The sequence below is a fragment of the Bufo bufo genome, chromosome 3 (assembly GCF_905171765.1).
Source record: "Bufo bufo chromosome 3, aBufBuf1.1, whole genome shotgun sequence".
Lineage (NCBI taxonomy): Eukaryota > Metazoa > Chordata > Amphibia > Anura > Bufonidae > Bufo > Bufo bufo.
The window spans coordinates 30417156-30484853 of NC_053391.1; the positions used below are offsets into that span (position 1 = coordinate 30417156).

The following is a 67698-nucleotide window of genomic DNA, read 5'->3' on the forward strand; positions in this document are numbered from 1 at the left end:
CTGTTCTACTAAGTAATGGGAGCGCTGGGGGAGCGGGACAGTAGGCGGAGTTAATATACATATAAACATGAAATAAGACAATCCCTCCTTTATGGGTAAAAACAAACTTAGGGACACTTAATATGGATGTCCAGTGGTAAATAGGGTAAAAAATGTGTGCACAAGTGATATATATGAAACAGAGAGCGGCAGGGGGAGGTAATACTTAGGGACGGGTCGCTAGGCCACGCCCACATTGATGACGTAACATTATAGGGGAGGTTGGGTTTTGCTGAGTGATAGAAGTGCTGGGAAGCGCTATAAAATAATATACTACGCAGAGTGGTAGGATACGCCCCCACTACCTTGGCACGTAAGCTGACGGGGCGGGCCCTCGGAGATGTCCTGTATAACAGTGAATAGACGTTATGGGAGCAGAATAACGACTGAATGGTGAAAGAATATAGAGTGCACACAGTAAAAGGAAATTAACATAGCAGGTAAATATAGATAAAAATATTATCATAAAAAGGATATATCATGTATAAAATTCTATAAAACATAGGTAGTAGCATATGTTATTTGATTACAGTACTGTTTCACTCAGTTCATTGAGACCATGGGGTGTTAGCGTATCAAGTTGATATATCCAGAAGACTTCACGTTTTTGTAGGATATCAAACCGATTAAATGGGTTTTCTGGTATGTGTTCTATAGGAGTGATTTTTATTGGGTGTTTTTGTTTTTCTGTAGTTGTCGCACAGTGTCTTGACAAGCTGTGTTTTTGATATAAGCGTCGTATATTGTATGTATGTTGATTAAATCGACAGTGTAACTCCTGTGTTGTGCGCCCCACATACTGCAGGCCGCAACTGCACTCGATTAGGTATATGACGTAAGAGGACTGGCACGTCATGTATTGTTTTATGGGGAAGGACGTTTTATTGCGGTTTGATATGAATGTGGTTTGATTATGGGTAATTGTTTTACAGCATAGGCATCGCCTAGACCGGCATTTGTAGCTGCCCGCATTCTGTGCCGTAATTATACTGGATTTCTTTTGTGGTGCATTGTGTTGTCTGGGTTTGCTGGGGGCCAAAATGCTTTTTATCGTAGGGGCTCGTCTATATGTAATGGCTGGTTTATGCGCTAGGTGTTTTGAGAGGTATGGATCTTGGAGTAATATATGCCAGTGTTTGGCTAGAACGTTCTTAATATGCCCATTTGACGTGCTGTACTGGGTGATAAAATTAAGACGATCTTGTGTTTCTTCTTTTTTGGAGGTCTTTGTAAGACATTCCTCCTGGGACACAATGGAACTTTTTTTCAAGGCGTTTTTTATCAGTTTAGGTGGATATTTTTTTGCCGAAAAACGTTTACGGATGGTGTCTGTCTGTTGTATGAAATCTTCTTTATATGTACAGTTACGTCTTATTCGTTTAAATTGGCTATAAGGTATGTTTTGTAGCCATTTTTTGTGATGAAAACTGGAATAATGAATATAACTGTTGCTATCTACCGGTTTGAAGTATGTTTTGGTCGATATGGTGCTATTGTGACTCTGAATGATAATATCTAAAAATTCGATTTCCGTTTTATTAAAGTTGAGAGTGAAGGTGATACCCCAATCTGTTTCGTTAAGGGATTGGCAAAAGGTTTTGGCGGAGAGCTCGTCCCCATCCCATATAATGAATATATCATCGATATACCTCCTGAAAAAAATGATTTTGTTTTTATAGGTTGAGTGATTGGTTATGTGTAGTTCTTCGAACTCCCCCATAAATAAATTAGCGAAGGACGGTGCTACACGCGTCCCCATAGCGGTCCCCTTACACTGGTGGTAGATGTTACCATTGTATAAAAAATAATTGTTTTCTAAAATAAACTGTAAGCTTTGTAATAGGAAAGAAATTTGGGAAGATTTTAGGCTAATGTCCCTTTCCAGCACTGATTGGACGCACCGGAGGCCTAGTTCGTGTTTAATGTTGGTATATAGGGATGTGACATCTAAAGTGAGAAACGAATATGATTTTTCCCAATTTATAGTTTTTAATTCACGGATGAGCTGGCTGGAGTCATGTAGATACGTGGGCAGGTTTTTGACATATGGCTGTAAGTGAAGATCCATATATTGAGATAAATTGCTTGTCGCACATTTGGTATTGGAGACGATGGGCCTACCTGGGGGGTTATCTTTATTCTTATGAATTTTTGGAAGGTGATAAAAATAGGGGTTGCACGGGATTTTTGGTAGAAGGAAATTTTTTTCTTTTTTATTTATGTAACCCTTACTGTGGGCCTCTTTCACTAGGTTGGTTAGACTGATATTTACATTTGTGAAGGGGTTATGGTGTATTTTTGAATAATATTCGGTATCGTTTAGAATCCTTTGAGCCTCGTTTTCGTATTCCGTGTAATTCTGAATGACAATTGCCCCCCCTTTGTCGGCAGGGCGGATAACTATATCACGGTTGTTTTTGAGCGTGTTCAAAGCTACTTTTTCAGATTTTGTCAAATTACCATTATGATTGTGAATACGCGTAGACCAATAAATACTTTTTTATTCACCTTCTGCGTTATATATCCAGCCGAGCAGCGCCCAAGGAGCAAATACTATTTGCAGTTCCAGTTTTTTCTTCCTTTTTGTTTATCTCATTATTGCTGTTAACTCACAGCTGTGAGCTATCAGGGAGAGCGTCTTTAGGCTCTAAGCAGGCCTGATTTCCTCCAACGGCGCCAGATGCCAGAGCATTTTGACACCGTGCAACAGAACTGTGGAGGTCAGCAACCTCCAGCGATAATCCCTGCATGCGATCAACCAAAGCATTCATAGCCTCCATTTCGCAAACAGCAGGAAAATGACAGTTTTTTGGCCGGGTTATAATGTCACAATAGGCAGGCAAGCAGGGAAATAACCAAACACAGGAAAACAAACAGAACAAATAACTAGGCCCAAAAGCTAGGGAGAAAAGGGTCACCTCCTAGCGATCCCTAAAAGTTTTCCCTAAACTGCTGTGCCCATGTGCATACCCTAATGGTGGATATGCACATGCCCTCGTGCCTAAACCTATACACCCTGGGCAAACCCTAAGCTGTAGGGAAAAGGGAAGAGGCAACCTGCTTCTTCAAACCCGGAGGAAGCAAGCGTTTCCTTAGAGGCCTAGATAAAAGACACAATAGGAAATAGCAGAGAGGACTTATCTAGAGCAGAGCTGGATGCGGACGATCCACCACACATCCAGAGCTCATAGGAAAGAACTATAACCTGCACAGGCCACTGGGGGAAGGAGGGATAAATAGCCTCACTAACAATAAAAAAAAAACAGTACACCTGAGGGAAGGTGGATCCAGCTCAAACCCAAACCAAAACAGAGAAGTCACACATGTGCAGCCAGTCTGACAGACCTCCGTACATTCACAGGGCAAGGCGTGACAGGGCTGCTATATCTACTAATAATACAGAGGGAGTCAATATATATACTAATAATACAGAGGGGGCCAATATATATACTAATAATGCAGAGGGGGGGCATTATATATACTAATAATACAGAGGGGGCTATTATATATACTAATAATATAGAGGAGGGCATTATATATACTAATGATACAGGGGGGGGCATTATATATACTAATAATGCAGAGGGTGCCATTATATATACTAATAATACAGGGGGCATTATATATACTAATAATACAGAGGGGGCCATTATATAGTTTAATAATACAAAGGTGGCCATTATATATACTCATAATACAGATGGGGTCATTATACAGGGAGTGCAGAATTATTAGGCAAGTTGTATTTTTGAGGATTAATTTTATTATTGAACAACAACCATGTTCTCAATGAACCCAAAAAACTCATTAATATCAAAGCTGAATATTTTTGGAAGTAGTTTTTAGTTTGTTTTTAGTTTTAGCTATTTTAGGGGGATATCTGTGTGTGCAGGTGACTATTACTGTGCATAATTATTAGGCAACTTAACAAAAAACAAATATATACCCATTTCAATTATTTATTTTTACCAGTGAAACCAATATAACATCTCAACATTCACAAATATACATTTCTGACATTCAAAAACAAAACAAAAACAAATCAGTGACCAATATAGCCACCTTTCTTTGCAAGGACACTCAAAAGCCTGCCATCCATGGATTCTGTCAGTGTTTTGATCTGTTCACCATCAACATTGCGTGCAGCAGCAACCACAGCCTCCCAGACACTGTTCAGAGAGGTGTACTGTTTTCCCTCCTTGTAAATCTCACATTTGATGATGGACCACAGGTTCTCAATGGGGTTCAGATCAGGTGAACAAGGAGGCCATGTCATTAGATTTTCTTCTTTTATACCCTTTCTTGCCAGCCACGCTGTGGAGTACTTGGACGCGTGTGATGGAGCATTGTCCTGCATGAAAATCATGTTTTTCTTGAAGGATGCAGACTTCTTCCTGTACCACTGCTTGAAGAAGGTGTCTTCCAGAAACTGGCAGTAGGACTGGGAGTTGAGCTTGACTCCATCCTCAACCCGAAAAGGCCCCACAAGCTCATCTTTGAAACCAGCCCAAACCAGTACTCCACCTCCACCTTGCTGGCGTCTGAGTCGGACTGGAGCTCTCTGCCCTTTACCAATCCAGCCACGGGCCCATCCATCTGGCCCATTAAGACTCACTCTCATTTCATCAGTCCATAAAACCTTAGAAAAATCAGTCTTGAGATATTTCTTGGCCCAGTCGTGACTTTTCAGCTTGTGTGTCTTGTTCAGTGGTGGTCGTCTTTCAGCCATTCTTACCTTGGCCATGTCTCTGAGTATTGCACACCTTGTGCTTTTGGGCACTCCAGTGATGTTGCAGCTCTGAAATATGGCCAAACTGGTGGCAAGTGGCATCTTGGCAGCTGCACGCTTGACTTTTCTCAGTTCATGGGCTGTTATTTTGCGTCTTGGTTTTTCCACACGCTTCTTGCGACCCTGTTGACTTTTTTGAATGAAACGCTTGATTGTTCGATGATCACGCTTCAGAAGCTTTGCAATTTTAAGAGTGCTGCATCCCTCTGCAAGATATCTCACTATTTTGGACTTTTCTGAGCCTGTCAAGTCCTTCTTTTGACCCATTTTGCCAAAGGAAAGGAAGTTGCCTAATAATTATGCACGCCTGATATAGGGTGTTGAAGTCATTAGACCACACCCCTTCTCATTACAGAGATGCACATCACCTAATATGCTTAATTGGTAGTAGGCTTTCGAGCCTATACAGCTTGGAGTAAGACAACATGCATAAAGAGGATGATGTGGTCAAAATACTCATTTGCCTAATAATTCTGCACGCAGTGTATATACTAATAATGAAGGCATTATTAAAATTATCCATACAGAGAGCATTATAAATATGGCACTACGGGGAAGGGGGGGGGGGGTTCTTTTATGAAGTGGCACTACAGGGAGCATTATAACTACATGGGGCACTGCAGCGGGTCTTTATAAATACTTAGACCACTATAGTAGGCATTAAAACTATTGCAGACACTATAGTAGACTTTATTACTACTGTGGGCCTTGTTACTTCTGGGGACACTATTGGAGGCCTTATTTCTATTAGGGGACCTATGGGGGCATTATTTTTTTTTTTTTGTTTTGAGTATCTTTATTGTTTTTCTTAATAAAACCAATGTAAAAAAGGTTATCTGGTCACAGCGGATGGGTACATATAACAGGTACATTTAAAGCAATGCATCGCTTCGATGCTAAACAGCGTATATACATATAAAGGCATCTAAGTCCCGAAGTACCCTCAATTAATATCACTTCTCTGTCACATGTAACAAAACCAAAACCCATCCCTGCCCCTGAGTTCCAAAAACCCCCCGTGCATCCCCCCACCCAGCGTACCTGGCCTGGTACGGCCGCCACGAGGGGCGTTAGGGCGCTCATGCCCCTCTATTGGGTATTTTTCAAACCTTCATAATATCAGATCCTATGTAATATGGAATGTTATGTTGGTATTCATTATTTAAGAATGCACGACAATTTATTTGTTTGGTATTAGGACATAGCCACCGCGGGTGGGTGATCATCAGTTCCAGTCAGGGTATTCCATTCTCGCCATTTCCCCTATCTATACGCCATTTCTGTGGCGTAGCTCACCCTGCGCCGTTTCATGCCCTCAAAATCTGTTATTCGTGTCATTAAGCTTTGCCATTCATTTATTGATGACGACCTGTCTTTCACCCATTGTCTCATGATTATTACCTTGGCCAATAACAATCCCTTCAGCCAATAAGCCAGTTCGTTTTTGGTAGATCTTTTTTTGTACTCAGCCGGGAGGAGTCCAAGCACAACTATGTGGTTAAGGGGGGGCTATTCCCACTTTGTACCGCCATCGCCTGGAATATACTGCCCCAGAAGAGCTTAATAACTGGGCAGTCCCACAGCATATGTACTAACCCTGCGGCTACCAGGGAGCATTTCAAGCAACTGAATTCTTGTCCCTTGTTACTATACATTTTAGATAAGAGACTCGGGGTAACATATAAACGGTGTATTATTTTAAATTGTGTCATCCAGTGTTCTTTTGAAGGCGAAGCCTTCTTGATATTTTGATATATTTCCCGCCATTGTGAAGAGTTACATTCCCCTATATCCACCTTCCATTTATCTACACTTTTAAATTTGGTGACCATACTTAGTTCCTCAATAAATCTCCTATATATTAGTGAAATCTTAACTTTATTCCCGACTATATTGTAACAAAATAATAGAAACCTCTGAGTGGCTGCTATAAAAGGTATATTTTTAAGCGTGCATGCTAATGCGTGTTGTACTTGAAAGTATCTGTATTGTTCTAATGCAGTTATTGGTGTCTGTTGAAACAGTTCCCCTATTAATTTAATTTTCCCTTTCGTGTATATATGTGAAAATAACGTGATACCTCTTCGAGTCCAATAATCATTTTCGTTGAGTATCAGAAATTCTGTTAACGCAGGGTTATCCCATAGCGGGGAGAAATCCAGAATTTGGGGGGCCTGGATAAGTACCTTGATTTTGTTCCAGGTCTTCTGTAGCGCGGCCCCTATGGGGCAGCAAATATCTGCACGCTCCAGAAGCCCGGATTCCAGTATACTGAATATATTATAGGTATGCTGTTGACATTGCCCTGAAATATGGGATAATAATACTCCATCCCCGGTATTGACGCACCACTGTAGTTGTGAGCACAAGTAGTAGATTTGAAAATGGGGCAGGCCTAGGCCGCCATCACTTGCAGCCATTCGCAAGTATTGTAGCTTAATACGGACCCTTTTTCTGCCCCATATCAAGTCATTTATCAATCGATCAATCAAATTAAAAACACTATCCTCAATCCAGGCAGGGCAGGAGCTAACCGTATACAGTATCCAAGGCAACAGAACCATTTTAATCAAAGCGATCCTATTAATCTGTGAAAGCGGAAGTTTCTGCCATACCCTTATTTTTTCCCTTATTTTCCCGACTAGAGGGGTGATATTTAGTATATTATAGTCCCTGATGGTATTACTAATTTTTATCCCTAAATAGTCTAAGTGGTCTGTTGGAGCAATAATTCTAACCCTAAGATCATTCAAGGGAGGCACCCGATTCAGGGGGAAGAGAACAGATTTTGTCCAGTTTATCTCATATCCAGCAATTCTACCAAATTCCTCTGCTATCCGCATAACGTCTGGGACACTTCTCCATCCGTCATTCAGATAAAGCAGCACGTCGTCTGCATATAGGCAGATCTTATCATCCGTCCCTCTCCCCCCAAACCCCACTATACAAGATTCAGCCCGTATCCTGCAGGCGAAGGGTTCCATGAAAATTGAAAAGAGGAGTGGAGAGAGGGGGCATCCCTGCCGTGTCCCCCGTTTTAGGGAGACGGCCGGGGTGAGCACCCCATTAACCTTAATTCTGGCTGTTGCTTCTTTATATAGCAATTTGACCCATCCAATGAATTCCTGACCCAGATTCATCTTGTGCATGACGCGCCAGAGGAAGGACCACTCCACCCGATCGAACGCCTTGGCGGCGTCCAGTGACAGGATGGAGCGGTCCTTTCCCCCTCCAATCTGAATGTTAAGAATGGTCCGGCGTATATTGGTCTGGATCTGTCGCCCAGGGATGAACCCTGTCTGATCTGTATGGACTAGGCCAGTTATTACTTTTTTTAATCTGTTGGAGAGAACCTTTGCAATTACTTTATAGTCTGCATTAAGCAGCGATATAGGGCGGTAATCTTCAACTCTGTTGCCATTTTTCCCTTTCTTAAGGATCAGCGTAACCGTTGCCTCTGTCAAAGACGGGGGCAGCTTTCCACATTTACTAGATTCATTCAGGACCTGCAGCAGCCCAGGCAGGAGCACCCCCGCATGGCTCTTATATATGCCAAACGGTAGTCCGTCCGCTCCGGGCACCGAGGAGCCCCGAGTCTCATGTAGAGCCGCCTGTAACTCATCTAAGGAAATGGGGGCACTCAAGGGGGCCGAGACCACGTCCGACAGCACCGGGATCTTGACCTGTTCTAGGAAATCGTCTATCTTGGCCTCTGTATCCTTCACTCCGGAGCGATACAGATTACCAAAATAATTTAAAAATTCTCCCTCCATCTCCACTCCTCTTTCCAATCTGCGCCCATCACCCGACAGTATTTGTCTAATTTTTTGGGGGGGCTTTTGGTTCGCTATAATAGAGACCAATAACTTGCCCGGGGTGCCACCCTCACAGAAGTCTTTATACCCCATGAAAAATAATTGGTTCTGAGCTTTTTTCCTCATAAAGGTTATATAGTGGTCTTTAGCCGTTTTTAACTTAGAGCGTGTGTTCGCATCGTGCTGTATTCGAATACATCCCTCCAGGTATGCAATATTTGCTTCCAGCTTTTTTTGTTCTTCAAAGAATTCATTTTTTTTCCTTTTTATTGTGGAAAAGTAAAGCCCACGGATAAACGCCTTCATGGCATCCCAAACATAGTGAACGTGTGTTGTACCAATATTCTCTTGCCAAAATTGTATGAGTTCTTTGTCGATCCCTACAGAATCATTTAATATGGTTAACCAGTGCTCGTTCAATCTGAATGATCTAATAATACCAGCTTGTTGTCCGGTCTTCATCACCAGTAAAATCGGTGAGTGATCGGAGATGCCATGGATCTCGTATGTCATTTTTAGGATGGAGTCGAGCATCTCACCATTGGCCAAGGCAATATCAATCCTGGACATAGCACTATATGCTTTACTGAAGCAAGAGAACACCTGTTTGTTGCCATAGAGCCATCGCCAGACGTTATTAGTTATTAGTCCTATCTCCTCACAAAACCCTCGAAGTAATGCGTACTTTCCCTGCGCACTTTTCCCCGCAGCTGAAATTCTGTCCAGCGCTGGGTCCAGTACGCAGTTAAAGTCGCCGCCTATTAATACCGGAGACCGTTCCTTATTATGCATAAAAAGCGTCAGCTGCTTAAGGACTGTCATTGCAAATGGTGGCGGGATGTACAGGAAAGCAAGGACACATCTTCTACCGTTCCATTGAGCATAAAGGAAGATAAATCTCCCATCTCTATCAATCGACTGGTCCAGTAGGATAAAGTCAATGCTTTGATGTACATACACACTGACCCCTCGGGAATATGACGAGAAGCCGGAGTGGAACTGATGCCCTGCCCATCTCTTAGTTAGGTATTCTGGGATATCAGGTGTAGCGTGCGTTTCCAGTAGGGCCACTATTGCGGGGAGGTGCCGAGTAATCAGATCAAAGACCACAACTCGTTTTGTTCTATCACCCAGTCCACGTACATTCCATATCATGACTCTGTTATTAGTCATGCTGTGAGCTATAAGGGAAACGCCAGTCGCCCCCCAAGGGCAGCCGCAACCAGGCCAGGACACACCACCCATCCCCCCCCATACCAAAACCACCCCCCACCCCCAAACTGGTTCACTGGTGCATAGCATCCTGTCAACCTCTTACATTACGCCCATCCGTCCATGGGCCCGCCTCCAACGCCCCCCCCTCTCACCACGTCCAACCATCACTCCTCAACCCCACCCAACATCGTATTATCTATACTTTAACAGAGTCCAGCCATTCAAGGGCATCTCTCGATTTATCAAAGAACATTACCGTATCCCTATACACCACTCTTAATTTTGCAGGGTACAACATAGAGTATTTAATATTAGCCTCTCGTAGTCTTTTCTTAATGTCATAGTATTCCCTGCGCTTGTTTTGGGTGTCCCTAGAGAAGTCAGGATATATCTGTATCTGATTTCCATTGTAATCAATATCCTGTAATTCCCTCTTACGCCGAAGCGCCCAATCTCTATCGCTGGAGGATACAATTCTGATCAAAAGGGGTCGAGCGGGGCCTCCGGGTGGTGGCTTTTTAAACGGGATTCTGTGAGCTCTCTCCACGCAAAGCGCGGCGATGCCCTCTCTGGCCCCCAGGGCCTCTAACAGCCATTTTTGTGTAAAATCCACTGGGTTCTCCCCCTCTACACCTTCAGGGAAACCCACTACTCTCAAGTTGTTCCTGCGCGCTCTATCCTCCATTTCTGTCAGCTTCATACTGAACCGTTTATTCTCCCTATCCATATCCTCAATCTTATTAGTCATCTGTTGCTGTTCTTTTTGGACCTCCAGCAAACCTGTTTCTACATATTTAATGCTGGCCCTTATCTTCTTCATGTCGTCTCTAATAAGGGTTATCTCTGACTGTAGTGTCTTCACAGTGGTGGAGATGTCTATAACTGACTGGTTCGTGGTCTGTACTACCGTCAATATATCCACCAACTTGCTGTCTATGGTGTCTAATCTGGAGGCATCGGGTCCCCTATACTGCTCCATTTGTATTAGCAAGTCCCCCTGCACTTCTGCCGGCTCCACTGTTTTTTTCCACCCTCTGGGCTTAGGTGTGGGGGATTTTAAATATTTTTCAATTCTAGCCTGTGGGCTACTTCCACCCCCGGCTTTTGGAGATCCGGTGCCCACTGATTTCCTATTATATTTGGGTGGCATGTTATCCGCTGTTCTATCCAAGGACTATACTGCTCAGCCTTGGCACGGCCCCAAGTGTGAGACCCCCACTTATTGACACGCTAACAGTGCCACAGATATACCAAATGTCAAACATTCAATAGATCAAGCATAGCCGTATATAAATCTCTTATTAGTATTTTTTCAGATTGGACGGAGGGCGACAAATAAATATAGGCGGAAAGCTTAAAATCGCTACTCCGCTCCGACCAGTCCGAAAAGCACCAAAGGAGAAAGCATACAAGTGCAAATTCAGCCTAGGCCAATATACTTGTAAATAATTAGATAAGCTGTAGGGAAATGTCCAAGGTAGGGATTTCTCCCAGATATTCAGCAAGACCAGCTAATACGGATGGTACAGATAAGGATAAGGGTCAGGTAGAGATCCCCTATACTGCTGTCCTCATGCTGATAGTCTCACGTATTTGGCCCAACGATATATCAAGATATCAGAGTTAGTGGGTTATGTGCAGTAATAAAGTATTAGTATCAAACGTAGTATCAAACGTAGACAAGCACAGTCTCACTAATAGTCGGCCATTTTCGGCCTGCAGTTGGGGAGGAAAGGTATACAGGTTAAGCAAAGCGGCAATCTTCTCCTTTGCCAGGTATAGGGGTACAGTAGGCAGTAATCACCGACCAAAATTCAATTCTGTAGTGATGGGTAGCTTTACTAGGCAGATAAGCAGTGTATATATAAAGAGGCCACTCTCCTCACACCCTTGGCGCAAGGGGAAGAGCGTTCATATTTCCGCCAGCAGTTCCTTCGGGGTTATTAGTGGCTTTGTGACATCACCGTATGTTTCCAACCCAAGTTTTGTTTTTTGTTTTTTCTCTTTTTTCCGCTTTTCTTACACCCCCCCTGTTTTTTTTTTGTTTTTTTTTCTCCAACCTATAATTCAGTCGGCTGTTATATCACAGATAGCTGGTGCCCGGCTAGCCCCCTTTTTTGTTGTTGTCATTTTGTTTTATTTTCTTGCCAACCACATAGTGATGTTGCTATTTAGCACAAAGTTAGTGAATTGTGTTAATTGTTAATGGGGTTAGAGATGCATAGAGCTAGCACGTTGTCTCACCAATCTTCAGCCAGCCGGCTCAGGAGAGAAGAGCAGGAGGTGTGCAGGGGGTATGCAGCGGGGGAGCCAGGGGGTCCAACTTGGCAATGTATACAGGCTTACTGGGGATGCGAGGTTGGTATCTTTAGATGGTCCAAGTCTTTCCAAGCGTCTCCCGGCCTTCTACAGTGGGGCTTCTACTCCACAGCGAGCTGCCATTCATGGCCCCCTCAGCCACACTAATACAACAAACCGCCCGTTCCCCAAGCGGTTGGAGAGGAGTGGATCCCACACGTCGTAGCCTCAGAGCTAGTGTCCGTTCCGGTCGGTGTGCAGCACAGGCGATGGATCCCGGCCCTAGTACGGCTCTAGCACGCCGGAGGGTGGAGGAGGGTGGAGGACGCCAAAGGTGGAGAGGCAGGTGGGCGAGATGGACACAGGGGCGGTACCCAGACGGACGCGCGGCGCGCCCACGTAGTCGAGTGCTACGTCATGCCGCTACGCATGAGAATACTGGGGGTACAGTGGGGGCCTTATTATTGAGCATGATATGGAGGACATTACTACTAATGGGGTTGCTATTGGGGGTACTGCAGGGAACACTATTATCATTGAGGACAGTTTGGGAGCATATTATTATGGGGGACTATCTGATAGAACTCACACAGTATTGGGGGTAGCAGCAGGATGACAGTGTTGAGGCACCAGGAGGGAGAGGATGATAGTAAAGTGAGGAATCAAAATTTTTGTTCTAGTGATAAACTCTGCAGAGATGTGACGCGGCTGAAAGAAGGTATCATGGCGGTCTTATCAACGGATGAAGAAGATGAGGAAAGAGTCTACATCAGAGGAGATGTCACTGGATGTAAGAGGTATGTGCTGCTGTATTTTCCTGTAAATTTTGTAGCAATGTATGTAATTTCCATCTAAATATTTGTTTCACGGTGGATGGGGGGGGGGGAGTATTGAGAATTTGGCCCACACTGCTGCAGCCCACTGTGCGTGTTCTAAATTCTAGGACCTCCCACCTATCTACAACAGTATCTGTACTAAGAGAGTTATCACTGTGTCATCTGTGGTGTTACATAGGACTGCAGGTGATATCTACTGCATTATCTGTACTCAGAGAGTTCGTACTGTGTCATCTGTGGTGTTACATAGGACTGCAGGTGATATCTACTGCATTATCTGTACTCAGAGAGTTCGTACTGTGTCATCTGTGGTGTTACATAGGACTGCAGGTGACATCTACTGAATTATCTGTACTCAGAGAGTTATCACTGTGTCATCTGTGCTGTTACATAGGACTGCAGGTGACATCTACTACATTATCTGTACTCAGAGAGTTATCACTGTGTTATCTGTGGTGTTACATAGGACTGCAGGTGACATCTACTACATTATCTGTACTCAGAGAGTTATCACTGTGTCATCTGTGGTGTTACATAGGACTGCAGGTGACATCTACTACATTATCTGTAAATAAGGGGCGTGTCGACGGGTTGGGGGGGAGGGGGCGTAATACTTGGCTTGCCCCGGCATTGGCAACCCGCGCTACACCACTGCAGTAGGATGAAGGCCGTATACAATGTATAGGATGCGATGGAGTAAACTTCATCCCACAGAGACCATGGAGAGGGAACTGATCAGGCGTCAGTCAGAGGCCATGCAGGAGGCAAATGCATCCCTTCAGTGTGAGGACCTAAACAGCAGCCGAAATCTCAGCCTCCAGAGCTGTAATACTGCCCCCACATCTGTATGACTGAAAGGGGTGTCACTGAATCAAGCTAAACATAGGGCCCTATTGTTAAATATGGGGGTGGGGGGGTAACCCGATTGGTCACGTGAAACTGGTCTTAAAGGGTAAACACGTTTTTAAGGTCTTATCTTCTCTTATTTTCTGCCAGAGAAAAATAATGTTGGCGTATTATCTTATGGTAGATAACAGGCATGTGGGTCCGGATATCACCGAACAGCGGGCATGGTATTCGTCACACTCAGATAGCAGAGAGTTAGGGTGGGGAAGGCACCAAGGGCATGTCTCCAAAATGACGCGCACATTATCTCAGGGAGGAAAGAAAAATATTATGTCAGGTTTCAAGATTGTAAAAATGAATAAAAGACCCGGAAACCGAGGTAAAAAACCGCACTGGACAATAACAAAAAATTACAATGGTCCCCGGAGGTTGTTTTATGACTTAAAAAAAAAAAAGCCATTTGCTAAAACAACGTGTAATATAATTAGTGAGAAAAATATGGAACAAAAAAAAGAAACAGTAATAGGTAAGAAAAGTAAGAAAGAAAAAATGAACAAAAATTAAAACTTTCTGTCTTTTCCGTACATTGTACTAATAATGCCTAGAAAAAAAAACAACATAAAATTGCAAAGACATGAAAAATCCTGTCACAAAAAGTTCTCTTAGGTGAATGGGAAACGAATATGTCCTACAGCTGAGGTTCAGCTTCAACTACATTAGAGGGGTTCTCCAGGCTTTGAATATTGATGACCCATCCTCGGGAGCAGTAGCAGCACAGCATGGAACAGGCAAAGCAGTAGATGTCTATGTGGCTATTTACGGGTGGTGGTGGTGGTAGTAGGGGCGGCTAATAGGAGTAATGGTAGTGGCCTTAGGGGCGTTAGCAGCAGGGAGCATCATCTGTGGTAGCAGCAGCAGGCACATGGTATGGAACATGATGGTGGGCAGGCAGACAGCGGCAGTGGCATGAAGGGACAACCTCAGCAAGGCCAGATCTTTTCATCGACCTCAGCCGGAGGTGTGTGAAGATTCTCATGGATCCATGCCTGATGTTTTGTACAGTGACAGAGGTCGAGGACAACCTGGTCTGTTTGGGGATCACCATGCCCCCTGCTGCACTGAGATGACTGGAGGCTGGGCAAGAGACAACAGAGAGAACATACTGGGCCAGTTAGGGTCACCGTTTCAATATGCCTGCCCAGAAGGCCAAGGGTCGAAGAAAAAAACCACTGCAAATCTGCGGTGTTTGAAGCAGAAGTTATGTGTATGCTGTTGGGGTGCTGTCAATAAGCCTATGAACTGTAGAAACGTAAAAAAAAATAAAGCTGTCTGGCTGTTCATACAGGAAAGGCCTCATGCGCACGACCGCGGTGTGTTTTGCGGTCCGCAAAGCGCGGACAAGAATAGGACATGTTGTATTTTTTTTGCGGGGCCACAGAACGGAGTAACGGATGCAGACAGCACACGGAGTGCTGTCCGCATCTTTTGTGGCCCCATTGAAGTGAATGGGTCCACATCCGAGCCGCCATGAGGACCAAAACAACGGCCGTGTGCATGAGGCCAAAATACGAGTTCCTTGCAGGATTTTGCAATGCAGAACTGAGGCAGTGACCAGTCCCTCACTCACTGTTTAGGCTAAGCTTTTCCTGATAAAACTTTAAAATCTACCCAATGTTATCTCCAGTTCTCTCCCTATAGAGCCCTTATAGTGTCCTTAGTAACTGGCTTATGTCTGCAATAGTTTTTTGACAGACACATCCTATCACATCCACAACTGAGAACAGACTGGCATTAGGCTCCTTCTTAGCTGAAGGGTCTGGGTGAATACTTCCCCCTGATTGGCTGATCAGCTGCCTGTCAGCCTCTGAGCCAATCAGGGCAACCCCTATTTCCTCCCAGTGTCATGTGATCCTTTATCCTCTTCCTTCCCCTGTTTTCCCGCCAACTTAAAAAGTAAAAAGGCCCTGTGCAACATCTTCACACCATTCATCTGAAAGAAATCAACAAAACTTCGTATTTATTTGGCGGACTGATTGTTGTTAAATTTGTAATGAATCTGATTAGTATAGAATGAATTCACTCATCTCTACTAATTGTCTGACGGATTCACTGAGACGGAGAAAGAACAAATATATAGATTATTATTATTATTATTTTTTCATATTTCAAAAATAAGGATGGAAAAATAAGGGAAAAAAATGCCACCCAAAAGGTGTCCATTGCCTTTAAACAGGAATACAAAACTGGCATCTTGCCCATCTTATTTCAATGAATATAAAAGTTGCAATCCGGTTAAGATGAAATATGAATATACAATGGATGGCAAGGAAGCGGCTTGTGCTTGTTCATACGTAGAGTTTCATTGAAGTTTTTTATTTATTTATTTATTACTGTAGGACAGCTGCAGTTTACCGTATTTTTCGCCCTATAAGATGCACCGGCCCATAAGACGCACCTAGGTATTTGAGGAGGAAAATAATAAAAAATATATTTTGAACCAAAAGGTGTGCTTTTGGTGGGTTTAGAACTAATTGTGGTCTGTGGATGGCGCACTGTTATGGGGGATCTGTGGGTGATGCACTGTTATGGGGGATCTGTGGATGGCGCACTGTTATGGGGGATCTGTGGGTGACGCACTGTTATGGGGGATCTGTGGGTGACGCACTGTTATGGGGGATCTGTGGGTGACGCACTGTTATGGGGGATCTGTGGGTGACACACTGTTATGGGGGATCTGTGGGTGACGCACTGTTATGGGGGATCTGTGGGTGACGCACTGTTATGGGTGATCTGTGGGTGACACTTATGGGGGATCTGTGGGTGACACTTATGGGGGATCTGTGGGTGGCTCTTATTGGGGTCTCTGGATGGCACTGTTATGGGGATCTGTGTATGACAGTTATGGGGGGGATCTGTGGATGACACATATATAGCATCTTATGCTATGTGTCATCCACAGATCCCCTCCATAACAGTGTCCCTGTAGTGAATTACCCTCAATACAGGGGGTGGGGGCCGGCATCTGCTTTTATAATGACAGCGGGACCCGTGCAGTGACTGTATTCTACTACACGGGCCCCGCTCACTGTATATAATCGTATCTGTAATAGTTAATTGTTATGTATATAATCGGGTAATCAGCGCCTGTATACTTACAACTACAAGCGCTCGGTAAGTAGCAGAGAGGAGGGAGGAGGCAGGCCGGGAGGACGGGCACTGGCAGCGTGAGTCACTACGTCAGCGCCTGCGCCGCCTGCTTCATTCATAAAGTGGGCGGCGCAGGCGCGTGACGTAGTGACTCACGCTGCCAGCGCCCGTCCCCCCGGCCTGCCTCCTCCCTCCTTTCTGCTACCTACCGAGCGCTTGTAAGTATACAGGCGCTGATTATGCGATTACGGTATATACATAACAATTAACTATTAGAGATAGGATTATACAGTGAGCGGGGAAAAAAGTGAGCGGGGAAAAAAGTGCGTCTTATAGGGCGAAAAATACGGTATTACCAGATTCAGAGTGACCCAGAGGATGAGCCAAAATAACGGGCCCAGCTTAAGACAACCCCACTTGGTGATGGCTTTAAGGAGTTGTCCCACAAAAGATATTCTATTGTTTTTAAACCAGCACCCTAATCTGAATACTTTTGTAATTGCATGTAATTCATTTTTTTTATAGCTACTAAACTTATTCAATGAACTCTATCTGTATAGCGCCACCTGCTGTTAGCTCTTTTTCTAATTTCTCTGCCCATGCTAAGTTCCATAATTCAACTGCCACCAGATAGGACACGCCCTCTCTGAGAAAGGACACACCCCCTAAGCTGATAGCTTGAAATAAGTCTAGCAGAGCAACTGGTGCTATGAATGAGGAGATCTCAGGATCCATGTGAGGTTCTGGGCTGGTTCTAGCTGCGCTAGAAAGAGATTGTCATGTAGTAGTTGTTTTTAATTCTCACATTAGTCATGGGATAACCTCTTTAAGAGCTGATCACCCGGGTGGATTTTTACGGAATGATTCACAAATAACCTTTTAGATCTTATGGGTGACATGTCCTGTGTGTGCAATGGTGGCAAAAAATATTATGATGTAATTAACAGTAGCATAAAGGGGAGAAGTTCTGATTTTGTAGGGACAATTCCCCAGAACAGGACTACTAATAGCGAGGGTTCAGTGGAAGCCCTGCCCAAAAGTAGGCGTTCCCAGTTTGGAGTGTTTCCTGGGGGGCCTTAAAGGGGTTGTCCCACGAAAAAGTTTTCAAACCATCACCTGCATCTGAATACTTTTGCAATTGCATGTCATAAAAAATGTTGCATATCCACTGAGTTATTCAATAAAATGTATCTGTATAACGCCACCAGTTTTTTTTTCTTATTTCTTTGACCTGCTCACTGAGGTGGCTGCACATGCTCAGTTTACTCTTTCAGCTGCCTGCTGAGCTGTGATAGGGGGATATAAGACACGCCCCTTAGCTGCAGCAGAATGGACACGCCCCCTGAGCTGTAGCAGAAAAGACACTCCCCTTGAGCTTCCAGCTATAAATCTAGCAGAGCAATGAATGGGGAGATCTCTGGATCCATGTGAGGTACAGGGCTGGTTCTAGCTTTGTTTGAAAGACATTGTCATGTACTATATGATGTCTGATTTTCATTTTTTTACATTAGTCATGGGAGAACCCCTTTAAATGTCCTAATTTTGGCTATGGATATGCTGTCAAGTATAAAGCAGATTTGTACTTTCTAAATGAAGGGGCCTCGGAGTCATCTCCCCTGGTGTCCATTCCAATAGTATTTGTTACAGTGTATCAGTCGTGGCAAAACACAACAGCAGCACCAACATCTCCAGACAATGGCTTTTATTAAAATGTTTTCCTAGCTGAGTCCGGGGAATCATGTCCGATGTTCCTCGTAACCCACTGGTGACATTGGAGCTGTCAGCCTTTTATAATAATTGGCACTGGGAATGTTTGGAGCGTGAGAGAGTGAGGAGGAAGCTGTTACTACAACAAACATCAGCTCGGCCCAGATGAGTAGGAAATCTATTAAAAAAAAGCACTTACACTTGTCAGTGTTCAAAAGTATAAAAAAATAAAATTGTAAAAAATACATAAAATAAAAGATCTAATATATATATATTCCAGAAAAACGGGCAGCACTCCAAAAGAAGTAAAATAAAAATGAAACTTTTATTCACCCATGTGGAACAAGCGATGCTTTTCTAGAGCTTTTCTCAAGCAAATAATCAGGACAAAGTGCTCAGTACATATAGCATACTCAATCAAATGAAAATTACAACAAGGCCATGATCAATAAAGCCAATTACTAGTGCAAAGTGACAATGATATAAAACAGTGTTATGAAAATAAAAGTACAAAGATTGTTACAATATATAATCCAATACAAAAATGGTATACATGTATAAAAACTATCAATATTGCACTTATAAATCAAATATAGCATAATTGCTGATCAAGGTGCATACAAAGCAACTGTGTCTTTGTATGCACCTTGATTAGCAATTATGCTATATTTGATTTATAAGTGCATAAATAAAGTGACATCTGCAACAACTTACATACAATAAAATGACGTGTGCAAATCATATGATGTATCTCAGAGTGGGAGGAGAGAGAGAGGGCTGGGAAAATAGCGGAGTCCACTGACCAGATGAATGGCGGCATCAGCCAACAGAAGCTCGCAGGCCCTTAGTCTCCACATACACACAGTTTTACACCAGTTTTCCATAACCACCCAGGCATTTTTCTTCACTGCTGTAGGTCAGCTTTAAAGGGGCAGGGCGTTGTGGATGACACTGTTGAGGGAGCGGAGTGCTGTGGAGGTCACAGTTAAGGGGGCAGGTAGGTCACCCTCAAAAGATGGATTTAAAAACCCCACCCACAGGTCCGGCTAAGCCACGCCCAATAGACAGTTAGGCCAAACACCCTCCCACTCCGCAGAAGAGGGGGATTGAAAAAATAAAGGTAAAAATCCACTTCTGTCAGCTGCAGGGGTGGGAGGGAGGGCGACTTTCTCCCTGCAGCTCACACTCAGACAGCGCAGTGCTGCTATCTGAGAGTGAGCTGTTCAAAAGGACATCCCTGTGTGATGGAGGACAGGGAGTCTGAAAGCCGGACTGTCCGGCCTAAAACCGGACCTCTGGCCACCCTAGGGGCAGGCTGCTGTGGAGGTCACAGTTTAAGGGGACGGTCCGCTATGGAGGTCAGTGTTAAGGGGCAGATTGCTGTAGAGGCCACTGTTAAGGGGACTGGTTGTTGTGGAAATCTCTCATCCATAGAGCCTTCCTCAAGAAAATAACACATGTCTAGTGACATATATATATATAGGCAAATCAATCCCTGACACAGCCGGGCAGAGGCAGCTTTCCCTGTCTCAAAACTCCATTATGTAACCATCGGATGTCCATACGTAAGAAACGACGTGACTTACCTGTACCTAAGCATTTCACTGACTTTAACCATGTAGATAAGGATTTGAAATGTTGGATTATTGACCATGTTCCCCTCCCTAGGAGAGGGGGCAATAGAACAACACTGGATTTATACACTCAACAGCCTCAAACCTACGGGTCTTAATGTTGAGCATAATCCAGGAGTGCTTGTACGAGGCTAGGCTTGCCGTCACCCCCTGTCACCCATATGGTGATATGCAGAATAACACATTTTATATTGAATGCGTAGAACAAACAAGTATTTTTTTGTTCAGATTTTTTCTTTTTTCTTTCACTCCTAGATGCTGTGATGGACCGGAGTGGGGATGTGGTGATCGTCATGTATGGATTCATTCTAGTTGGATTACGACCTTCGTGTATATAGCTAACTATGATGCAGGCGTGCCAGTATAGTAACAATGGATGCTGTTAGTGGTCCGTCAGATTTGGTGATGGGGCTGATCAAGGGACCAAACGGTATGCGCGCTTGATACTGAGGTGTTGCACGCCCATGCAGAGAGGGTTGATGTCTCCGACAAGGTGTCACCTCCCTCCTGCCCCTTTTCACACCATAAGATGTGCATATATCCCTGTGACAGGTACCTTTACCAAGATGGCGTTGTGTGGATCGGTATGTATACACGCATGCGCTGGTTTATAGGCACTTGAATACCACTACCAACATGGCGCTTGCAGGCTCAGGGAGGAGCCAGCGTGACCATTTCCTGTTTGCACTTTTGCGATGTTTGGCGCAGGCGCAGTACGGATTACAGCACGCCGAGATTTCGGCATCATGTATGCATGGGGTCGCCTCCACACCTGAATGGTATGTACAGTGGTCAGTCCGCTTCCACGCTCCGATGTGTCACGCCATGATTGGTACTAATTGAGCACTTATTATGATACACATTAAATAAACACTGTAATGCATTATAATTTTTAATATGGATATATTTTTACGTATTAAGGTATTTTTTATGATGGAATCATGTGATCACTGTTGGAATATATGTCTCTAATCATGTTTTTTTTATGTAATTTTACTATATTGCTTGTTATCATCATCACTTATGCACCTGTGATATTTTTGATTTATTTGCCTATATATACAGTACAGACCAAAAGTTTGGACACACCTTCTCATTCAAAGAGTTTTCTTTATTTTCATGACTATGAAGGCATCAAAACTATGAATTAACACATGTGGAATTATATACATAACAAACAAGTGTGAAACAACTGAAAATATGTCATATTCTAGGTTCTTCAAAGTAGCCACCTTTTGCTTTGATTACTGCTTTGCACACTCTTGGCATTCTCTTGATGAGCTTCAAGAGGTAGTCCCCTGAAATGGTCTTCCAACAGTCTTGAAGGAGTTCCCAGAGATGCTTAGCATTTGTTGGCCCTTTTTCCTTCACTCTGCGGTCCAGCTCACCCCAAACCATCTCGATTGGGTTCAGGTCCGGTGACTGTGGAGGCCAGGTCATCTGGCGCAGCACCCCATCACTCTCCTTCATGGTCAAATAGCCCTTACTTTCAAAGTTTTCCCAATTTTTCGGCTGACTGACTGACCTTCATTTCTTAAAGTAATGATGGCCACTCGTTTTTCTTTACTTAGCTGCTTTTTTCTTGCCATAATACAAATTCTAACAGTCTATTCAGTAGGACTATCAGCTGTGTATCCACCTGACTTCTCCTCAACGCCACTGATGGTCCCAACCCCATTTATAAGGCAAGAAATCCCACTTATTAAACCTGACAGGGCACACCTGTGAAGTGAAAACCATTTCAGGGGACTACCTCTTGAAGCTCATCAAGAGAATGCCAAGAGTGTGCAAAGCAGTAATCAAAGCAAAAGGTGGCTACTTTGAAGAACCTAGAATATGACATATTTTCAGTTGTTTCACACTTGTTTGTTATGTATATAATTCCACATGTGTTAATTCATAGTTTTGATGTCTTCAGTGTGAATCTACAATTTTCATAGTCATGAAAATAAAGAAAACTCTTTGAATGAGAAGGTGTGTCCAAACTTTTGGTCTGTACTGTATGTCACTAGACACATGCGTTATTTGCTTGAGGAAGGCTCTATGGATGAGCCGAAACGTCGCTGCTGCTATTTTGTCTCACATGGGTGAATAAACTTTTTTCTTATATTTTATAATCTTCGAGTGCTGTCGATTTTTCCATTTATATATTGGGCTATCAGCCTATGCCCTAGGACAGTGATAGGCAAACTGCGGCTCTCCAGCTGTTGCAGAACTACAACTCCCAGCATGCCCTAGGACATAGCACCCGTCCAGTCTTTATATTCTACTTTTCGGTGCTGCCAACTTTTTCTTTATATATATATAATAGAAAAAAATTTCCACTTGGAAATGATTTGATCTGTGGTGCTTAATCTTTAGGAACTCTATGTTATATTCAATATGTAATAAAATAAAAGTTTATAAAGAATATGTAAAAATCTAAAAATGTATACAAAATAGAAATATAAAAATGTATAAGAATGTACCTAAGGTATATTTATAAAAATAGTATTTATAAAAATAGAGATATAAACATCTAAAAATGATCCCCCCCCCAGACCCGTCTCAGTCAATGGGACTTAGATCTTTCTTTATGAAATGTTTCAATATTTAATATGTAAAAATGTAAAAATAAAACAATATAAAAACTAAATAACTAGAAATGTAAAAATTCTGAACATGGCTCAGTCGTTGTCCGTTCAGCTTTCCTAATGCTGTTTTGAAATACAGATAAAAATATATATTCAAAAACATAATAAAAAAAGAAATAGAAATATCAAAACGAAAAATGACACCAAAATGTTGACAGAGACCTGCCCAGTCGGTTCACACATGACGCATTTCTAAATGTGGACACGTGATTGATTGGTCATACTGAGGGCGCTCAGATTTACCTCTCCTGATGACTGGGATTGGCAGCGTGGTACCGTCAAGGCTGATGGCGGTTATGTGGTTAGGAGTCTGTCTACAAGTCATCTAAAAGGGGTTATCCAACCCCTATAATGACCCCCAAAATGCCCGGGCCCCTCATACTGGTTATACTTACCCGGTCCCGCGGCATTTCTGATGCCCGCACGGCCACCACTGATTCTACCCATCCCACAGGTTAAGACAATAGAAGGCCGGAACGGGACAAGCCTCCCTAGCGTCACACGCGATAATAGGGAGTACTTGAAATTTCATGGCTGTACATTTTCTGTTAGTTTAAAGGAATTTTCCAGGTTCCACATATAAGGATGACCTATTTTCATGATAGGTCGGACACGTATCATCACGCTGCCTTACATCTCCAGCTTGCTTCCAGTACCCTAATTGTAAGATGTTGGGAAGGGGTTAACATAACAGTAATTACTGCACAGTGCCACCTAGTGGTGGTTGCTTACATCACACTGTGAATTACCAAGTGTCACAATGAAGAAAATATTGATATGTCGCCATGACTTTCATTTATCTTCATAATAACATTCCTGTGTCCTATTAAAGAACAAGTCATCATCATGACAGGAAACGGGATCATTTATAGGGACAAAAATAAAAGTCCCAGGGAAAGATGAAGGCTTCGATCCCGGCCTTTTAACCCTTGTGATGCTCTGATCAAGAGGGGAAGGCAGGTGTGTTGCCATATTCTTGAAGTATCCCTCTCCACACACATCCCTGCACACCCTATCACTAAATAAATATTGTACTTGCTGCATGGACACTATCAAACATACAGGAGAATACAGGAGCTCATACTTCTCATATCCAGTGCCTCACAGGTGAAGTCTCCTCTGATGTTTTCTCCAACCCAGACAACCCCTTTAAATGCCATCACTGAATAGATTGGTGACTGATGATCGCATGTTGAGGTTCCTTGGGGGGGAACCTTAAAAAAAAAAAAAGTTAAAAAGTGCAAATATTTAAAAATAAAACATAAAAAAATTCTAAATACCTCCCTTTCCCAACAATAAAATTCAATAAAAAACAAACATCATAGGCATCTCCTCATCCCAAAATGGCAAAACTATTAAAATACAAGTGTATTTATCCCATACGGTGAAATAACAGGAAAAAAAAAGCATAATGGCTGATTCACCATTTTTTGCAGATTTTCCCCATAATTTTTTTTATAAAAATGTATTTAAAAAAAGTCATGCACACTCCAAAATAGTATCAATAAAACTATAGATCACCGGGCAAAAAACAATCCCCTACACAGGTCCGTAGACGGAGCTTTAAAAAGTTATAGGGGATCACAATATGGCAATAAAAAATAAAAAAAAATTCCAAAGTTTTAATTTATTTTTAAAGTAGTTTTAATTTATTTTTAAAGTTAAAACACAAGCAAAACGACACAAATATATCTCTGTAATCATACTGACCTGGGGAATGAGGTACAGAGGTCAGATTTACTGTACAGGGAAATCCGTAAAAACGAAACCCATAAAACTGCGGCAGAATTGCGTTCGTTTTTTTTTTTCCAATTCCACCCCATTTTAATTTTTCCCCAGCTTCTCACTACATTGTAAGCGATAATAAATGATGCCATTAAAAAATACAACTTGTCTGGCAAAAAAAATCAAGACCTTATATGTCTATGTGATTCATGTGGCTTCAGGAAGTTGGGGAGTTAAAAAATGAAAACGCAAATGGCCTTCTCAGGAAAGGGTTAAACATAAGTTCGTTACCACTTTTAACACTGGGCAGAGGGAAGTGAGAAATATCCTGCCACGTCTTTGTCATATCTTATGGAGTGACTTATATTGAAAAGATCTCGTCCCGTCGTCACCGTGCCTCGGTATTAGACGTTCCGTCACTTTGCATCACATTCTCGCCCCCAGGAGATCCCCAATCTGAAGGGGCTTTTAGATGTGGAATCTCTCAGTGTCCCTGCTGTCACCACGTGACCTATAGGGATATTAACACATAATTAATTCACTATGAGCAATTTAATATTCCAAAACTGCAGCTCTGAGTTTGTTCTATATGGGTTTTCTGGGAGTAGAAAATTGATCGCCTACCCTCAGAATAGGTCACGAATATCTGATCGGTGGTGGTCCGACTCCGGGCACCTCCGCCGATCAGCTGCTTGAAGAGTCTGCAATATGAAGCACAGCGCCGTACATTGTATAGTGGCCGTGCTTGGTATTGCAGCTCAGCCACATTGACTTGAATGGGACTACGCTGCGCCTAGGCCGAGTGATCGATGAACGTGACATCACTGGCCTATACAGAGGCTGTGATAGAGACCGGAGCAAACAGTTGATCAGCGGGGGTGCTGGGATTTAGACATCCACCGATCTGATATTGATGGCCTATCCTGAGGATAAGCTATCAGTATCAAACTCCTGGAAAACCCCATTAAAGGGATTGTCCCAGTTTTCAAACAAGCTCCTGGATCTGAATTCTTTTGTAATTGCCTGTAATTAAAAATTTAGCATAGCCACTGAGTTATTCAATAAAATGTATCTGTATAGCGCCACCTGCTGTTTGTTTTTTCTTATTTCTTTGTCCTGCTCACTGAGAAGGCCGCACATGCTCAACTGCCTCCAGGGCTGTGATAGGGAGATCATGGACACGCCTCCTGAGCTGTGATAGGGAGATCATGGACACGCCCCCTGAGCTGCAGCAGAAAAGGCACTCCCCTGAGCTGCCAGCTTGATATAAATCTAGCAGAGCAATGAATGTGGGAGATCTCTGGATCCATGTGAGGTACAGGGCTGGTTCTAGCTTTGTTAGAAAGATGTTGTCATGTCCTATATGATGTCTGATTGTCATTTTTTACATTAGTCATTGGAGAACCCCTTTAAGCCAGCATTCATGCAATTTGCAGTATATTGGACGCACCACCCAGTTACTGAGATGTAGAGCGAGCAGTTACCACTATAATATCCACAGAGGGTTCCAAAAATATTATGGGCAAATATACTAATACTGTCGAACTTTTCACTGTTTAAGGGGCCGTTCACACTGTGGATTTTGCCCCTGGATATTTGGCACGGCCATTGTGTGTTCTGCCGCCTATTATTTTTTAATGGGAGGCAGAGCTGAAGTTCAAAGCCTGGCAGATAAAAGCCTGGACCGTGTCAAGAGAGGACGTGTTGTTGTGTGGATAGTCTTCTCTTGAAGCCACCGAGGCTGTCCATCCAATGGAGATAAGCCACCAACGGGTCAGCGGCCTGTAAAGTGAACGACTGCGGCAGAAACCAGCGTGGTTCCATGACAGTGTAAAAATTTGCCATGTGAACGCTCCCTAAGAATATAAATTATAGTCTTAATATTAGACACAGTTATGATTCAGGTGTACAGACCTTTGTTTACGATTCTGGCGCATTTTGGTCCCTTTTTTGGCACATGTAGGCCAAAAGCCAATCTTCTTTTCCAACGAAGCCGCACTCCTTTCTGATAAACCATGTCTCCTTGTCAGACAAGGCGTAAAAGGTGAGAAAAGTATCTAAAATAAAAGATAAGGCCTCATGCACACGCACGTATTTTGTTTCCATGTTGTTTTTGTTTTTTTTTAGTGTGGATGGGATGGGGTTTGCATCCGTATGTCCGTTCCATTGCCCCGCAAAAATTATAGATCATGTCCTATTGTTGTCCGACAAGCATAGTCATTGTTACAATGGATCCGCAAAAAAAAAATAGATGCAACATGGATGCCAAACAGACGTCATCCGTATTTTTTTGCGGACTGCAAAATACATACAGTCGTGTGCATGTGGCCCAAATGTGATGCAAAGCATGCAAACCAGTTTTTGATGCAAACTGCCCCAAGAAACTGTCACATTTTCAATAGAAAATCTGCCTTCATTTTGCTCAGCTACACGAATTTTCAGTTAGGCCTCATTCACACGTCAGTGTTTGGTCAGTGATTTCCATCAGTGATTTTGGACGAAAACCAGGAGTGAAGGCTACACAGGAACGAAGCGTTTTTGCTGAACCCTGCCGGATCCAGTAAAAATGCTAGTGTGAAAGTAGCCAAAGGGAAAGATCTGCACCTGTTCTGTGTTTAGACCCGCACCTGGTTTTGGCTCACAATCACTGATGGAAATCACTGACCGAACACTGATATGTGACAAAAGGTAACCCTATTGAACAGATATCTGCAACTATTCCAGACACATTCCTGAAATGAAGACATCCTAAATCCTTCTGGATTTACAAGCTGTGCAGCCCGCAGGCCAAAGGTCTTGAACCCTTTCACTAATGTATCGCTTTTGTCTTATTTTTCCTTGTGGATGTAATATTTGTAAACACCGCGGTTTCAGTTTGTAATGTGTTTATAAACACTGGTTTGTTATTTATAAATAAAGACCAGTCCTTCGCGTACTTGGGATTTTTATCCTCCTCTTGGCTGTAAAGAAGTTTTTCATTTCATCTTTAGACACTTTTACGCCTCTTTCACACGGGACGAGAATTCTGTGCGGGTGCAACGCGTGAGGTGAACGCATTGCACCCGCACTGAATCCGGACCCATTCACTTCAATGGGGCTGTGCAGATGAGCGGTGATTTTCACGCATCACTTGTGCGTTGCGTGAAAATCTCAGCATGCTCTATATTCTGCGTTTTTCACGCAACGCAGGACCCATAGAAATGAATGGGTCTGCGTGAAAATCGCAAGCAAGTGCAGATGCGGTGCGATTTTCATGCATGGTTGCTAGGTGACGATCGGGCTGAGCAAACCCGGACCCTATTAAAGTCTATTCACTGTATTATTTTCCCTTATAACATTGTTATAAGGGAAAATAATAGCATTCTTAATACAGAATGCTTACTAAAATGTGTCTTGAGGGGTTAAAAAAATAAAAATTAACTCTCCTCATTCACTTGATCGCGCAGGCGGCATCGTCTTCTTTCTTCTTCTTTCGGGACCTGCAAAAGGACCTTTGAGGATGTGGTGAGCGCGGTGACATCAGTGCAGGTCCTGCTGAATGAAGATAGAAGATCCTGTCACGTGGTGAGCGCGATTACGTCATCAAAGGTCCTTTTGCAGGTCCTGAAAGAAGAACAAAGAAGACGATGCCGGCTGCGCGATCAAGTGGATGAGGTGAGTTATGTTTTTATTATTTTTTAACCCTCAATTGACATTATACTTATTAATGTATTAAGAATGCTATTATTTTCCGTTATAACCATGTTATACTTGAAAATAATAAAATCTACAGAACACCGAGAATTCAGTGAAGAAGTCCGGGTTCGGGTCTGGTTACCACATTCTGTTTTTTTCTCACGCGCGTGAAAAACGCATTGCACTGGCGCGGAAAAAACTGAACAACGAAACGCAATCACAGTCATAACTGACTGAAATTGCGTGCCTACTCGCACGATTTTCCCTGAATGCACCTGTATTGCATCCGGCCCTCACCCGCGATGCCCGTGTGATGGGGGCTTTAGGACTCTTGCACACGACCGTATGGTTTTGCGGTCCGTTTTAAACTGATCCGTTTTTCCATTTTTTGGTTTTAGGAGTGTTTCCGCTTCCGTTTCGTTTTTCCGTTTTGTTTCCGTTTGTGATCCGTTTTTTGCAGATCGGAAACGGAAGCATACAATAATGTTCAAAGAGTAAGTACATAAAAAATTGAGCTGGGCATGACATTTTCAATAGATGGTTCCGCATCTCTCACACAGGCGAGTTTTCCGCACGGGTGCAATGCGTGAGGTGAACGCATTGCACACGCACTGAATCCGGACCCATTCACTTCAATGGGGCTGTGCACATGAGCGACGATTTTCACGCATCCCTTGTTCGTTGCGTGAAAATCGCAGCATGCTTTATAGTGTGCGTTTTTCACGCGACGCAGGACCCATAGAAGTGAATGGGGCTGCGTGAAAATCGACAGCATCTGCAAGCAAGTGCGGATACGGTGCGATTTTCACGCATGGTTTCTAGGTGACGATCAGGATGGGGACCCGATCTTTATTATTTTCCCTTATAACATGGTTATAAAGGAAAATAATAGCATTCTTAATACAGAATGCTAAGTAAATTAGGGATGGAGGGGTTAAAAAAATTAAAATAAATTTAAACTCACCTCATCCACTTGTTCGCGCAGCCCGGCTCGTCTTCTTTCTTCTTCTTTGAGGACCTGGGAGGAAAAGGACCTTTGGTGACGTCACTGCGCTCATCACATAGTCCATCACCATAGTGATGGACCATGTGATGAGCACAGTGACGTCACCAAAGGTCCTTTTCCTCAAAGAAGAAGAAAGAAGACAAGCCGGGCTGCGCAAACAAGTGGATGAGGTGAGTTTAAATTTATTTATATTTTTTTAACCCCTCCAGCCCTAATTTACTTAGCATTCTGTATTAAGAATGCTATTATTTTCCCTTATAACCATGTTATAAGGGAAAATAATAAAATCTACACAACACCGATCCAAAACCCGAACTTTTGTGAAGAAGTCCGGGTTCGGGTCTGGGTACCAAACATGCTGATTTTTCTCACACGCGTGCAAAACGCATTAAAACGCTTTGCACTCACGGGGAAAAATTGTGCATTTTCCCGCAACGCACCCGCATCTTTTCCCGCACGTCACCCGCAATGCCTGTATGAAAGAGGCCTAAGAGATTTGTTTCCACAGTAAGAAAGGGGCAAATTTAGATATGTACTGTACAATATTTGAGGTGCAGGCGGCATGAGCGGGCAAGCGACTGGTGTTTGTCATAGATTAGTGCCAGCTCGTTACCATGAGCGGTTTTCCTTCCTCCCCCTTTTGCTATAGGGGTGACTGCTCTATGTGGCGGTGTTCACTGCTCTTTTACAGATATACAGAAATTGAACAAAACCAAAAATGATGAACCGAAAAAGTATGCCAAGAAAAATTACTCAACCCGAAAAGCAAAAAATAAGACCTCACAACAATCGTGGCTCTCAGGTGGTAAGAATGGAAGAATACGTGGCGTGCTCAAGGCTAAAATGAGCCGCTTTCTTCACCTCCATTTAAAGGGGCGTTCTCAACAATTAGGACAAATCCACAGGATATGAAATAAATGTCTGGTAGATGTGGGCCCCGCCTCAGGGACCATTTATCTCCAGATTGGGACCAGCAGCACTTGCCCCACCTCACCTCAGTCAATCACACTACACCTGTAGCTCCTATAGAAGTAAATGAGGGTGTAGCATAAGTCAGCTGTTTCCATAATCCTGGCCACCTCTTCATTCACAGCAGCTTCCGCAGGTGGAGCGTTGGTCGGAGGACTCCATATTGCTGCTGGATATAAGCAAGAAGCCAGGGCATGAAGAGCTGATGTCCGTGACAGTAAAGACTGAATTATTATAAAGTCTAACAAACTGCGATTAGCAACAAAAAGATTACAAAACAAAATCTTGCAGTTATTAAGCTGGCCACTAGGTGGCATACTTCTACTGCTATCTGCACAGGAGCTCTTGACCATCAGCATGAGCCACAGCTAAGTAGATGGGTGTGATCCTGATTCTCAGCACATACTTACCTCTTAGGTGAGTGATATTAGGACTAGCAGCAAAGATCACGGACTGTTCAAATTTGGGCCGAGTAGAGGAGATGATTCTGATGGTCCACAACCTCCATCCATATGGAACATGTGCACTGCTTTGTGGCCTGGGGGTGATGGGGTGCTGGACTCCTACTTTTCCTTCCTGACATAAAGCCACAGCATTTTTCTGCAGCCTACCTCTAGGGGGAGCTCATGGCAAAGAGATTTTTACAGCTGCCATTGAGCTCAATGGTAACTGTATAAACTCCTATGCACTGAGCCCCCCCCCTAGTGGTGGCTGTAGGCAGACAGTTTTATAATAAACTATATGAAGTGAAGCAGGAGACATTACGCTGTATGGAGGGATATTTATCAATGTTTTAGGCAAAATGTTGGGGGTAAATACATAGAGAAATATGGTGCTCAGAATGTGCCATATTTATGAAGAACCTGTAAAGTGGGTAAATTAGTTAAAAAATCCTCCACTTAATTAAAAAAACATTTAAAATTCATCAGAATTTCGTAGGAGGCTTACTATTGGTCCTATGAGATCTGTGTACGCCCCTCATTCAGTTAATTTATTGTGAATATTTTGTTATTTCTTAGTCTACTCCCATTTTATTTATTTTATTTTTTATTTTATTTTTTGGGAGGGTACCAACATATCTTGTATGGTTGGTCTAATTAAAGGGGTTCTCCCATGACTTATGTAAGCAATTAAAATCTGACATCATATAGCACACGACAATCTCTTTCCAACAAAGCTAGAACCAGCCCTGTACCTCACATGGATCCAGAGATCTCCACATTCATTGCTCTGCTTGATTTATATCAAGTAGACAGCACAAGGGGTGTGTCCATTCTGCTACAGCTCAGGGGGCGTGTCCATGCTCTCCCTATCACAGCTCAGGAGGCAGTTGCAGGATGAAACTGAGCATGTGCTGCCTTCTCAGTGAGCAGGACAAGGAAATAAGAAAAGAACAAACAGCAGGTGGCGCTATACAGATACATTTTATTGAATAACTCAGTGGCTACACTGAATTTTTAATTACATGCAATTACAGAAGTATTCATATCCAGGTGCTGGTTTGAAAACTGTAGAATATTTTTTGTGGGACAACCCTACGTGTAACTCATAATCCTTAGTCCCATGTGGCAGACAGGCCCAGGTACTGCTGCTACCTTCCCACCTCTTATAGTTACCCCCATAAGACATAGACCCTAGCGAATAGTCCCGTCACCTTCATATAAGGTTGTCCTCAGGTAGACCCTTAGAGCCAATTACAGTACGGACGTCATACTCCCTCTTTTTCCCGGACATGTACTCTTTTTTGAAAAAAATTTTTTTCCATCAGTGATTTATAAACTACCAAAAATGTCTGGGAGGGGAAAGCGGGGGCGTCGCCGGTGGGCACTAAAAGACACTATAATCTGCTACAGTGCAAGAGCTGAAGGCCCTGTGATGACATCACCGTCATGTGATCAGTGCAGGAGGGGTAGAGCTCAGCAGTGGGGAGGAGAAGTGGCAAGGACCTGTGATGATGTCACCATCATGTGATCAGTGCAGGAGGGGTAGAGCTCAGCAGTGGGGAGGAGAAGTGGCAAGGACCTGTGATGATGTCACCATCATGTGATCAGTGCAGGAGGGGGCGGAGTTCAGCAGTAAAGAAGTGATGAGCCTGAGAAACCTTGGAAGTTGTAGTCCTCTCCTCCTATACTCCCTCTCTGAATTGTCCTCTGATATCTCATAATGACAGCCTGGACATGCTGGCAGTTGTAGTCCTCTCCACTAATACTCTCTCTCTCTGAATTGTCCTCTGATATGTCATAATAATGGCCGAGACATGCTGGGAGTTGTAGTACTTTCCTCGTATACTCTCTCTCTCTCTCTCTGAATTGTCCTCTGATATCCCATAATAACAGCCTAGACATGCTGGGAGTTGTAGTCCTCTCCTCTTATACTCTCTCTGAATTTATCCCATAATAACAGCCTAGACATGCTGGGAGTTGTAGTCCTCTCCTCTTATACTCCCTCTTTGAAATATCCTCTGTTATCACCTAATAAGGCCTGGGCATGCTGGGAGTTGTAGTCCTCTGCTCTTATACTCCCTCTCTGAAATATCCTCTGTTATCACCTAAAAAGGCCTGGGCATGCTGGGAGTTGTAATTCTCCCCTCACATATGTACCTCCTCCCTTCCTCTGATATCCCATGCACCCCAGGCTCCAGTGATCTTCTGCTCTGTTGCACATTGGTAATACTGTATACTGATCTGCAGTTTGAGTCTCATACTCCGTTCACATCCAAAGCTGCATTCCAAATTCTTTTTGGCTGCCAGTTGGAATCCGCCCACCTTGGGATGACAGCCGCATCCTCCACCAGATTGAATCCCATGAACTCAGTCGATGCATCTGAGATATGAGCCTTTGACGCTGCTCTGGGTGTGACTAGAGTTTAGGCCTCATGGAGGTGACACAGGAATTATTCAAAGAAATCTAACCTGGTGTCACTGTGGGTGAGAGATGCGGGGCCGTAGCACGCCTTGATGTGGTCTGGTACCATGCTGGGGTGGTGCAGAGCGTTTCAGCTCGTCTTTGTTCTGTGCAGGGAGCTCAGATAACAGGAAGCCTCTGAGGTTCCAAAAAGTTCCATTTGCTTGAAATCTTCTCCCCTGAACCGTCACCTTGTGAGAAGTCATTTATTACTCTCTTCAGCCATTTCTGAGCTCTCGTGGGCTCCTATGTGTATAACAGCCACTGTAGTGCACATATAGTGCCATATGGTGCCAAGATAGGCCTCAGATAAGTACTAGTTGTAGATGGGAGGACTGGGTCCAAGAGAGTTGGTGTCAGCACCATGGCTTCTATGTCACTCATGCATCACACGTCACTGATGACCCCCACAATGTGCCTACAGAGGCGCCCACCCTACGTTTCAGTGCAACCCACTAAAGGGGTTTTGCCGTGATCGATGTAAAATACAAAAATCATACATCATATAAGACATGACAATCTCCTTCTAACAAAGCGAGAACCAGCCCTGTACCTCACATGGATCCAGAGATCTCCTCATTCATTGCTCTGCTAGATTTATATCAAGCTGGCAGCTCAAGGGGCGTGTCCTTTCTGCTGCAGCTCAGGGGGCATGTCCATGCTCTACCTATCACAGCTCAGGGGGCGTGTCCATGCTCTCCCAATCACAGATCAGGAGGCAGTTGAAGGATGAAACTGAGCATGTGCGGCCTTCTCAGTGAGCAGGACAAATAAGGAAAAGAACAAACAGCAGGTGGCGCTATACAGATACATGTCTTTGATTAACCCAGTGGCTATGCTCAATTTTTAGTAGTATTCAGATCCGGGAGCTGGTTTGAAAACTGTAGAATATTTTTAATGGGCGAACCCTTTTAAAGACTCCAGTTAAAATCCTAGACAGGCCGCAACTCACCTCACAACCACTGGGTGGCTGCATGTAGACACCTACTGCATAAACAACTCCTGGCAGAGTATCATGAAATCATGTTCTTTCTATTTTAAAGCTGTTCATTCCTCAGCAGTCAGCATACGTCTTGGGATATGTCGAAGAAAAGGTATGGATGGTCATGTCCAGGGGCGTAGCGATCAGAGGGGGGACTCACAGCCCCACACGTGCTTTTAATGGCCAGACCTATACCGTCCCGAACCCACCCATACCCTCTCCGCCCGGCGCTGCTCCACCAGACTCACACACACTGTGACGGCGCGAGACCTGGCGCTGAGGTCACGGGTCTCGCGGGATCACAGGATGACGGAATGACGCGGCGCCGCAGAGAGCGTATGACGGGATTGCGCCTTACACCTCACTCAAGGCCACAGCCAGCAGCAGGCGAGTACAGACCGACGGACGGAGGGAACAGAGGAGGTAAGTATATATTTTTTTCATGTATGTCCAACCAGCTTCATACTTGGGGGAGAGGGGGCACCTGGCAGTGGCGACATATAATTAACTACCTAACCCTGGATTCAGAAATGGGGGTCATATGAGGGCAGGGCACTGGAAGTCTGGCAGCAAATCATTCATTACTCGGGGGCAAAAAAATGAAATATATAAATTGAGAGAGGGGGCAAAAAGGTAAAAGGGGGCAGGGTAATGGGGGTGGGGGCCCCAATCTAAAGTTTGACCTGGGGCCCATAGAACTCTAGTTACACCACTGGACACATCTAATGATGTGACTGCCGCGGGGATGCCCGGACACCTTCAACAGCTGACTGCCGATCGCAGATCCCCCCCATACACACATATAGGCTTGGTTCGGGTGTATGTGTTTTAAATGGGGGGAGAGGAGAAAGCCACTGCAGACATCTCCAAAAAAAATCACTTCCCCCGATCCTTCTCTCATCAGGAGCTTGACGGCCGGTCCTGCTAAAATGCCCCTTCGGTATGTCCACCATGTCCTGGGGTTCCACATCATGTCTCTAGGGGGTCCGTTTTACCAGATGGCACAGTCTGTGATCATATCCTTGAGGTCCTTGGCTGAGGAGCTTCTGTAGTCACCACCTTCAAGTCCACGACACATCCTGAGTCTGCTGGTATCTCGGGGGCTCCCTGTGCTGGTATCGTGCTGCTGCACACTCCTGAGAGCTTGGGCTCAGACTTCAGATTATTATATATTTTTTTGCTACTGCTAATTTTTTTTTATTGTTTTTGCAAAGCTCAGCCTTTGGAGTGTGACCCCACCTTCTGCTGCAGCTCTTTCCCTATCACAGCTCAGGGAGTGTGTCCTTTCTGCTGCAGCTCTCTCCTATCTCGGCTGAGGGGACATGTGCTTTCAGGTGAAGCTCTCTCCCTCTCACAGCTCAAGGGGCGTGTCCCTTGGGCTGCAGCTCTCTCCCTATCACAGCTCAAGGGGCGTGTCCTTTCTGCTGCAGCTCTCTCCCTATCACAGCTCAAGGGGCGTGTCCATTGGGCTGCAGCTCTCTCCCTATCACAGCTCAGGGGGCGTGTCTTCTCTGCTGAAGCTCTGTCTCTTTGACAGTCACAGTTTCTAACAGTAGATATGGCTGGTGGCAGTTAAAGGATCTAACTGACCATGTGCGACCACTTCAGTAGGTGGACATGCATATTACCATACAAATTAAATACCACATCATAGTAAAGTAAGGGGAATATCTCACAACTGAAGCATTTTAGCAACAGAAAGTAAATCAGAAATCTAACCAGTTTTATCATGTAGAATTATATTAAAGGAACCTTTAACGTTGGGACCACCCCTTTAAATATAAATGTGTCCTTTGACTTTGCCCAATGATTCTAATGTCATGCAGTGGGCGGCCAGTGAAAGTTTTGAAAGCTACGACCTGAACACAACAAGACGCCCACGTGGAAGTCTGTGGTTCTCATACGTATGAATGGTGACGTCTACGCCCTGGGTGAAGCTGTTCTTACATTGCATAGGATTGCACATGTAATAACGCCCTGCTGTACTGTACTCCTGTATTTACACACCTTGCACACTTAGCTCAGCTGACTGCAGAGCGGTATCAGCTGCTGCAGGAACCCCGCCACCTATCTCAGGGTTCCCCCAGTCCATGTGTCAGGGGACAGTCCCCACCAATTACCAGCAGATCTGGTCATGTAATTCACTGTGATACAGGGGTAGGTTCTCCACAGCTCACAGCTTTACTGTGTAGACTGAATGCACACAACCGCTATCCGTGTTTTGCAGATGCGCAATTTGGGGACCTCAAAATGGGCAACAGTCATGTGCATGAGCCCTTATAGTGTCAGCAGAGTGCCCCATTTATAGTGTCGTCAGATTGTCCCCATAATATAAATATCAGCAAAGTGTCCCCATCTATAGTGTCAGCATAGTGCCCCCATAATAATATCAGCAAAGTGTCCCCATTTATAGTGCTACTAGAGTGCCCCCATTTATAGTGTAAGCAGAGTGCCCCCATAATAATAATATCAGCAAAGTGTCCCCATTTACAGTGTCGGCAGAGTGCCCCCATAATAATATCAGCAGAGTGCCCCCATAATAATAATATCAGCAAGTGTCCCCATTTATAGTGTCAGCAGAGTGCCCCATTTATAGTGTCGTCCGATTGCCCCCATAATATAAATATCAGCAAAGTGTCCCCATCTATAGTGTCAGCAGAGTGCCCCCATAATAATATCAGCAAAGTGTCCCCATTTATAGTGCTACTAGAGTGCCCCCATTTATAGTGTAAGCAGAGTGCCCCCATAATAATAATAGCAGCAAAGTGTCCCCATTTACAGTGTCGGCAGAGTGCCCCCATAATAATAATATCAGCAAAGTGTCTCCGTTTACAGTGTCGGCAGAGTGCCCCCATAATAATATCAGCAGAGTGCCCCCATAATAATAATATCAGCAAAGTGTCCCCATTTATAGTGCTACTAGAGTGCCCCCATTTATAGTGTAAGCAGAGTGCCCCCACAATAATAATATCAGCAGAGTGCCCCAATAATAATAATATGAGTAAAGTATCCACATTTATAGTGTCAGCAGAGTACTCCGTAATAAAAATAATATCATCAGTTGAGTGCCCCCATTTATAGTGTCACCAGGGCCCCCCATTTTTAGTGTCAGCTGAGTGCCCCCATAATAATAATATAAGTAGAGTGCCCGCATTTATGGTGTCACCAGGGTCCGTCCCCCCATTTATAGTGCCAGCAGAGTGCCCTACATCACATCAGCAATGTGCTCCTGTGAATCAGCAATGAATAGCACAGTTAGGCCTCTTTCACACGGGCGAGAAATCCGCGCGGCTCCAATGCGTGAGGTGAACGCATTGCACCCGCACTGAATCCGGACCCATTCACTCCAATTGCTCCGTTCAGATGAGCGGTGATTTTTACGCATCATTTGTGCGTTGTGTGAAAATCGCAGCATGTTCTATATTCAGCGTTTTTTACGCAACGCAGGCCCCATAGAAATGAATAGGGCTGCGTGAAAATCGCAAGTATCCGCAAGCAAGTGCGGATGCGGTGCGATTTTCACGCATGGTTGCTAGGAGATGATAGGGATGAGCAACCCCGCCCGGACCCCATTAAAGTCTATTCACTGTATTATTTTCCCTTATTACACGGTTATAAGGGAAAATAATAGCATTCTTAATACAGAATGCTTATTAAAATGTGGCTTGAGGGGTTAAAAAATAAATAAAAAATTACTCACCTCATCCACTTGTTCGCGGATCCGGCATCGTCTTCTTTCTTCTTCTTTCAGGACCTGCAAAAGGACCTTTGATGACCTTCATTCAGCAGGAACTGCGCTGACATCACCACGCTCACCACGTGATTACGTCATCAAAGTTCCTTTTGCAGGTCCTGAAAGAATAAGAAAGAAGACGATGCCGGCTCCGCGAACAAGTGGATGAGGTGAGTATTTATTTATTTATTTTCGGCCGAGATCTTCAAGCAAGATGGAGGCTGGCGGCCCTACGCATGCAAATGGAGGTGGTAAGTTAGAATTTTAGGATTAATCGATTCGCTGACACGAAGCACGAGGAAATTCGGCTTCTAGGCGAATCGAATAATTCCTGAAATTCGGATCGAATTCCACTTCGTGGGATTCGATTCGCTCATCTCTAATCGTCTTCAGAGTTTTGCCGTTAGGGTTAGAATGTGTTCCTGGCCCACAAAGCTTAGAGGGCCATAGTCCAAAAACTCACAAAAAATTGTGCAAAAACTGGGCAAACTCACAAAAAACGGTGGAAAAAAAACTGAGACAGAAAACGTGGCAAAAAATGCAGGTGGCCAAAAATGAATTCACTTTATCTGCCATGTTTTTAGTGGTAAAAACAGATACATTTCGTGGTTTTAGGACTAAGTTATAATAAAAAGAAGAATTTTGTGGTCAGTGAGCACCATGCTGATTGTTATCTTCCTGCAAATATGTTTAATACATACTACTAAGTGGAAGTGGAGAGCGCCATCATTATACATATAGGACTCTTTTGACGAACGAAGGTGATTTCCCTTACAAAGCGGTAGTGTGTGTGGAGGGGACAATGCCAGTTGATTTTCTCGTTGGACTTGGTTAATGCCCATAGAAGTTCCTCAAAATGCAGTAGTTGTCAACTTTTCCCTCAAAGATGCGGGCAGGGTTGGACTGGTCCACCATAGTACCAGAGGATCCACCAGTGGGCCCAATCTCTGACAATGATGGACCCCTAATAAAACAGGGCCCTTAAGGTCCAATATACACAGAGAGTGGCCCTTCAGAATAATTTCTTCTGGTGGGTCCAAGGGACTTCAGTGTGACAACTGATTTCATCCTTCTTTCCCACTTGGTCAGCATGGTAAACATTCCCAAAAAACGTGAATATCTTTTAATGATCTGGCATATACTTTACAATCATGTTCTTATTGTTCATTTTATATGATTACAATCATTTTGATCACTTAATTTGTACCAGGTAAAGGACTACTTATACATCTCTATATACACAGATATTACAGAAACATGTGTTGGATTTAATCTCAGGCAGTGTTTACATGTTGTCCATTATGTACTGGAGACACCATATGAGATGCTGAGCAGCATTTTACTTGGTCGTAAAACATTTTCACAAAAACACAAAATTTGTCGGGCAGTACAAGATCATGGCATCTTTATAAAATGGGTAAAAATCCCAGAGGTCTCCACTAACGCATCCATTCCACGTGCGATGAGACCCTGGAGCGGAGCTTGTTTTAAGAGAACCACCATGAGTCAAGTTTCTTGAAGGCACCACAGGATGTTAAAAAGGCTGTCTCCTTTTTACTATTGATGACCCATCCTCAGGAAAACTCATCAAAATCAGATTAGCGGGGGTTCGAATACCGGCTCCCCGCTGATCAGTTGTTTGAAGAGGAGGCAGTGCTCGTGGAAAGGGTCCATATATTTTGTTGCTCTGGAGCATTTAATGACTTTGATCTGGTCTTCTATGAGATATTACATCCTTGTCCATCATACAGTATCTCAAGTAGACATGGACCCCATGATTTTGGGTTGAGATAACTTATCCAGTTTTGATTAACCAATTTTACCAAGTTTGAAATCAGTAGGAAAGGATTGCTGATCCATTGCATGATAGCTAAGTTCAACAGTCATGTTGAGTGAAGAGCATCACACATTTTCCTGTTGTACGCAATTATATAATCAATTACCAGTATATATTGGCAGTGCTGTCCATAATATAAGACATTTACATTCACTGTATTTCGGTAAAAAAATTCCAAGAATTTAAAGACACATTTAGAAATGTCTAAACTTGGCACCTCATCCTAAGTAGAGTCTATAAGCTGGGATCCTATTCCAATACTAAAGGATTCATTCTCTGCACCTAACCCTCCCTCATCTATACTTTTTAGAGTCTTCTGGAGATTTTCTTCAGAAGAACCACTGATTCCAATGGCCTGCGCAAGAAAGAACCATCCTTCAAAATGTGCATAATTTAAGACATTCAAGGAGCCCCAAACAGCCCAAGAAAGGTTCATCGATTATTCAGAAAATTGATGAGGGCTACAACTTACAGCAAACCCAAGAAAACCTTGTTCAGCAGCAACTCTATTTCTTAGTAATGAACCTTTATCTTATATGACATTTCAAACTCAGAAACTCCAAGCCAAATCGAAACACGACATAAGAGACTTTGGCCATAATAGATACAACCCATGAGGCTTTCAGAAAGTTTGAGAAACAATGTACCCTCATTGGTGATGTACATTCATAGGAAAGCTCTTGTTGGAATAAAACAACTGTACATTGCATAACCATGTATAACCAGTACATTCCTGTAGAAGATCTAATGGTCCTACAGAAATGTAGGCCACTAGAAATTTTCATTTGCATGAAGAATTCATGTCTCAGAGTTAAAATCTAAAAATATTGTTCTCATTTCTATGGGTTCTGGTAGACCATAGCTATGAACATTGACGGTAAACACCAGTAGGCCAATGACAACCAAGCTAGAAAAATTACCACCGTCCATCTTCGAAGAACATGTCTGACCTCATTATTTAGATGTAAGGAAGTCTGATTGTCTCATTTCTTACAGATCATATTTTCGGTCCTTGTTCAGATGTACTACGGCATATTCAACTTCAACGTCGCCCTCAAACTGGAAACCTGTGTTTTTGGCATTGTGTTTTAGATCAGCATAGACAATGGAGTCTTCTTCATCTGGTCCTGGAACATTCTGTGTGGTGGACTTGTAACCCATATGGGCATTGTCATATGTAACCTCAGCGGTTACTGCAGCTGGGTCTGTGTCCTTAAGAGTTGGAGTCCCTCCATGTGGACAGTTCTTTGGACTTCCTGTCACGGCCACAAATTTTAGCTGGAAAAATAAGAACATTTACATATTTTTTGAATGTAACTTGATGAACGTGAAAACATGACCACATTTTTCAAAATGACCATCAACAATACTCACCTCTTCAGTAGGTGCAGGGTCTTGAAATGATGACCTGTGTTTTACTATTAAAAAAAATTAAGGGAAAAAAATTTAGAAACATTTTAATTTTCCATAATTTCTTTTTTCATAGACCAATGAGACACAAAAACACTGGGTAAAAGGACCATGGCAAATTGATATGTGGAAGCAACAGAACAAAAGCACCCTGCCACGTGGGATATACAACAATGACATATGGGGTACAAGACAAGAACACAGTAATAATTGGGGTACAGGACAGGACACACTACTGGTCCATATGAACTGAATCTAAGGTATCTCATACAGCCAGCCAGTACCCTGCTCTATACTGATGAGAGGCAAGAGCCCCAAAATACTGCTTTCTAAAGATAGGTCTTTTTGAGTTAGCTAACATTAATTTGAATATTTTTTTCCCATGGAGCATTGCTTGAAAAAAAAATGTCTCAATATACCACCAAGTCTCCTCAAGGAAAGCCAGTATTCCACCTAAACACTTGAAATCCAAACTACAAAAACGACTTACATTTAAAATGTTTTTGATAGTGAATCAGCAAGGAGACGACGATAACAAGAACACAGACACCTCCCATGGATGATACGATGTATAACAACAATGTAAAGTTCTGAAAATTAGTGATATTTTCTGAAAAAGAGAACAAGAGTATAAAAAGGTCACAAATTATTAATAAGAGCAATATTATAGGTTTCCACAATGAATTAGTACTTCAGGCTTCATTTGGAATGGGCTTTAGGACCCAGCAGCTCAGGCTGTCCACAAACCCCACCCATGCTTACTTTCTCTCTCTGACTGTCCAATCACAATTTATTATACGTCCAAAAAATGAATTACAGCTACATTTAGGTGAAAACTTCCTTTCATTTTAAAGTTAAAAAATTATATTCCCTTAAGGGAATTTCCAGAAAATGCACAAAAATCACCATCAATTTTTTTACAGATATTCCTCACAGAAAAAAGGGGTTTACCTGTCTCTGTGGTATTTATAGCTGTAATATTTTCAGCCACATGTTCACCTAAAAATGAAGCGAAACATAATCAATGTGTAACAGCACAGAGCAGACACGCTTCTCACATCCTCATTTACATGCTTTTTTTGCTTGTTTTGATTATATTTTAATGGGAAGTTAAAGAGGACCTTTCACTGATTATTACACTATGAACTAACTATACAGACATGTAGAGCGGCGCCCGGGGATCTCACTGCACTTACTATTATCCCCGGGCGCCGCTCCGTTCTCCTGCTATGCCCTCCGGTATCTCCGCTCACTAAGTTATAGTAGGCGGAGATTCCAGTCACTAAGTTATGGTAGGCGGAGTCTGCCCTTGTTCTGCTCTAGCGCTGGCCAATCTCAGCGCAGAGCTCACAGCCTGGGAGGTTATTTTCTCCCAGGCTGTGAGCTCTGCAATGCGATTGGCCAGCGCTACAGAAGAACAAGGGCAGACTCCGCCTACCATAACTTAGGGAACGGAGATACCGGAGGACATAGCGGGAGAACGGAGCGGCACCCGGGGGATAACAGTAAGTGCAGTGAGATCCCCGGGCGCCGCTCTACATGTCTGTATAGTTAGTTCATAGAGTAATAAAAAGGGTATAAAATAAAAATAAAAAACAATGTGGCTTTACCTCTAGAGACAATTCAATGGTAGAGTGTCTCATAAAAGTTAATACCATCTCATTAAAATACAAATATTTATTTTACAATTAACACAGATTTATTTATTTTTACTGTTTTTGGAACTCTACTGAAAGTCAAAAAAAAAATCTTATAATGTGGGTTATAGTGCACTGTATTTGTTTGGAAATATTTGTTTTATTTTGTGTCTGTATTAAAAAAAATTAATTTATTAATAAAATGTAAAATAGGTTTATTATTTAAAAATAATAATAACAATTCAAAAAATTACTAGCACTAGCTGGGGATTCATACATTTAAAGGGATTGTCTATCTGGGATTTTTTATATATTTTTTGCAACATATCCAGCAGCTCCTTTTCAGTGCTTCCCAGGTCCCCCACCAGTCTGTACTACTGGGATCCATGGAAATGTGACCACTCTGAGGGAGGTCCCCACTGCCACCATTGTTTGACTGAGCTGTAAAATGTCATGTGTCGAGTGGGTCCAGGAAGTAGAGAGCAGAGAACCCGGGTGGCACAGAAAAGAAGCAGTGAGGGATCAGTAAGGAAAATCCTATTGTTTTTTTTTTTTGTTTTTTTTTCATTCTTCCCCTGTTAAAAAACAAATTCCTGGTTGGACAACCCCTTTTTAAAGAAAAACCTTTTTAGGTTCATCCTGGACCACCATACTTCTGTAACTCAAGCCAGACTTTTCTGTTAGCTGGAATGCTGAAAAAATATAAAACATTTGGTAATGTTCAGATGCTTAATTCTATCAATTGAAGGGCAATTATTATAGTCACAAAAATTCTCCGGACCAAATATTTGCCTGCAAGCATCCGATTTACCCTTAGGCCAGTTTCAGATGAGAGCGTGCAACAAACGGAACTGTGAATTCCCCTAATCAACTCTGCTTCTCCGACCGGACTGCACAGCATTATAGTGATTTACAATGCTGTGTGTCTCTGCCCGACCTCAACTGTAATGATTTGTACTGAGGGCACTAGGTGAGTACAAATCATTACAGGTGAGGTCGGGCAGAGATACACAGCATTATAAATCATAATGCATGGCGGTCTGGTCAAAGGAGCAAAGTTTACTACAGGAATTCATTGTCCTGTTTGTCTGAAACTGGCCTAAAGGGCAAGGCCTCATGCACACGGCTGTTGTGCGTCCATTCCGTGCATTGGGGACCACAATTTTCGGGATGGGTCCGTGATCCATTGGCACTGCAAAAAAATAGAACATGTTTTTGCGCTGCGGAGGCACGGACAGAAATACCATGGAAGCACTCCCTTCCGCACCGCATCTCCGCGATAATGGACCCATTCAAGTGAATAAGTCCGCATCCGTGATTCGGGGTGCACACGGCCGGTGACCCGCGTATTGCAGACCCGCGGTATGTGGGCCGCAATATGACTACGGGGTGCACAACGGCCGTGTGCATGAGGCCTAAATTTAATGCTCACGGACACATTTTTGGTTTGAAATGTATTTAATTTTTATAATTGCCCTTCAATTGATGCAATTAAGCTTCTGAACATAGCCTAAAAAAATTTTTTTTTTCAGCTTTCCAGCCAGCAGGTCTCTCGGATGTGATCCATCAATCATAGAAGTACAAGAGAGAATGCTCCACTCTGATATCACGCAAGTGACATCACTGGTAGGGTTGATCCTGAAACGATGCACTGTAAGCTCATAATAATAATAATTATGAGTATGTGCAAGCAAGTAAAAAGACACATCTCTCCAAAAAAATCACAGAAAAATAAAAAATATGCATAAAACATTTAGTAGATGAAAATATTTCCAATATACAGTATGTTTGCCAGTAGGGGCGCAACTACCATAGCGGCAGACCATGCGACTGCTAGGGGGCCCAGGGCAAGAGGGGGCCCAGCATTAGTTGGGATTATCTCCTCTTCTACTGGGGATGAAAACTTGGTCTGGATTCTACCCTCTAAAGCAGGGGTGCACAACATTTTTTGGTCTTGGGGCCGTATTATCACATTGCTCTATTTTAAGGGGCTGCAAAAAACAAAACAAAAAAAAAGTTAATCAGCACTTGTTTGCATCAGCCTATTACACAGGCTGATGCTAAGTGACTGGGGAGGAATAATCGCTTACCACAGTCACTGCTCCCTCATTCAGTTCTGTTGATTATTGGCAGCACATTCCTGATTACACAGTGAGATGTGTTACTACACGCCCCAGATTTGTGTTACTACACGCCTCTACCCTGCTACTATCTTCTAAGAGCTTTATACTGTCATCAGATATAATTTCTGTTATGTCTTCCACAAATGTGCATATAAAACTATGTTAAACTTAATTGTTCATGTAATTTGCCTGGTTACCAGTAGGTGGCAACAACCCATTGGCAAGTACAGTTTAGTGAATCTAAGCTGGAATGGCTTATTCCAGCTTAGCTCCCCCTCTATGAGAGAAGTGGGCAGTTCCCACATCCTGCAGCATGGGTGGAGAAGGAAGTTAGAGTCAGTGTAGCCTCCCCCCTGCTAGGGGAAGGCTGGGTGATAGCGTTCAGGAAACCCCCTGTATAGGGAAGACAGCAAGGACCTAGTCTCGGCTGAGACTTGGCCACATACCCAGTCTGAGCACCTTCAGCTCTGCTGGATGAGGAAAGCAGAAACTACAAACAACCTCCAGAGGTCCAGGAAGAAAGCATCGCCTAAGAAACCATCCTTGAGATAAGTCCAGTACTTAGGAGAAGCCATATCCTCCTCAGCTAGTCTGCCCCCCACAGCAGAGGTCACATTCCTGACAATCATTGCCAAAACCTGCTGGGAACAAGAGATTAAAGCTGCATACTGCTTGGATGCAAGTTATTTCAAGTAAAGCAACATTTGAAATTCATCTAAAGGTCTGGACATCATTTCTTCTGCAAAATTCCTCTATTACTCCTACTATCACTACACTCAAATTTTTTGCAAGTGAGCCAGGAGTCCGGCCGTACCCAGGTAGGAGACACCGTGACACAATTATCACCACCCTATAGAGACATTATAGGCAATTACACCACTCTGGCATTCCTAATCTGGGACGTGCGTTATAACACCTTTGAAGAGCCCTGGGATAGTACCCTGCGCACGCTGCAATTGGCGCCACGTCAAGTACAGAATATTAATAACCCGTAACCTGGCCATTGCACTGACAATAATTGTACATCTTTCGTTCTGATAAAACATGCAAATCAGCCGACAAACGAGTCATCGCTTGTTTATCAGCTGATCGGCGGCACGATTATACCGGTCAGATATCAGGAATGAGCGCTCCTATGAAGACTTGTTCTCAGTAATAGTCCCGGTTATCGTGCAGTGTAATGATTTTTGACACAATCCTGCAGCATGGCCTTGAAACAGAAGATTCATACTCTCCTCCTCCCTGCCGCTGTCTCCATCTTCCAGTCCCCGTGCTGTTCACATCCAGCTGGCTATGGGTATAGTCACATGCTCCGCTCCAGCCAATGACTGGCTTCAGTGGTGATGTGGCCACAAGGTGTGTTTTACCACTGAAGTTAGTCTTTTGCTGGAGAGGTGCTCCGGGACCGGAAGATGGATACAGCGAGACAATAACCAGTAAGCCCTTCCCTTCACTGCAGAGGACGGCACTCACTGGTTATTACCGCCTCCTGCCCCCAGTTATAACGGTCCTACAATAACCAGTAAGCCCTTCCCTTCACTGCAGAGGACGGCACTCACTGGTTATTACCGCCTCCTGCCCCCAGTTATAGCGGTCCTACAATAACCAGTAAGCCCTTCCCTTCACTGCAGAGGACGGCACCAACAGGTTATTACCGCCTCCTGCCCCCAGTTATAGCGGTCTTACAATAACCAGTAAGCACTTTCCTTCACTGCAGAGGACGGCGCTCACTGGTTATTACCGCCTCCTGCCCCCAGTTATAGCAGTCCTACAATAACCAGTAAGCGCTTCCCTTCACTGCAGAGGACGGCACTCACTGGTTATTACCGCCTCCTGACCCCAGTTATAACGGTCCTACAATAACCAGTAAGCCCTTCCCTTCACTGCAGAGGACGGCACCAGCAGGTTATTACCGCCTCCTGACCCCAGTTATAGCGGTCCTGCAATAACCAGTAAGCACTTTCCTTCACTGCAGAGGACGGCGCTCACTGGTTATTACCGCCTCCTGCCCCCCGTTATAGCGGTCCTACAATAACCAGTAAGCACTTTCCTTCACTGCAGAGGACGGCGCTCACTGGTTATTACCGCCTCCTGCCCCCAGTTATATCGGTCCTACAATAACCAGTAAGCACTTTCCTTCACTGCAGAGGACGGCGCTCACTGGTTATTACCGCCTCCTGCCCCCAGTTATAGCGGTCCTACAATAACCAGTAAGCCCTTCGCTTCACTGCAGAGGACGGCGCTCACTGGTTATTACCGCCTCCTGCCCCCAGTTATAGCGTTCCTACAATAACCAGTAAGCACTTTCCTTCACTGCAGAGGACGGCGCTCACTGGTTATTACCGCCTCCTGCCCCCAGTTATAGTGGTCCTACAATAACCAGTAAGCCCTTCCCTTTACTGCAGAGGACAGCGCTCACTGGTTATTACCGCCTCCTGCCCCCAGTTATAGCGGTTCTACAATAACCAGTAAGCACTTTCCTTCACTGCAGAGGACAGCGCTCACTGGTTATTACCGCCTCCTGCCCCCAGTTATAGCGGTCCTACAATAACCAGTAAGCACTTTCCTTCACTGCAGAGGACGGCGCTCACTGGTTATTACCGCCTCCTGCCCCCAGTTATAGCGGTCCTACAATAACCAGTAAGCCCTTTCCTTCACTGCAGAGGACGGCGCTCACTGGTTATTACCGCCTCCTGCCCCCAGTTATAGTGGTCCTACAATAACCAGTAAGCACTTTCCTTCACTGCAGAGGACAGCGCTCACTGGTTATTACTGCCTCCTGACCCCAGTTATAGCGGTCCTACAATAACCAGTAAGCACTTTCCTTCACTGCAGAGGACGGCACCAACAGGTTATTACCGCCTCCTCACCCCAGTTATAGCGGTCCTACAATAACCAGTAAGCACTTTCCTTCATGCAGAGGACGGCGCTCACTGGTTATTACCGCCGCCTGCCCCCAGTTATAGGGGTCCTACAATAACCAGTAAGCCCTTCCCTTCACTGCAGAGGACAGCGCTCACTGGTTATTACCGCCTCCTGCCCCCAGTTATAGCGGTCCTACAATAACCATTAAGCCCTTCACTGCAGAGGACAGCGCTCACTGGTTATTACCGCCTCCTGACCCCAGTTATAGCGGTCCTGCAATAACCAGTAAGCACTTTCCTTCACTGCAGAGGACGGCGCTCACTGGTTATTACCGCCTCCTGCCCCCCGTTATAGCGGTCCTACAATAACCAGTAAGCACTTTCCTTCACTGCAGAGGACGGCGCTCACTGGTTATTACCGCCTCCTGCCCCCAGTTATATCGGTCCTACAATAACCAGTAAGCACTTTCCTTCACTGCAGAGGACGGCGCTCACTGGTTATTACCGCCTCCTGCCCCCAGTTATAGCGGTCCTACAATAACCAGTAAGCCCTTCGCTTCACTGCAGAGGACGGCGCTCACTGGTTATTACCGCCTCCTGCCCCCAGTTATAGCGTTCCTACAATAACCAGTAAGCACTTTCCTTCACTGCAGAGGACGGCGCTCACTGGTTATTACCGCCTCCTGCCCCCAGTTATAGTGGTCCTACAATAACCAGTAAGCCCTTCCCTTTACTGCAGAGGACAGCGCTCACTGGTTATTACCGCCTCCTGCCCCCAGTTATAGCGGTTCTACAATAACCAGTAAGCACTTTCCTTCACTGCAGAGGACAGCGCTCACTGGTTATTACCGCCTCCTGCCCCCAGTTATAGCGGTCCTACAATAACCAGTAAGCACTTTCCTTCACTGCAGAGGACGGCGCTCACTGGTTATTACCGCCTCCTGCCCCCAGTTATAGCGGTCCTACAATAACCAGTAAGCCCTTTCCTTCACTGCAGAGGACGGCGCTCACTGGTTATTACCGCCTCCTGCCCCCAGTTATAGTGGTCCTACAATAACCAGTAAGCACTTTCCTTCACTGCAGAGGACAGCGCTCACTGGTTATTACTGCCTCCTGACCCCAGTTATAGCGGTCCTACAATAACCAGTAAGCACTTTCCTTCACTGCAGAGGACGGCACCAACAGGTTATTACCGCCTCCTCACCCCAGTTATAGCGGTCCTACAATAACCAGTAAGCACTTTCCTTCATGCAGAGGACGGCGCTCACTGGTTATTACCGCCGCCTGCCCCCAGTTATAGGGGTCCTACAATAACCAGTAAGCCCTTCCCTTCACTGCAGAGGACAGCGCTCACTGGTTATTACCGCCTCCTGCCCCCAGTTATAGCGGTCCTACAATAACCATTAAGCCCTTCACTGCAGAGGACAGCGCTCACTGGTTATTACCGCCTCCTGCCCCCAGTTATATTGGTCCTACAATAACCAGTAAGCACTTTCCTTCACTGCAGAGGACGGCGCTCACTGGTTATTACCGCCTCCTGCCCCCAGTTATAGCTGTCCTACAATAACCAGTAAGCCCTTCGCTTCACTGCAGAGGACGGTGCTCACTGGTTATTACCGCCTCCTGCCCCCAGTTATAGCATTCCTACAATAACCAGCAAGCACTTTCCTTCACTGCAGAGGACGGCGCTCACTGGTTATTACCGCCTCCTGCCCCCAGTTATAGCGGTCCTACAATAACCAGTAAGCCCTTCGCTTCACTGCAGAGGACGGCGCTCACTGGTTATTACCGCCTCCTGCCCCCAGTTATAGCGTTCCTACAATAACCAGTAAGCACTTTCCTTCACTGCAGAGGACGGCGCTCACTGGTTATTACCGCCTCCTGCCCCCAGTTATAGTGGTCCTACAATAACCAGTAAGCCCTTCCCTTTACTGCAGAGGACAGCGCTCACTGGTTATTACCGCCTCCTTCCCCCAGTTATAGCGGTTCTACAATAACCAGTAAGCACTTTCCTTCACTGCAGAGGACGGCGCTCACTGGTTATTACCGCCTCCTGCCCCCAGTTATAGCGGTCCTACAATAACCAGTAAGCACTTTCCTTCACTGCAGAGGACGGCGCTCACTGGTTATTACCGCCTCCTGCCCCCAGTTATAGCGGTCCTACAATAACCAGTAAGCCCTTTCCTTCACTGCAGAGGACGGCGCTCACTGGTTATTACCGCCTCCTGCCCCCAGTTATAGTGGTCCTACAATAACCAGTAAGCACTTTCCTTCACTGCAGAGGACAGCGCTCACTGGTTATTACTGCCTCCTGACCCCAGTTATAGCGGTCCTACAATAACCAGTAAGCACTTTCCTTCACTGCAGAGGACGGCACCAACAGGTTATTACCGCCTCCTCACCCCAGTTATAGCGGTCCTACAATAACCAGTAAGCACTTTCCTTCATGCAGAGGACGGCGCTCACTGGTTATTACCGCCGCCTGCCCCCAGTTATAGGGGTCCTACAATAACCAGTAAGCCCTTCCCTTCACTGCAGAGGACAGCGCTCACTGGTTATTACCGCCTCCTGCCCCCAGTTATAGCGGTTCTACAATAACCAGTAAGCACTTTCCTTCATGCAGAGGACGGCGCTCACTGGTTATTACCGCCGCCTGCCCCCAGTTATAGGGGTCCTACAATAACCAGTAAGCCCTTCCCTTCACTGCAGAGGACGGCGCTCACTGGTTATTACTGCCGCCTGCCCCCAGTTATAGCGGTCCTACAATAACCAGTAAGCACTTTCCTTCACTGCAGAGGACGGCGCTCACTGGTTATTACCGCCGCCTGCCCCCAGTTATAGCGGTCCTACAATAACCAGTAAGCACTTTCCTTCACTGCAGAGGACGGCGCTCACTGGTTATTACTGCTTCCGGCACCCCTAAATATACTGTAGGTGCCCAACAATAACAAGTAAGCACTTTCCCTGAGGGCTCGTGCACACGAACGTTGTTTTGGTCCGCATCCGAGTCGCATTTTTTGCGGCTCGGGTGCGGACCCATTCACTTCAATGGAGCCGCAAAAGATGCAGACAGCACTCCGTGTGCATAACACACAAGGCTAGTATCCGTGTTTTGCGGACCACAAAACACGGTATGGTCATGTGCATGAGGCCTTACTAGTGGGGAAAGCACTTATTGGTTAACCCTTTAACGACCAGTCACTTTGTGGTTTAGCGTACAGGGTTCAAACACTTATAACTTTTTTAGTTGTTGGACTACCAAAATAACTTGCAGCTTTTTATTATATGACACAGGGCTTTTCAATATATTTTTTAGTTTTATATTAGTTTATTTTATATTTTTTGTACAGGAAACTGTACAAATTTGTTTTTTAAAGTCATTTTTATTCAAACTATAGCTCATTTTTTAAATATGCTAATTATTATAATTAGTTCTCTATTTTGTTTTGGATTGTTTTTTTATATAATATGTATAGTTTCATGTGAATGGGGTGATAATAGTGATGGCTTTGGTTGATGTGGCCTTTTTTTTTTATTTATGTATTTTATTATTTTTTCTTTTTTTTTTTACTTATTTTTAAATAGATTTCTGCTACAAAAAGACCTTTGGGGGACACTGACTTTTTTTAGTTTTTAGTTTCCGTTTTTTGTCCTTTTATTTGTATTTTATTTTTTTATCTAATTACTTTATTACTTATTTTTAAAATATATTTTTTACCACATATATCCCCGTCGGGGGACAGTGAATAATGCACTTTTTCCTTTTTATTGTATTTTATTTTTTTACATTATTTGTTCAAATTATTTTTTTTTAAATATATATATATATATTTTTGTAACACTGTATGTATGTTCAACAGACCTCTGGGGGACGACACAGACTTTTTTTTTTTTACACTTTCCCTTTGTTTCCTTTTATTGTGTTTTCATTTTTATTTATTTTTTTAACTTAAAAAAATAATAATAATAAAAGAAAATATATATATATATATTTATATATTTGCCACATAATTTGTCCCCAAAAGGTCCATGGGTCCATGAAAGACTTTGGGGGACATAGACTTTTTTTTACTATTTTCACTGTAACTGGAGCATCCAAAGAAGCCCCAGTTACAGGGGAAATCTGCCTGCTGGGTGGGGAAGGTGGGCCTTGTACAGGGCAGAATCTATCAGGGTCTACTGACCCTGCTGCTTTGCGCTCCTCGGCCCCCAAGACACCCGGCGATCACGTGATCGCTGGGTTTAAACTGCCGAGCGCTCCTTGAGGAGAAGGCAGAAACGCTGATAAACTGCGCCTGCCTTCTGCTTGGCTCCCCCACTGTCACCAATGGCCAGGGACCCATCTTGCTCCAGACTCCTGCTTCAGTGCATTGGCAGGAGCTGTCATCCTTCTCTGTGCGGCGCTCCAGGAAGAAACACAGCTGATCGCAAGACGGGGGCCGCAAACCTTGGCTCTGGGGGCCGCATGTGGCCTATGGGCTGCAGGTTGTGCACCCCTGCTCTAAGGGAAAAACTTTTAGCAAATGAGGCAGTGGAAAAATGGCCCAAAGGTCATTGAAAAAGGGTTTAGGTGGAAACCCTTCTGTCCTATGTGGGGGGGCTGGTCTGATCCTTGCTATGGGACCCTTACTTCTCTAACCTCTTGTTGGTATAGGTTTGAACATTTTTGGCCTAGAGGACAAAAAAATTTACCTGAGGATCCTCATTATAACACTTACCAGATACAAGAACTTCTATTGTTTTGCCCACTATCTGCTGCGTCTGAAATTGGGCACTACATCTATAATATCCAGTGTCGTTCATCTGTACGGAGTCAAACCTCAGAACATAGACAGCGCTGTCTTCTTTCTTCTCCTCCATACTAGAGCAAATCCCGGTTCTCACGAGATCACATTGTTCTTTGATTAATTTACAGCAAGAAACATTGGGTAATCCCTCGTTACAGAGCCGCAACGAATACTGTATGCTCAGAGACTGCCCTGGTGATTTGGCAAACTTTAGGTGTCCTTCCATGTTTATTGTAAGTGTACACGATGGACTGTTTCCTAGGAGAAAGACCAAAAAACAACATTTGTAGCAATGCGCCCCATAATGCTCGCAATGTTCATAATAATGTTTCAGTGTTGGGCTCCTCGATACTCCTGATACTTAGCACCTCCTCCTCATGCAAGATTAAAGCCTGAAACCCAGCAACACTGGCAGGGCAAAGTCATGTACAGTGGCCCATTAGCCCTTAAAACCAAGAGGTCATGAATTGCATGTACTGTATGCTAAAAATCAGTGAGTGTACTGCAAAGACGGTAACAATAAATAAATTTAAAGGGGAACATACACAATATGACCTCATTTTTACCAAAAAAACTCTTGTGCAATAGGTCCTGGGTGATGTAATTATTATGGCAGCAGTCGGTGCCCACCACAGCTCTTCCTCTGCTGGTAGACACAGCCGTCGTCTTGCTCACCTGTTCAGCCCCTAAAGTGAAGGAGAGAGCACCACGCAAGCACGGCCACCCTCCATTCACCGCTATGGGAGTTCCGAAAGTAGCCAAGTTTAGCAGTCCCTTAGCAGTGAATAGAAAGGTGGTTCTGCATGTGTGGAGTTGCGCCCTCCATTTACCGCTATGGGAATTCCGAATAAAGCCAAGCGCTATATAGCACTCCCATAGCAGTGAATGGGGAGTATACTGCACTAGCCTTCAATTTGGGGGCCCCATTCTGGAGACAGGAACAAGTCCCAGAGTTAGGATCCACACCTATCTGACATTGATGACATATCCTAGCCACATGCCATACTCTTTAACTCACCCACCCTCTAATGATAATGAGATGACTCAGCTTATCAAGTTCCAGTCTACATAGTAAAGTTGGCATGTGAGATGTGTAACTCATGGTCATAATCCGTAGTTTTACAAAAGACTACAGATATACTTAGTGATCACAAAATGGCTCAATCCCTTTTGACTTTTTTGTACCCTCTTCTCCCACTCTTCACACACGGATAGCAACACCGCAGGAGAAATGCTAGCACAGGCTTCCAGTATCCGTAGTTTCAGGTGCTGCACATCTCGTATCATCTGAAGGCAATCGTCTATGCTGTGAAGATACGAGATGTGCAGCACCTGAAACTACGGATTCTGGAAGCCTGTGCTAGCATTTCTCCTGCGGTGTTGCTATCAGTGTGTGAAGAGTGGGAGAAGAGGGTTGCATTGACAATCCAACACAATGGGCAGCACATTGAACACATTTTATAAGTGGTCAGAAACTTGTAAATAACTCATGAAAGAATAAAGTTACGTTAAAACCAAGCACACCATTGTTTTTCTTGTGAATTTCCCAATAAGTTTGATGTGTCACATGACCCTCTTCCTATTGAAAAAACAAAAGTTGGATTCAAAATGGCCGACTTCAAAATGGCCTCCATGGTCACCACCCATCTTGAAAAGTTTCCCCCCTCAAATATACTAATGTGCCACAAACAGGAAGGTAATATCACCAACCATTCCCATTTTATTAAGGTGTATCCATATAAATGGCCCACCCTGTATATTATGCACAGAGTCTTGGTAGCTTTGCCCATCTTTGCTTCCTTTGCAGAGTTTTTGACCCACATTTGTTACTTGCTTTTGTTCAAGGTGGGAAATTTTCCAACCGCAGCATCCTCCTGCTGTTCTCAATACGGTCAGGGCTGCATGTAGCCCTCCTATGTATTACCGTTATAGCTCAGTGTCAGCACAAGAGGCATTCAGTAAATCCTCCTTATTATGGTCCTTTAGACTAGTATTATCTATAAAATTGTCCGTTTTATTGGAATGGATATACGGTACATGAACTACCCCTCCACATGTCGCTGCCTGCAAGTGGCCGTGCTTGGTATTGCAGCTCGGCCCCATTCACTTCTATGGGACTGAGCTGCTCCTAGGCCATGGGATCGATGAACTGGCCTACTGAAAGCTGAGAGAAGGCCGCGGCACTAGACAGAGCGCTGCTCCCTTTTCAACCAGCTGATCGGCGGGGGTCCCGGGTGAGGGACACCCACGGATCAGATACTGATGACCTATCCTGAGGATAGGTCATCAGTATTAAAATGTTGGCGAAACCCCTTTAAAGAGGTTGTCTGAGTATTTAAAAGGGTTGTCCACTTTCAAGAGGAAAATGGACAACTTAGGATTCAGCTGTAATAAAAAAATAGATTATTACCTACCTGACTCTGCACTGCTGCTCCCATGGGATTCCAACTTTGACGTGAAGTCATGTCGACAACACATGACCTCTGCAGCCAATCAGTGCACTGAAGGGGCCAGTGATTGGCTGCTGCAGTCCCGTGTTCTTGAAGTGATGTCACCCCTTTAATATAGATGACCTATCTTCAGGACAGGTCATCAATGTTAGATCGGCAGGGATCCAACTCCCGATCAGCTGTTTGAGAAGACTGGTGAGCGCCGTAGCCTCCTCGCAGCTTATCAAGAACAGCGCCATTCATTGTATTGTGGCTGTGCTTGGTATTGCAGCTTAGGCCTATTCACTTGCATGGGGCTAAGCTGTGCCCAGGTCATGTGATGGAGGACCGCGACGTCACTTGGGCAGCAGCTCTCACCAGAGCACAGTGGTCTCTTCAAACAGCTGATTCCGGGAGTCAGACAACCACCAATGAAATATTGATGACCTATCCTGAGGATAAGTCAGCAATATAAAACACCTGGACAACCCCTTTAATCACAAGCCACCTCCAACCGGATCTGTCGCATGCGAAGTGAGTATTGGCCTGAGCTTTACCTACTTGGTTTGTGATGACTTCATGAATTCATTGTGGGGTTTAAATTTATTAAAGGGTCTTGCCTGGGGGGGGGGGGGGTATGAATTAATTTGGGGGTTTGAATTAATTTATGGTTCTGGTCTAGGGGTTTCAAATAATTTTGGGGTCTTTTCTTTTTGTCTAGTCCAAATGAATTAAGGCTTCTAGTCTGGAGTTCTGAATTCATTTATGGGTCTGGTCTAGGGGTTTGAATTCCTGTACGGGTCTGATAGGGTACTACATTTTTTTATTAGTCTGGGCTGAGATCTGAATTTATTAAGGATTCTGATCTGGGGTCTGAATTCATTTTGGGGTCTGGTCTGGGGTTTTATGCTACCCTTCTTCCCATCTTGCATTTTCTACTTATGGGTGGCTTGTGTGGTACTGTTGTCCAGTATCCTCTGTTCATTTTCAGGTTCTACTGGCAGTTGTAGTTGTTCTGTGGAACTACAACTCCCATGGTGGCCTGAAGATAACTGTCAGGCCATGCTGTGTGCTGTACTTTCACAGAAGATATGTTTTTCATAGAGTGACTTAATGTGTAAATGTGTCTTCACTCTAATTTTCATTTGGTCGAGGTGCATTCAAAACATTGCTACACGGCCCGGTACTTTCCAGTTAAACTTTTTCTGGAGAATTTCTTTAAGATCTGCCATAGTTTTTTGATCAGTATCACTTCCATGCTGATGACATGCAAATGTATCCACAATCCCACAATGTCTATCTGCTATATCCTCTTTCATCACCTCTAACTTTCTAAAACACGGAGAAAACAAATGTTATCATCTTTCCCCCATCTCACTTAGCCCTCCCAGACCTATCTATCACGGTCAATGGCTGCCCACTCTTGCCGGTCAACCAAGTCCATTGCTTTGGTGTAACCTTGGATTCTGCCCTGTCCTTTAAACCACACATCCAAGCCAGGGGCGTAGCTAAAGGCTCATGGGCCCTGGTGCAAGAGTCCATCTTGGACCCCCTACCCTCAATACCCCTTCCTAACACCACCAGATCCCTGTGCTCCCATGCCCGCGCACCCAACGGCCGAGCTAAAATCTCACCAATACATTTTATATTCTGACCCCCATAACTTTTTATTTTTAAGTGTATGGAGCTGTGTGAGGGCTCACTTTTTGCGGGCGACCTGTACTTTTCATTGATACCATTTCGGGGTGTGTATGACTTTTTGGTCACTTTTTGTTAAATTTTTTGGTGGGAAGTGAAGAGACCAAAAATCGTAGAATCAGCCATTTTAACAGTTTTCTTCCATCTTGCCGTTTATATGGGATAAATATTTTTATATTTTAACAGTACAGGTGTTTTCGCATGTGGCTAAACCCTTAGGCCCCTTTCACACGAGCGAGTTTTCCCGCGCGGGTGCAATGCGTGACGTGAACGCATTGCCCCCGCACTGAATCCGGACCCATTCATTTCTATAGGGCTGTGCACACGAGCAGTGATTTTCACGCATCACTTATGCGTTGCGTGAAAATCGCAGCATGCTCTATATTCTGCATTTTTCACGCAACGCAGGCCCCATAGAAGTGAATGGGGCTGCGTGAAGATCGCAAGCATCCGCAAGCAAGTGCGGATGTGGTGCGATTTTCACGCACGGTTGCTAGGAGACGATCGGGATGGGGACCCGATCATTATTATTTTCCCTTATAACATTGTTATAAGGGAAAATAATAGCATTCTTAATACAAGGGTGAATTGCATTTTTATATATTTTTTAAAATATATTTTTAAGAGTAAATATAATACAGTATAGTTCTGCTGCACGCCTATTGACACACAGCTCTGCTCTACACATTACACATATAGCTCTGCTGCACGCCTATTGACACACAGCTCTGCTCTACACATTACACATCTAGCTCTGCTGCACGCACATTGACACACAGCTTCACCATACACATTCCACATATAGCTCTGCTGCACGCAGATTGATACACAGCTCTGCTCTACACATTACACATCTAGCTCTGCTGCATGCACATTCACACACAGCCGTGCTGTAACATTACATATACAGCCCTGTTGTACACGTTACATATACAGCACTGCTAGATGCACATTTCCCACACTCTGTTGCACACATTACACATATAGCCCTGCTGCACGAACATTCACACACAGCTCCACTGTACACATTACACATACAGCTCTGCTGCACACACATTCACACACAGCTCCACTGTACACATTACACATACAGCTCTGCTGCACACACATTCACACACAGCTCTGCTGTACACATTACACATACAGCTCTGCTGCACACACATTCACACACAGCTCCACCGTACACATTACACATACAGCTCTGCTGCACACACATTCACACACAGCTCCACTGTAAACATTACACATACAGCTCTGCTGCACACACATTCACACACAGCTCTGCTGTACACATTACACATACAGCTCTGCTGCACACACATTCACACACAGCTCTGCTGTACACATTACACATACAGCTCTGCTGCACACACATTCACACACAGCTCTGCTGTACACATTACACATACAGCTCTGCTGCACACACATTCACACACAGCTCTGCTGTACACATTACATACACTGCTCTGCTGCACACACATTCACACACAGCTCCACCGTACACATTACATACACTGCTCTGCAGCAGTTTATACAGACAGTTCTTCTGACCAAGTGCAGTGCTGACTCCTTCTACACCCGTGATCATGACATCATCAAAGGTCCAAACGGTCAGGTCCTGTAGCTCTGTAGGGTCTACCATAACATCTGCCTTTCAGGGGTGTGAGGAGGTGAGTGATTACCGACATTCCTCACCGAGTCCCACTGCCTGCACCATCCACCGCCACAACACAGCACCCCTGGCACTCGCTGTCCGGCCGCGCACACACACACGCGCTCTGCCTCCACCTCTGTAAGTGACTCACTGTGTACAGCGCTGAAGCACTCCTTTTCTTCTGGGGGGCCCTACAGACCCCCTGACTTACGGGCCCGGTCGCAATTGCGACCACTGCGGCGACCCCTATAGCTACGCTAGTGATCCAAGCCCTTTCCACCACCTGCCGCCTCCAACTCAAAAATATCTCTTGGATCCTCACATTCCTCGACCAGGAGTCTAAAAAATGCTTGTACGTGCCCTCATCATTTCCCACCTAGACTATTGCAATCCTCCTATGTGGCCTCCCATCTCTTGAGCGCCTCCAATCTTTTCTCAACTCTGCTGCCTAATTAACCCTCCTCTCCCTCCATTACTTCTCTGTCTCTTCTCTCTGCCAACATATTAGACAATCACTTACGTGGAAAACTTCAAAAGAAACCTGAAAACCCTCCTCCTCCGACAAGTTCACAACCTACAGTGACCCTGCAGCCGCTATACCACCATATGAGCAGCTTCAATCCTCACCTACTGTATTCTTCCCACCATCCTCCATATGCAGGGTCTGACTGCTTGGACCCCCACCAGTCATGAGATTAGGTGGCCTGTACCCCCAAAATGAATTAATCAGATTGTCAAGCATGCAGCATAATGCTCCAATCATCCCTATGGGACCTCCCGGGAATAGCTGAGCGCTGTACTCGGCTGTCTCCATCTGACCCATAGAGAATGAAGGGAGGATTAAAGCTCACCAGGTGCTCCATTCATTTCGGATGGCTCCCCATATGATCCCAGTTACCCACCAAGTAATGAGAGAAGAACGAAAAATGGAGTAGCAGGGATCTAAATCCTATGCAGATGCAGTAGGGCATGTGAAACGTGTCAGTGCGTACAGGACATCTTATCTTAAATTCTTAAATTCTCAACCATAAAAATATAATGAGCCTCCACTTCAAAGCTTGTTGTCATAAAGGTAATTCACACTTCCTGCAGCTTCCTTTTCATACAAAGCCAGAAACGAGTGATACCGTCCATCGTACTCTGCCCAGTGACCACATTGCTGACTCTGACCGTGCTGACCTTGACCAGATGTGGCTAGCCCCTATCTGTGGCTGGATTCAAATAAAAATGATATGGTTTGATTCCGTCAGACATAAACGCGTCTTGGTTATTGGCGTCCAACCAATGCATAAAAAAACGCGCAGTGTAGAGATGGTGAAGCATGTTAATGGCTTCACCAGGAGGAATGGTGAAGGGGTCAACCTGAGACAGGGGTCACTTCTCTATATTGCCCATTGCAAGCGTATGGGTTACATCTATGCCCACTCATGATGCCCGCTTCTGGTTGGCGTTGACTACACTATTGATACTCATCGTAACTTATCAGAGTTGATCATAACAAATAGCAGAAGAATCATTTTACTGTCCAGTTTCTTCTTCCAAAATTTTTTTAAGAGAACATTTCAACCATGTTCATAGGAGAGGTAGAAGGTGGCAATTAGTAGAGAGCTGTCTCCTCCGATTTATCCTTGGCTTGGCTGATCATGCATGTATTGTGAATGGGAGATGGGAGAAAGCTGCTGCCAAACACCTATGTTGGGCGACTTATCTCCCGGACAAATCCAACATATCTAACCCTTCTCACTTCCATCATCTGCCACCAGGGGAGAATTGGGAGAACCCCATACATATTAGATGGTTGGCCAATCCCTGTGAAGTCTGCGAGCCAGTATGACCCACTTTACTTATCCCATGGAAAACTATTGATAACTTATTGATACTCCAGCAGATCAGGTTAAATAACGTATTCAACCCTACCGTATCTACAAGTTGTGCCAAGTGCCACATTGGGCACACTCAGTTCTGAAACATCTGTACAACCGTCATAACAATGTCCCGATGGGTTGATAGAATCTACAGGTACTCACCATCCACCAAACTCATCGCAAGAGAAAAAATGGCCGCCATGTACAACAGGCCGCTTCGAGAAGCCAATGTCTCCATGGTCAATGGGTTCCTATATACAGCAGCAGACCTGTGATAGTTCATCATTTCTCCAAATGTACAGTAAGGGTGGGGATTGGAGCTGGGAGCAAGAGAGCCATCTTCTCAGTGTGGTCTGCAGAGTCTGAACTTCTCACTTTCAGAAGAGCTAGTATAGAGGATGAGAGCGTTCACCCTCGCATGTCACCCGCAGCTCATGTTCTGAGGAGCACACAGACTTATCGTGCTCCTCATCTCAGATTCAGCTTCCTGTTCATGTTTCGATTGCCTCATTAACCACCTATTGTTCATATTGTTGAAATGTTTTCTTAAGAATTTATCTGTTAACTTTTACTTTATATATTTTTATTTGTTATATATTTCTTATATTATAGAGTCATATATATTTTTATTCTATTATAATTTAATATATGGTATGTGTATAATTTTCCATTTTTATTTTATATATGTGTATTTTTATTTGTACTTCCTGTATGTATTTTTAGAAATATTAATATTTTACATTTTCTCTCCTTGAAGAGTGTTGGCATTCTCTGGAGCTACGTGGGGCACCATTGGGCACTGTGAGAGGATAGAGATATAATTAAATGTGGTGATAGCTGCAAACAAGAGTCCAAGGCCGCCCCAAATTCAGAATTTTTACCGGCCCTGCCAGCAGGCGTTTAATGCACTTATTCAACCTTTGATGATTTGGATAATGCACCATCATGGAACTTGTCACGGCCTAAGGTTCTGTTATGGTGGCGTACCATGCCGACTGCCACTCTGCATCCTCCAGCAGGCTTGGGCTCTGCTCTGCACATCTGCCTCTCCACTGTCCAATGCCTCCATCCCTCCTCCCAGTGGGCCTGTCACAGGAATGGTCCTCCTGTCTCCACCTCCCGCAGGCTGCGGCCTGGTTTCTACCTCGGCTGTCCAGCACTCTCTCTCAGGCTCTTAAAGGGCTAGTGCACGCACACAGTTTGACCCAGCCTATCACAGACCTTTCTGGGGTAAACAAGGTGCCTGAGCATTAGATTCTTGTCTGCTAGTGTCTTACAAAGGTGTGCTGTTGCTACTTTCATCTGCCTGTGTACAGACTTATGCTTGTTTATTGGATTTGACCCATCGCTCCTTGTCCTGACCTTTGCCTGAGCTCTGTTCTGACCCGGGCCAGTACAGTAATCAGGCAGAGGTCAAGACAGGAAGCACATGGTCAATAGGTTAATCAGGCAGATGTAAGGCAGGTGGCATGGGGTCAATACAGTAATCAGGCAGAGGTCAGGACAGGCAGAACAGGATCATTACAGTAATCAGAGGTCAGATATTGGAGGTCTGAATTAACAGTAACAGCACATCTTTGCAGGAACTAGACAGATAGGTGATATATGGATAGATAGATAGATAGATAGATAGATAGATATGAGATAGATGATAGATAGATAGATAGATAGATAGATAGATAGATAGATAGATAGATAGATAGATAGATATGAGATAGATGATAGATAGATAGATAGATAGATAGATAGATAGATAGATAGATAGATATGAGATACATACATACATACATACATACATGGATATGAGATAGATATGTAGTGTCCCACTAGGTAAATGTGGGCACTACACAAGGGTCAATTGGGCCACGTTGTTCTCCACCTCCTGTGGAACAGTGGCATTGTATTTTACCTCACATTTTAATGTGTATTGCTATGCTTTCATGTGCATATTTCCCCTGTTATCTGTGTATCAGGCCTGTTAGGGTGTAGTACTGCCTCCTAGACAGTAGAGGGAGCTAGGGAACCGCTAATATAAATAGTCAGGTCCTGTTCAGGGAGCTGTGTGTAGAGTTAGAAGAGAGTGTGGACTTTAGCTAGGCAGCAGCTGAAGTGAGCTTCTGACATGCAGCTAGACAGCCCAGGCTTCCCAGGGGAAGAGTTACCTCCTGAAGAAACCTGCAGTTCCTACAAAGTACAGTACAGAGCAGAGCAGAAGTGTTTCCAGCTGAACCAGAGAGCTGAAGGGCAGAAGGATCTATTTAATGCAAGGAGATATATACCTGAGGAAGTTTCTCTGACCAAGGATAAAGCCATCAATAGGGCATACGGACCTTGGGATAAAGACAGACAGGATTTCTGAGGAATAGACCCTGCAGGGCTGCGCACTGCATATTTTGGCATCACGAACAGGATGCGATCATTCCTACGCCATTGGGGAATATAAACTGTGTGCCGTTATTGCCATAAAGTGATAAAGCCCTATATGTTTATTCGCAAAATTGCTGGGCCAAGAACTGTAAAAATCGCGGTGTGAAAATTATATTGCTGTGGACTGTTTGCCGTTTTTAAGTCACCGCTTGCTGTCAGTGAATGGACAGCCCTATGTTTAAAGATGGCCGCCTAACCTGACTGAAATAATTGCTGCGCCATCTCTGCATTTTGTTGGAGGGAAAAATTGGCGCCTTCTGCTAAAAGTGCGGGAAAGACTGGATGTCCGCGCCACCACCCTGTGTGCGAATTTGCATGTCTGCCAAGTTGGACTCCACCTCCCCCATGTTGGAGTACCTAGGGGGCGGCCTCCCGGAGCAATGGGAGGTCTTGTCAGAAATAATTGGTGCCGACCTGTCGCTCTCCAGAGAAGGATCGAGCATGCTGCAGAGTGAGGATTGCTCTGACTTGTTAGCTTCGCCTGTTGTCCCGATTATGGAAACTACAATGTTGGACAAGGAAGAAGCACCACCGGCCTATACTCCGGGACCGGAGAGACCACCCTGCCTGCCACAGGGATTGCAGCCTGAGCCATACTTCGGCTCATGGAGAGACTTTGCTCGACCCACGGCGCAATGGTCTGCGCTCATGGCTGAGATTCGAGATGCGGCCATAAAGAAAACTACGCGCAAAAATATTTACTTCGAGGAATTAGCAAAGACTGTTTACAGCGCCACGCCAATACCCAACCCCACCTGGAAAGGAGGATGGAGGTAGTGGTGGCCTTCGACAAGAGCCGAGGCTTCATAAAAGACTATTCCACCGGCAGAGACTTGTTTGTGAACCGGAGGTCAGTGAGGCGCAGCTGCCGGAACACCTGCACAACCTCCGCAGCTACCTGCCGAGGGCCTGAGAGGCCCATATGCTGCAGCTGTAGCCCGTCCCAAGCCGGGACCAGAAGATTGGGAGGAGCCCAATGAGCCCTCTAGTCCGGAACGTGAACCGGAGCGCCCGATGGAACCGGCGCACAACACCTACCTGGTCCTGTTCAGGGAGCTGTGTGTAGAGTCAGAAGTGAGTGTGGACTTTAGCTAGGCAGCAGCTGAAGTGAGCTTCTGACATGCAGCTAGACAGCCCAGGCTTCTAGTTGTTCCCAGGGGAAGAGTTACCTCCTGAAGAAACCTGAAGTTCCTACAAAGTACAGTACAGAGCAGAGCAGAAGTGTTTCCAGCTGAACCCCAGAGCTGAAGGGCAGAAGGATCTATCTAATGCAAGGAGATATATATAGAGAGGAAGTTTCTTTACCAAGGATAAAGCCACCAATAGGGCATACGGGCCTTGGGATCAAGACAGACAGGAGTTCTGAGGAATAGTGCACAGGATTTCTGAGGAAAGGTGCAGCCTGATCTGTGAGTGTGTTTACCCTTTGAGTATCTTGCAAGAACATTGTGCCTGCCATTATTGTATAAGCCTGCTTGAGACTGCTTCTGTCATATGAAACTGAACCTAAAGAACTGTAAATAGTTAACTGTTTCCAGTAAAGAAAGTTTTGGTTCACCACAACATCGTGTTCCTCAATTATTCCTATCATAAATCGGTGTGCCACCGTTACCGCCACTGGCGTCACGAACTTAAAGGGATCTTGCCACCGGCACATTAAACCTGCAACACCCAGGGCACCTCACCTACCACTGGCCAGGTCCCTATACATTGAGAGTGCCCCAGAGGACTTCTGTGCCAGCCTCTCCATCAATGCTGTACGCCTGCCCAGGGTCTTCATAAACTGTGAGTAACCAAGAGCAACCCTCGTTTGCCTATTAACCGTGACCTCACATCGCTATACCCTGCAGGGCTGCGTACTGCAGATAGATAGATAGATAGATAGATAGATAGATAGATAGATAGATAGATATAAATAGATAGATCTAGAAGTTGTTATTCTTTATGCAGTGGTTTATTAGCTTTTATACTCACCAGTCTCTGGTCCTGGGTTTGGTATTTTCTCAGCACTTACTGTTTGTTTTGGAACAATAATTTGTTGGTTTCTTGGCCAGGAAAATACATATTAGTTGAAATTTCAAAGTCAAAAGAATTTCCCACCCTATCATTTGAGAAAGAACGTCATTTTAAGTTAGAGGAACAAAATATAAAATTAAAAAGCAGAAAAAATTATAAAAATGTGCTAGTCCATTTAAAGGGCACTGGTAACCATTTTTTCTTGGAAAGGGTTCTCCAAGACCCAGAACCGCATTTCAGATGGTCAAGCAGGTTGCCAATGCAAAAAAATTCTTACCTGTCACTGGTGCTCTAGATCCAGAGCCGAGTTCTAATCTCTTCCACTTCTGTATCTGCTGGAGTAGACCTCTGCCATGTACCCGAACTCCCAAGCCAATCAATGGCCTCAGCAGTGATATGCTCAAGTACGGATCGTTACTGCTGAGGCTTCACATCATGTGCTCTGCCTGAACATGTCCCCGCTGAGACCATTTACTGGCCAAGAGGTGTGATGTGCAAGTAGACATTTATTTAATTAGAAGAAGAAACCCTCCTATGACCAAAGAGGGAAGGAAGTCAGAGAGCGATGAAGTGATTACCGGGTAAAAGAGAGAAGACCTAATGGAACCAAGTGGAGAAGTGAAGAGAGCCCTACTGTTACCAAAAAGTGGAAAACAAAAGCTCTGCTGTGATCACTGGGGAAAGAGGGGAGCCCTGCTGTGATCAGTGGGGAAAAAGAGGAGCCCTGATGTGATCACTGGGGAATGAGGAGAGCCATGCTGTGATTACTGGGAAAATAGAGGAGCCCTGTGTGATCACTGGGAAAATAGAGGAGTCCTGTGTGATCACTGGGGAAATAGAGGAGCCCTGTGTGATCACTGGGAAAATAGAGGAGCCCTGCTGTGATCACTGGGAAATTGAGGAAATCTGTGTGATCACTGGGGAAATAGAGGAGCCCTGTGTGATCACTGGGGAAATAGAGGAGCCCTGTATGATCACTTGGGAATGAGGAGAGCCCTGCTGTGATTACTGGGAAAATAGAGGAGCCCTGTGTGGTCACTGAGGAAATAGAGGAGCCCTGGTGTGATCACTGGGAAATTAAGATCTGTGTGATCACTGAGCAAATAGAGGAGCCCTGAATGATCACTGGAGAAATAGAGGAGCCCTATGCGATCACTGGGGAAATAGAGGAGCGCTGTGTAATCACTGGAGAAATAGAGGAGCCCTGTGTAATCACTGGAGAAATAGAGGAGCCCTTATGTGATCACTGGAGAAATAGAGTTGCCCTTATGTGATCACTGGAGAAATAGAGGAGCCCTGATGTGATCACTGGGGAAATAGAGGAGCCCTGTGTGATCACTGGGGAAATAGAGGAGCCCTGTGTAATCACTGGACAAATAGAGGAGCCCTGATGTGATCACTGGAGAAATAGAGGAGCCCTGTGTGATCACTAGGGAAATTGAGGAGCCCTGATGTGATCACTGGGGAAATAGAGGAGTCCTGTGTGATCACTGGGGAAATAGAGGAGCCCTGATGTGATCACTGGGGAAATAGAGGAGCCCTGCTGTGATCACTGGGAAATTAAGGAGATCTGTGTGATCACTGGGGAAATAGAGGAGCCCTATGTGATCACTGGTGAAATAGAGGAGCCCTGTGCGATCACTGGTGAAATAGAGGAGCCCTGTGCGATCACTGGGGAAATAGAGGAGCCCTGCTGTGATCACTGGTGAAATAGAGGAGCCCTGTGCGATCACTGGGGAAATAGGGTCCAAAAACAGAGCCCGGAGACTATAGGCCGGTAAGTTTAACATCTGTTGTGGGTAAACTGTTTGAAGGTTTTCTAAGAGATGCTATCTTAGAGCATCTCAACGGAAATAAGCAAATAACGCCATATCAGCATGGCTTCATGAGGGATCGGTCATGTCAAACTAATTTAATCCGTTTCTATGAGGAGGTAAGTTCTAGACTTGACAGCGGCAAATTAATGGATGTCGTATATCTGGACTTCTCCAAAGCATTTGACACTGTACCACATAAAAGGTTAGTATATAAAATGAGAATGCTCGGACTGGGAGAAAACATCTGTAAGTGGGTAAGTAACTGGCTGAGTGATAGAAAACAGAGGGTGGTTATTAACGGTACACACTCAGATTGGGTCACTGTCACTAGTGGGGTACCGCAGGGGTCAGTATTGGGCCCTATTCTCTTCAATATATTTATTAATGATCTTGTAGAAGGCTTGCACAGTAAAATATCAATATTCGCAGATGACACTAAACTGTGTAAAGTAATTAACACTGAAGAGGACAGTATACTACTACAGAGGGATCTGGATAGATTGGAGGCTTGGGCAGATAAGTGGCAGATGAGGTTTAACACTGACAAATGTAAGGTTATGCACATGGGAAGGAATAATGCAAGTCACCCGTACATACTAAATGGTAAAACACTGGGTAACACTGACATGGAAAAGGACCTAGGAATTTTAATAAACAGCAAACTAAGCAGTAAAAAACAGTGTCAGGCAGCTGCTGCCAAGGCCAATAAGATAATGGGTTGCATCAGAAGGGGCATATATGCCCGTGATATGAACATAGTCCTACTACTTTACACATCACTAGTCAGACCACACATGGAGTACTGTGTACAGTTCTGGGCTCCTGTGAACAAGGCAGACATAGCAGAGCTGGAGAGGGTCCAGAGGAGGGCAACTAAAGTAATAACTGGAATGGGGCAACTACAGTACCCTGAAAGATTATCAAAATTAGGGTTATTCACGTTAGAAAAAAGACGACTGAGGGGAGATCTAATTACTATGTATAAATATATCAGGGGTCAGTACAGAGATCTCTCCCATCATCTATTTATCCCCAGGACTGTGACTGTGACGAGGGGACATCCTCTGCGTCTGGAGGAAAGAAGGTTTGTACACAAACATAGAAGAGGATTCTTTACGGTAAGAGCAGTGAGACTATGGAGCTCTCTGCCTGAGGAGGTGGTGATGGTGAGTACAATAAAG

General features: G+C 44.4%; 1 protein-coding gene across 2 annotated transcripts; it reads right to left on the reverse strand.

Annotated features, from left to right (window-relative positions):
* Positions 1 to 39067: 39067 nt before the first annotated feature.
* Positions 39068 to 60692, reverse strand: BTLA (B and T lymphocyte associated). Of its 2 annotated transcripts, none has more exons than XM_040423007.1 (6): positions 60420 to 60692; positions 52543 to 52869; positions 42152 to 42199; positions 41691 to 41810; positions 41165 to 41208; positions 39068 to 41068 (listed from the first exon to the last, which is right to left on the reverse strand). In XM_040423007.1, the coding sequence occupies exons 1-6, from the start codon at positions 60541 to 60543 to the stop codon at positions 40781 to 40783; spliced, it is 951 nt and encodes a 316-aa protein (XP_040278941.1). In that variant the 5' UTR covers positions 60544 to 60692; the 3' UTR covers positions 39068 to 40780. The 2 variants fall into 2 exon arrangements, with proteins under 2 accessions (XP_040278941.1, XP_040278942.1); XM_040423008.1 differs by lacking the exon at positions 60420 to 60692 and adding an exon at positions 59238 to 59362.
* Between the last annotated feature and the right edge of the window lie 7006 nt (positions 60693 to 67698).

Coding starts and splice junctions, on each gene's coding strand:
- BTLA (XM_040423007.1), bottom strand. CDS start 60,543: ATGATGAACTATCACAGGTCTGCTGCTGTATATAGGAACCCATTGACC. Junction 52,870..60,419: donor TGCGATGAGTTTGGTGGATG/GTGAGTACCTGT, acceptor TCTTTCTCCTAG/GAAACAGTCCATCGTGTACA. Junction 41,209..41,690: donor CTATCAAAAACATTTTAAAT/GTAAGTCGTTTT, acceptor TTTTTTTAATAG/TAAAACACAGGTCATCATTT.